This window comes from Dermacentor andersoni, chromosome 6 (assembly GCF_023375885.2).
Source record: "Dermacentor andersoni chromosome 6, qqDerAnde1_hic_scaffold, whole genome shotgun sequence".
Lineage (NCBI taxonomy): Eukaryota > Metazoa > Arthropoda > Arachnida > Ixodida > Ixodidae > Dermacentor > Dermacentor andersoni.
In genome coordinates this window covers 125,423,715-125,495,444 of record NC_092819.1, presented here as the reverse complement: position 1 = coordinate 125,495,444, position 71,730 = coordinate 125,423,715, and the positions used below count along the sequence as shown (strand labels likewise).

At 45.9% G+C, this 71,730-nt stretch overlaps 11 non-coding genes across 11 annotated transcripts; 10 read left to right on the top strand and 1 right to left on the bottom strand.

Annotated features, from left to right (window-relative positions):
* Positions 1 to 20,724: 20,724 nt before the first annotated feature.
* Positions 20,725 to 20,798, bottom strand: TRNAT-AGU (transfer RNA threonine (anticodon AGU)). Its single transcript has one exon. It is a non-coding gene; the product is annotated as a tRNA-Thr (tRNA).
* A 23,345-nt stretch (positions 20,799 to 44,143) lies between these two features.
* Positions 44,144 to 44,217, top strand: TRNAT-AGU (transfer RNA threonine (anticodon UGU)). The gene has a single exon. It is a non-coding gene; the product is annotated as a tRNA-Thr (tRNA).
* Positions 44,218 to 44,300: 83 nt separating this feature from the next.
* TRNAT-AGU (transfer RNA proline (anticodon AGG)) lies at positions 44,301 to 44,374 on the top strand. The gene has a single exon. It is a non-coding gene; the product is annotated as a tRNA-Thr (tRNA).
* An 84-nt stretch (positions 44,375 to 44,458) lies between these two features.
* TRNAT-AGU (transfer RNA threonine (anticodon UGU)) lies at positions 44,459 to 44,532 on the top strand. Its single transcript has one exon. It is a non-coding gene; the product is annotated as a tRNA-Thr (tRNA).
* Positions 44,533 to 44,616: 84 nt separating this feature from the next.
* TRNAT-AGU (transfer RNA threonine (anticodon AGU)) lies at positions 44,617 to 44,690 on the top strand. The gene has a single exon. It is a non-coding gene; the product is annotated as a tRNA-Thr (tRNA).
* An 83-nt stretch (positions 44,691 to 44,773) lies between these two features.
* On the top strand, positions 44,774 to 44,847 carry TRNAT-AGU (transfer RNA threonine (anticodon UGU)). The gene has a single exon. It is a non-coding gene; the product is annotated as a tRNA-Thr (tRNA).
* Positions 44,848 to 44,929: 82 nt separating this feature from the next.
* On the top strand, positions 44,930 to 45,003 carry TRNAT-AGU (transfer RNA threonine (anticodon AGU)). The gene has a single exon. It is a non-coding gene; the product is annotated as a tRNA-Thr (tRNA).
* A 5,212-nt stretch (positions 45,004 to 50,215) lies between these two features.
* Positions 50,216 to 50,289, top strand: TRNAT-AGU (transfer RNA threonine (anticodon AGU)). The gene has a single exon. It is a non-coding gene; the product is annotated as a tRNA-Thr (tRNA).
* Positions 50,290 to 50,373: 84 nt separating this feature from the next.
* TRNAT-AGU (transfer RNA threonine (anticodon AGU)) lies at positions 50,374 to 50,447 on the top strand. Its single transcript has one exon. It is a non-coding gene; the product is annotated as a tRNA-Thr (tRNA).
* An 83-nt stretch (positions 50,448 to 50,530) lies between these two features.
* Positions 50,531 to 50,604, top strand: TRNAT-AGU (transfer RNA threonine (anticodon AGU)). The gene has a single exon. It is a non-coding gene; the product is annotated as a tRNA-Thr (tRNA).
* Positions 50,605 to 66,050: 15,446 nt separating this feature from the next.
* Positions 66,051 to 66,124, top strand: TRNAT-AGU (transfer RNA threonine (anticodon AGU)). Its single transcript has one exon. It is a non-coding gene; the product is annotated as a tRNA-Thr (tRNA).
* The last annotated feature ends 5,606 nt before the right edge of the window (positions 66,125 to 71,730 follow it).

Sequence of the window (71,730 nt, the reverse complement as noted above, 5' to 3'; positions counted from 1 at the left end):
AACTTGGAAGGATAAATTAATCCAGGTAGGACAAGTTGTGGAAATTTTACGAAGATGGAGCGTCCTGAATCCCATGTCCTGTGGGACAAGCTCAGGACGTATTCGTGTTGTCTCGGTTGATTCAACGAAAATGCAATCTGTGACGCAATGTTACTGAGGTTGCGGTCTCGTTACTGTATGATTATTCCTATGGGGCCTATTATTTCCTCCATTTAATACGACTCTTATTCTTAGGTCAGCGAAAACCAGCCTTTTCTACCTTGCACTTGTAACTTTAATTCTGCTTTTTGTGCGGTACCAAAGACAACCCCCTCGCATCATTACTTCTTGGCCGACGAGCTCGTGCATGAGTAACAGTTTTTTGCATTTAGCATTTTGTACCGGTTTGCCCATGCTTGAGTGTTAAAGGGGCATAAAAGAGAAATGTAAGGTGAGCTGGGTAATAGCAAAGCTGCAACTCATACCTTCAGACGAGGCTTCACGAGAAAAGAGAAGCAAAAACGAAGGATGGTTGGCGAAGCCATCTAGGTTTTCACACCAGTTTACCATGACCTTCCAAATCCTGACGACGTTATATCTGGTTAATATACTTGATGATCGTTCAAAAGCACCAAATTGCATTTAACCTGAAACAATCACTAAGCCTTACGATATTAGAGCGCTTTCACTGTGTTAGACAAATATACGAAAAAAAAGAAAGCTCCTTTTTTGGTATCTTGTGCCACGATATATGTGATCTGAACGATACACTAACGTCCTTGCGCTCAGGTTTCCATGCAGAACTTCAAGTACGAAGTGTGCCGTTCCTTTTCCTTGGTATGAACCAGCATTTTCCCATCCAAATAAATGATAGAAAGCTTAGGGCGGGCGGGGGGGGGGGGGGGGGGGGTACTTCCGTAGTCTGACTTATTTGCTATTGCTCTTTAGTGTCTCGGAGGTTCGCAGAATTTCCCTTGGTTCTCGAAAAATTTCAACTTCTGGAAACTTGGAAAACCTGATGGTTAACCATTAGTGTGGGGCTTTTACATCTGCTTGTAGTTGTATTCGATTCCACGTGGACATCTATTTCACCATTATCGTGAAAGCAATTTAATATTTATCAAGTGTTTCCTATAGCCCGGCGCGTATTACACGACAGTATAATAGCAATAAATCTCCAACTGCTTTAGCAACGAATATTCGAGGTTTCCTTTGGCCAATCGCAGAAAGGAAAATATTTAATAACTTGGCCAGCAAATAATTTTGTTGAATTGTACATAACAAATTATATTTAATTAATTTTGTGATGAACTACATTTCTGTTATATTGTTTTCACGATTATTTTATTAAGTCAGTAATATGGACTGCACCTAAATTCATTAATTCTATAACAAATTTAGTTATTTTGATTATTTAACTTATTTCATAACGTCTAAGCTGCTACAATGTTCATAAAAGAAGCTGAGGGAGGGGATGCAGCTTTCAGCAGTTCAGTTTGCCGGGAACTACCATAGAACGATATAATGTCCATGGTGTGCTATCGGCATCGTTCAAAAGCTTCGTAATTGTGTCGCGCGAGTTTGAACACTACAAGAATGAAAAGCCACGGAACGCAGGCTACCAAATCCTTAATCATGTCAGTGAGGGAAGGGCGTGGCAAGATCATGACACGTAACGACGTGAAAGGCCAGAAAAACAGATTTCACCGCACCCGTTGAATCCTGGGATCTCTATTTCGGCCTCAATGATAGAGGGAATGCTTACGCGCTTTGCTTCTTCTTTTGTGACCCGGAGGGCTTCAGAGATTACCCTTTCTGTTTCTGTTTTCGCTTTTCCGACAATATTTGCCCTTTCTAACTGGGTGGAACGTTTGCACTGTTTACAGTGCGCCGCCAATTTGCTGGTTCCGCTAAGTAGCTGGCCCATGTATTTGTGATCCTGTAATGTGCAGTTTTTACAGCATCGGGTCTACATTACGCACACTTTCCGCGAACTTTTTTAAAATTCCTGGCGATCTTACTATACATTCAATGCAAGAGTCTTTCAGGTAAACGAATTTCTATATAGCGAATATTTCAGTGGAATGAACTTATGAGTCCTCGTGCACAGTAACTCCGGCTACAGTTAGAAACTGCTGGCATCAATCTGGCCTTTCCCCCTCTGCGGGGAAGGCGAGCAAGAGCAACAGCGCGACGAGGTTATCGACCCCGCGATGTGGGCAGAGGTCTGTCACCAGTTGACTCTTGACAGTAACACTTCGTTTCATGACTATGTGCAGTGACAGTGAGCTCGCTATTTGTGCTGAACTATTTGATCTGGAAATTTTTTTCCAGTGTTCATCCCGAAGAAGTGTGCGACGCGGAAGCTGCAATGGCAGAGGCAGATTCAACTGCGGTAACTATAGCCGAGGCTGTAAGATGCCTTGGAAAATTGGGAGACTTCGTGCCTCAGCAGCAATCTCTGCCAGAGGAAGGGCACAAAAACATAGGCTCTCTGTACAGCTGTGTTACTTCTTGCGCTTTAAGAGGACGCATGCAAATGAAAATTACAGATTTTTTTGACGATATAGGCGGCAACGTAACAGTTACACACCTTGTATATATTTATGTACACAACTGCATAAATTGCATTTCGCACGTTTGACTCGTTGTCTGCTGTGTCATATGCTGTTCCATATTCTAGTGAATATTCAGCTTAGTTAACTTTAAGTTAATTGAACTATTCCTTCGGTCCCGTGTAGTTCAGTCAAGTGAGAGTTCACTGTACTTGTTCACATACTTGATCTGACCGTCTTGTTCACTGCTACAGCGAAGCTATTAGTCTCTAATCGGTCGGGATTTTCCGTTTATGCGTGCGCGGAGCTTAAATAGAAATGTGGGCGCATCTCGGGGACCGTGCAAAAAAGCCGCAAGCGCACAGTGTGCTGCTTCTCGAAAAGGCACCACATGACGTAAAGAGGCGACATCATTACATGCGAAGACGTCATCGCGTGACGTCACGCTTGACGTGATGATGTCATCAGGAAAAATCATCACCTGCCGACGTCATTATTCTCGTAAATTTGACCTACAATATCGAGCTATTATGTCTGCAGCTTGTGTATAAGTCGCACTTTAGGAATTTTCTGGCGCATTTAGATTAAGAAATTCAATTAGTTCAATAAAGCACTTGCGCTTGGCGGAGGACCAAGAAGACTCAGCATGCACGCTGCACTTCCACACACGTGCGTGTGCGCGTGACCTTTCTGCGCACGCTACGTATCTGTCCTTGATGCGCGGGCGCTCTGTCTGTTCCATTGGTCAGAGAGACCTCAAAAGACCATAAAAGGCAGCAGGAGAAAGGCTTTGTCCGAGTTTCAGGACAACATCTTTTCTCGTATATACGAATTACAATCCCAAGCTATCAAGTTCGGAGCTTGTGTGTAAGTCGTACTTCATGAATTATGTGGCGCAATTTACTTTGAAAAATTGCATCATTTCAATAAGGAATTTGCGCTTGGCAGACGGCCTAGAGGAATGAGCATGAATGTTGCACTTCTGCACAGGTCCATGTGCGCGTGACGTATGCCGCTTCTGGAGGTGCTTGTCAAACGGCGGCAACAGCTTCTCTGTGCATCCACTTTCAAGGGGTGGAATGGAGGCAGATTTTTTAAGCATGAAATGCTTTTAGCTGCTGTTGTCGGAGAACTTGAAGTGACCTTGAGCCAAACGCCAGAGCCGATATCCGGGCAAGTTCCGAGAACTAAACGAGACCAACCTCGCAACTACTCGAAACTTAATAAAATACGGCCTCTGGCCCCCATACTCTTTGTACAGGGCTGCATTAAATACGCGAGTTACTGCCCACACAAGCTTTAAAAAAATATTGCTTACATGTTCTTCCTAATGTTTGTTCACAACATCCTTTAAGCTGTGAATTCTAGTAGGCTGAAGTTTTGTTTGTCATTTCCGATAGCGTTGTTGAGAAGGTAGATACAGGGCACCATACACTTCATTGTGATCTTTTGGCGCTGAGGCAGGGTTGCCTGTGCTCTTTTGAACGCCAGCGTTCCATGAGTTCCGCAGCGCAGGTATTGTGCCGCATACAAAGATGGCGCCATGCTGCGTGGTGCTTCCTTGCGGCGCTTTTCAACTTCTAGCTGGGCAGCAACCTCTGTCTTCCTGGCGTCTTTCGGTGCCTGTCATGCCGCCTTCAGCTGTTTTTCTTCTTTTAGCGGGACAGCGTCCGTATGGAGTAGTGCACGGTATGGTATGGTACGGTGTGGTGCGATGTAGTATAGCGGGGTGCACCGTTTCAAACATGCACTACACTCAACTTAGTATTGTGGCTAGTATCATCACCAACCAATCTGCTTTGCCGGTTGCCATTTCATGCTTACATCTACTCTCGATTACGGAAGAGCCGGGAATTTTTTTACTTGGCTTCTGCGCTCACAGTCTTGCATATTCCTTTTAATTTTTATGGCGGAGAACAGAACTGGCACGTCATAACGTTGGGCTATCCTGTTTAGCCTTTGTGACAGCTCATTCCCGTAAGGTAACGCGACAGTTTTTACAGCAAAGCTGTCTATGGCTAGGATCTGGAAAAAAAATGTGTTCTAGAATGGAATGGAGTGAAAAACTTTATTGAGGTCCATCAGAACGTGCAACATGCAATAGCACGGCCTGGCCTCTCCGCCACGTCGTGGGCCCGTTTCACTGTTTATAGTTGAGCTTCAAAATCGGAACTGCGTAGCACAGCCTCCCACTTGGGCGACCTAACGTCTTCGTCACCCTGTAATGCGGGGCACCGCAAGAGCTTGTGTTCTAAGTTGGCAAAGTATGAGTAAAGCGCGCAAGTGTTTGAAGTTTTATTGTCGGGGCTAGAGTACGCCCCGATTTGCAAGATTTTGAGTGTCAATGCCTGAGAGCTGTTCAATTTACTGTGCGGCGGCGGGTACTTCCGCCTCCCCAGATAAAAGTACTTTGTGAGTTGGTTGTACGATGCAGGGGGATTTCCATTGCTCGGAACCTCAGCGCCACGCCACCCCATAGCTAACGCGGTCCACGACTCCTCGCGCAGCTCTGTGGGGCGATTCGCTGAGGTTGAACGCGGCGCCCTTGATCTGTCCCATGTGAGCGGGGAACCAGACTATCGTGTGTTGCTTGATTTCCTTGACCCGTAGGGTTTGAAAAACCGGTTTCGTGACGGTGCCCTTGGCGAATGCCTGGACTACAGATCTCGAGTCGCTGTATGTCGTTGTTCACCCCTTGTCCAGCAGGGCCCGCGCTATCGCGGCCTGTACTGCAACCTCGGACGCCTCCATCCGCGCCATCAAGGCGTTTCTGATTTTCCCTTCTTGATCGACGCTGACCGTAGTGAACGCCTTTTTGTCCTGGTACCGGGATGCATCGACGAAACAGCAACTCCGGGCGTGTGCGCCGGCCTCTTGCAGGATGGCTTTAGCCCTAGCCCGTCGTCTGCATGCGTCGTACTTGGGGTGGACATTCCGAGGATTGGGGGCAACGGTAATGCACTCTCTCTATTCTCGAAACTACGTCTTCCGTCAGGACTTTCTATAGCTGACGAAACGCTTCTGTTCCGCTTGTGGCTTTCACGTGGGCTTCCGGATACTTACTCATTTCGGATCGGAGCGGCCAACAGCCCTACACGCGATAACTGTAGGGGCAACGAAACAGTTTCCCACCTTCTCTGTCAGTATCCGTGCATCAATACGACAAGGAAAGAATTTCAAGAGTGTTAAATAGTCATGACAAACGTCCTTTGTCGGAGGAAAGGGTCCTAGGACACTGGCCGAGACCGTCTTGAGCACAGAAGGTTTTGAAAGCGTTGTCGCGCTTCTTACGGAGAACTGGTCTTAGAGACAGACGTTAAGCAGTGCCGTATTCTCCTTTCTTTTCTCCCCTTTCTTTTTTCTCTACTTTCCTTTTTTTCTAACATCCCTTTTCTATTATCTTTTATTCCTCTTCCTCGAGAACAGGGTAGCCATCCTGTCTGAGAACTGGCTAACCTCCATGCCTTTGCGTCTATTCCGGCTTCCTCCTCCTTAGCGCAAGGTGTCCACACATTACAATAACGCCCTTCCTTACGGCGAGCACATATAGCGAGTTTCATTGTCGAAGCCGATATTTTTATACACAACATGATGGCGAAATTACCAACGAAAGTTTTAAAAGCAAGTAGTTAAAGAGAATAAGCAACGTATGAAGCGCTGCAGAGGAAATATTTCCAGGCCAATTCGTTCTATTTCCTGCACTTGTGCAGTGTTAGTAAATGCTCCGAGGAAAGTAGCGTAAAACTAATAAATTAATTTTCAGTAATCGCTCAATTACTTTAGTGGGACAGTGCACTGTAACTTATTACATTTTGACTGAAGTAATCGTAATCGGTTACATATATTTTTTCATCGTCGTGTACAAATCTGATTTTGTTCTACGTAGGTTTGTTTAAGTTCCAATTTAGTTTAAAATTCTCGCCATAACTCACTCAAGAAGTCCTTGTCAGAAGAGCCCAGGATGGGGCTTATTGGTCGTACTACATACTGAAAGAATACAGCGCGTTACAGTGAAACAAGACGCGAGAACTCAAAGAAAGGACTTTCAAAATAATAGAAAAGCGTGTTTTTGCATAGTCAACTGTGTACTTTCTTTACGTCATTTCGTCTTCTTTCCCAGCACAGCGCTGCAATCACACGAGACATACTCTTTGATCGACTTCAACTACAGGTTGAATCGCCTTCCAAATTTTTTTTGTCTGAGAACCGCTCCGAAAACAACTAACTGCATGTCGCCCTAGGTAATGTTGAACTAAGCCCACCTCATTAAACAGTGAACACTTCGGAAAATTTTATCAGGACTCATGATCCTACTTTCGCGGAAAGCCTCTCTAAATGCTACTTTTATTTCACAGAAGAAGCGAGTGTCCTTACAAAAGCCTCCCATGTAAGATCGCTTATTGCCTTAAGGTATGAAATAATGGAAGCATAAATCACAGATGTAGAAAAGTAAGCCGTGAAGCAACGCTTACACATATTCAAAAGCTGCGTCACATTGCTGTAATTGCTACTAGTCTGCATTTTCCCAAAAATAAAATTAGGGAACAAAATTTTCTAGCATTAGTTGTAAGATTTTATTGCAAGAGTTTCAAGGATATCTCTCGTATACAGGGTATTTCAGCGAACACTTTCAAAAATCTTTAAGAGTTGCCTGTGGTAGATATAACAATTCTAGTTCATGAGCTGGCCTACTCGAAGGGGCGGACAATACTTGCACAAAACGTGGAGATGGAAAATCGAATGATTATCAAAGATTTACTAGTGAAATTCTTAACTAATTGCATTTACAAATTCTAGCCTTACAGTTCGCAAGGCGGATACACTTGGAACAAATTTTGAAGATGACACAAGTTTCTAGATATAAATTCCCGAGGAGGTGGCACGAGGCAATTGGCACGAGAAGATGGTGTTGCTTTCTTTATAAGAGAAAGTATTGCTTTTTTTTTAAGTTCTTGCTGCTCTTAATATCAGTGACCCTGCAATTGAGGCACTTTTCGTAACAATTGAGTGTGGTATAACAATCGGTGTGGTGTACCGGCCTCCCGGTTCTGCTGTTTCAATTTTTATTGAGAAGCTTAAATCAATTATAAAAATCTTAACCTCTAAAAAAGTAACCGTGTTCTAATTGTAAGAGACTTTAATATAGATGTTTGTGCAGAAACTAACAATTACACCTTACTTGTACAGTCATATAACAAATGCAATCTTATAACAGAGCCAACGCGTATCACTGGCACTTCTAGCACTTTAATAGACCATGCGCTTATGAACATGACATGTAAAAGATGGGCCGGAACCTACCTAGATCCAATAGCCGACCGCATACCCGTATTTGTTGCGGTTAAAATCCAAGGAAAGATAACTGCGAGCATATCTGGTCATGAAACGCAGAAAATAATTGACTATCGATTTAGTTCACGAGAACTTAAAGCAAGTAAACTTCTTTGATACCTATGATACTGACATAAACAAAGAATATACAAACTTCTTTACAGTTGTCCAGAGTGCCGTCTTGCAGAGCACCACACGCAAGTCCTCGGGTCGATGCGTTGCACCTATATGCCCATGGATGACTCACAACATCCTACGCATAATGAAGGAGAAAGAAAAATGGCATGAGAAGTGGAAACGTGCTAAAACCAATTATTATTATCTAAGCCAGTTTAAGCGTTTCAGAAACCTGTCAGTGTCTCTACTGCGTAAAAGAAAACAAGAATACTGCTCTTCTCTTATCCTTAATTCTCAGGGCAACACAGGTAAAATTTGGAATATTGTAACATGTGCAGCAGGGCTTCGTTCAGAGCAGCGTATATTGCCTGTTGTACTTGACCAGGAAACAGTAGATTAGTTTAACGAGTACTTTGTAAACATAGGACCGCAACTAGCAAACCAACTTCCTCAAGTCACCGAAAGTACGCAATCTATCCAATGAGTGGTGAATACTATGGTAATTGAGGATATCACAGTGGATGAAATATTAGCAGTTGTTAATGAGCTATAAACTAAGGCAGCTGGGCTTGACAAAATAGCTGTTAAGCTAATATAAGGACAACACTGACATGTTAGCGGGTCCCCTCCTTCACCTATTCAATCACTCCCTTGATTCCTAAATATATCCTTCAGAATTAAAAATAGCAAAAGTAATTCCGATTTATAAGGGCGGAGATCGTTCTAATCCATCAAGTTATCGGCCGATTTCAATTAATAGCATCATCAACACAGTTTTTGAAAGGATACTCTCCGTGCACATAAACAAATTCATATCCAAATACAATAAACTGAGCCCCCACCGACACGGTTTTAGACCTCACAAATCTACTTCTTACGCTGTTTTCACCCTGACGCACCTACTGAATACGGCTCTGCAGTAGAATAAAATTGAGGTCGTTGTCTATCTCGACATAAAAAAGGCCTTCGATACAGTTGACCATCAGATATTACTGAACAAGATTAGCAATCTAGGGTTTAGGGGCAACATACTGAACTTGCTTCGAAGCTACCTCAGTAACCGCAAGCAGCAAGTAATACATAAAAGTTATACGTCTACTTCACAAACCGTACTAACTGGTGTGCCACAGGGTTCCGTTCTTGGGCCCATGCTTTTCTCACTTTACATAAATGATTTCCCTGCAACGCTTAGGCATTCACAGGATTTAATGTGTGCTGACGATACCGCTCATCCATTTACTGGACACAGTCTGCTTGATATACACGATGAAAGAAATGCAGAGTTAGATCATGTTTTTAAGTGGTTCACGTCCAATGAACTGACCCTTAATCTTAATAAGACTAAGTATTCAGTTTTCCATTCCAGGAAGAAAAAACTAAATATTTAAATGCTGGACATATCACTACGAGGCACAAAACGACAACAAGTTGTCTCCTACAAATATTTAGGCATTTTCTTTGATTCAGACATGCACTGGAAAACTCACATTAAACACCTGTGTTCCAAGCTTGCTTACGGATGTTATATTCTTAAGGCTCGTGACTGTTTCCAATATCCTGTCCTACGCATTATGTACTTTTCTTCAATTCAGAGTCAGATATCTCATTGTATTGGTTCATTTGGAAACAATTTTATAACTTGCCTTGAGCCTGTATTGCGTCTGCAAAAATGCGCATTAAGAATTATCACTTCTAGGTGTACACAATTCAGTACGTAGTTGTATAGCTCAGTGCATGTGTTGCCAGTGCATGCATTTTATGAATTTAATACTGCTGAGGTAATTCATAGTATTATTGAAAGCAATAATCCACTTCCAATTACATTATTTAAAATCCCATTACGAAATACAAGAGCTGCAACTAATCAGTGTTTTAATTTGCCTGCATGTCATAATATGTACGGGAAAACGCTCGTAGAATTTAACGGCGCACTTATTTGGAATTCTCTGCCAATAGATATAAGAAGCCCGTAACTGTAGGTCTGCTGTGAGAAAATACTTTTTTTGAAGAATACTCTCCATAAAAGTACACTTCTTTATATTTACATTCCTGCCTATGTTGTGCATGTCAATTGCTCAAGTTGTGCATGTCCATTTCACTGTTATGTATTATGTCTGTTTTCTTTGCTCGCGTGTGTGCAGGATAAAAGAACACCGAGTTTATATTTACATTCTTGTCATAGTTATCTATGTTAATATTACTATTATGTTTTATGTCTCCTCTTTATGTTTGCTCGCGTGCTGCGTTTTATAACATAAGTTGACTATGGACCCGGGACTAGCCAATGGCTATGGGTCCAGTAATGTTTTCGTATCTTGTAAAATATGCTGTAAATTAAGAATGAATGAGCGAATGAATGAATTAAATAATTAATTATTTATTAAGATTGCGGAGAAATGCATTGGCGTCCCAGTTAATTTGTTAACAAAACGCCGTTTCATGCACAGAAGCAAACAAGTGCTTTAGTACTCATAAACTAGAAATGTCATATCTGCCACAGGCAACCTTTAAAAAATTTGAAAGTGTTCGCTGAAACACCCTGTATAGGCATCGCACGTGTCTTGGAAGTAGTGAACATGAGGCACCAAAGGATCTTCCTGTCCCGCGTCTTTAACGTCTGTAAACACAGTCTGTGACGCCTGTTTTCAAATACGTTTCAAATTAGTTCAACATAAGAGAGGCCATATTATACTTTGTCAATAGTAGGAACGGCAATTCTGCCTCAAGCACAGGTATTTTTAATTTTTAATTTTTCGTGTATTATACGGTGATATTTCTATAGCTTTGAGTACCTGCAGAATAAAACTGTTGAAAATCGGCGGGGTTCTGTTTTACCCAACTCTGTGACTCGTCCCTTTCTGCCTTGGCCACTTTATTTTTGTGGTGAAAACCAGTGAAACAGGGTTCCCCTTTGTAAACAGCAGAATTGTTTTGTGCCATCGATTCATAAAGTGAGGTTGCCGATGACTGATTCCTTATAGTTACATCGGTAATCTGACAACCTTCTTTGATCAGCTGGAAAGCCGATTGTTGCACATTACAACCAATATATATATCTCTGGGTTGCGGATGGTGCAAGCACATGTTTCGGGCAAATCTGAAAGTCATTGCGCCTCATTCAGCATGCTAACGATATTTAACGCTCTAAAATAAAGCCGGAAAGCACAATGTATCTAAGCTCCCACAGTTTGGGCAACTGTCGCTGTTGCAGGGATGGGACGACGTAAGCTTTCACGGGTCTTCTCAGATCCCAACGCCAAACATTGACGCACTCGCGGCAGATCGTGTCGTACTGAACAACTACTACGTCCAGCAGTAAAACACGTTGTGGGGCTAGTTGGTGCATAGCTTTCAATAGATTTAAGCGCCAAAAGTGACGGCACACAAGAAGAAATACAGACAGGACAAGGCGCTACTTGCAACTGCTTGCAACTACTTGCAACGCTACTTGCAGTTGCAAATAGCGCCTTGTCCTGTCTGTATTTCTTCTTGTGTGCCGTCACTTTTGGCGCTTAAATCTATTGAAAACTACGTCCAGCCATTCTGCACTCCTTCAAGAGCTGCCCTTATGACCGGACTTTACCCTACACGTACAGGTGATGCCTCTCCGTCGTAACCGCGACAACAAGTACCAGAAGAGCATTAGAGAGAGACACGCAAATTGAAGTTCTAGCAAATTCCGCTAAATATCTACACAAAATTGGCATTTCCGCCATGGCTGAGACCCAGACTGCTGCCGGATACGTCACCACAGCAGCGGTCCAGTTTGCGAGCGTTCATTTACGAACAACCGCGTAAAAGACATAAAGCAATCTCGAATACCTTGGTTAATTTCCAATGATCACTAGTGCGTATTAGAAATATTTCACAGAATATAACCCACATTTTTGGGTGAGCGCTTGCCCCATATAAAATCCCGATAACTCTTAGCAAATATTATTTAAGCTTCAATAGTAAGCGCCCATTAAAGGTAGCGTCAACTGTTAAGCGGAATTCTACTCGACTCCCTGCAACGTTACCGATCACTCGAAAACTTCACCAAACTGCAGCGTCTGACGCACACCAAATGTTGAGCTTTTGCTCTTCTGATCTAAGCTTCCGTGTCGCAGCAGCTGGAAGCAAATAGAGCCCATCGAGCGCGCGCGCCTTATCTTATATCTGAGCATCAAGCCATCACTCACGCCACTCACGCCACTATGAAAGCGCCTGCATGGACCGGCATCAGGTCAGTTTTGCTCTAACTCCCCAGCTGCGCCTTTGACATCGACTCACATTCCTCCAGTACCGCGAGCGCCAATGCACTATGTCTGTTTACGCAAACCTATAACACGTGTTTTCTAATTAACCCGGCCACCATTTTGTAACTTGTAGTTCCAAGCCGCAAGCTATTACCTGAAAGTTCTGAAGCACTCTAAAGCTTCCCTGTGGACAGGTTTTGCAATATTTTGCTTGGCAGCAACATTTCACGGCTTCCATATTTTAATCAGGGAACTTCTACTAGTGGGAGTGCACATGCATTGATCAATGGGGATACTAATCGGATAGAGAGATATTAATTGCGATATATTCTGTATCGTGTTTTGCTGTTAGCAGCTTAGCAATGCGCTTGATGACCTCGATATTTTCATACCGTACGGGAACCGAAAATACAAAACATCTTTTAATAAATCTTTTGCAGCTAACGCTGCAAAACAGAACGCGAAACCAGTGCTACCTGGGGCACTCCACTCCTGCTCTGTCGGAGGACACCTAGGCTACCCAATGTGTGCCCTAAAGGCTGAGACACACAATCTGAGAATAGGACCAGTAAGCGTGAGAGGTACGCGCAGGATGCGTGCAACAATTACATTGAAGCAGCGCCTACCCGAAGCCACTCAGGATCAAACAGACAGGCACAGAAAAAGCAGCAACGTAATGTACGAATAGCGGCAATTCCACTTGTTAGTCGTGCTTATGAAAAAGGAGGAGGAGGAGGAAGTAATCTTTATTGCTCTAGAAAGAGTAATTCAGCGGTCAAGCCGGATGGCTTCATCTCCTATTGGTTGATTACGACCTCCGGCCTGCATGGTTGGCGCACCTTATCCAGGGCACCACTGAGCATGACTGCTCATTGGTCACGATGCACGAGCCTCCGTTGGAGGCTAGGGTTGCCTCTGGAGAGCACGCTCTCCCACTGATCCGCACTCGAGTTTTCTATTTTGTGGAATGCCTTACTCGTATTGCACTCCCATGTGATGTAATAAAGTGTGGGTATTGCGCCACATCACGGGCAAGTGTCCCTGTATTGACTTGGGAACATTTTGCATAGTATATGTAAACTTGAGAAAGTTCCTGTCTGCAGCTTTCGCCATTAAACTCCCTGTTGTTGAGTGAGTGTATTGTGGGGCGGGGGATATCGGATCCTCGTCCCTCTATGGTAATTTAGTATGGGAGAGTACGTTGAGATCACGGTCATGAAATCCTGAGGATCTCTGTTTAGGTCCGCTCGGTTTGTATGCTCGCGAGCGATCCTATCAACCCTTTGGTTGCCCTCAATCACAGTGTGCCCCGGTAACCAAAAGATGGTATGTATAGTGCGTTTATTCTGTCGGCCAGCGCGGAGGAAGATTTGGAGCGCTTTTTGACTGATTCTGCCGGTAATGTAGTTTCGGCATGATTCCTTATGGTCTGTTAGAATTATAAGGGATCTATTTGTGCCGGAGCCCTCCACAGCTGCTAGAGCAACAGCCATTTCCTCTCCCTCGGTTACCGTATGATCCCGTACCGAAGCGCAAGCGATTCCCCTAAAGTCCAAGTCTATTACTGCCGCGACGACTCTTTGTTCTGTTTCCCTTCGTCCTCGAGGATATACCGCGGCGTCCGTGAATACCGTGTTCGCCTTGGTTGCTAGGTATTTTTTTACATATTTTGCCCTAGCGTTCCGCCTGGCTGTGTGTAAATTTGGGCCCATGTTTCTTGGCAGGGACCTTACCTTGATGGTGAATTACCCAAGGTTACTTGTGGCGCTTTATTGTGTTAGTGAATCTTCGTGCTGGTTCCTTGTAGTTAGTGACGTTACCGTTGTTAAAGGGGCACTAAAGGCAAATACTAAGTCGACGTGGACTGTTTAAATACCGTTCCAGAAACCTCGCAACGCTTGTTTTGTACCAAGAAAAGACTTAGCTTGCGAGAAAGTTTTATCTGAGGGGTCCGAATACCTTTTCTGAAATTTAAATCTCCCGCCACCAAACCCGGGGACCGATGACGTTGCATACGCCATCATTGCTGCCGTCTGTGAGTAAAACGGCGCCCGACAGGCGGCGGCACTGAGCCAAGAGAGAGCGGTGGATTTGCCGCTGCAGCTGCTATTGGTCAAGTGGCGTAGACCGTTCAGGCATCCCGCGACATGACATGGAAGATCGATTCTCTGCTACTTGTACTTTGTGCAAATTTTGCGAGTCAGCAAAACCACTGCAGCACTACGCGATCAGGAAAGTACTGGAACGCGAAAGCGTGAGCGGCGCAGAGTCGAGTGAAAACGAAGCCTTTCGACCGCCTGCGTCGTTGTCAACCGTAATTTCAGTGAGATCTTTTTTCTAAACATAAGATCGAACTGGACAAGTAGCATTTTAATAAATCTTATAATAGAATACGAGGATGTTCTTGCAACGAGTAATTGCAAGTACTATTGACAGAATTTAACTGAGTGCTTTCGTCATCGGGCAAGAGCTTGAATGTCCCGGGGGAGTCTCTAATCATGTCCTGCATTTACCTCAATTTCTCGATTATTAACGCTCTGTTCGCGATAACATTGACGACTTAGAGATCCTCGACCACCAATCTATAACTTTAGCATTAGTTAGTATTTGCCTTTAGCGTCCCTTTAAGTAAGGTTCCAGGCTGAGGACAACATACTCAGCTGAACCTAAAACAGAAATTGAAGTCTAAATTTTGCGTGGTGACTGCAATATTTTAGTTGCGCTAGAGTTCATAAAATAAGTCGTGGAGTCAGTCTCACGATATTAGAAGTGTTATAAATCTAGCATATTTTCTTTGGGCCACCTTTAGTGCCTGTATTTTATTTTAGCTTAATTGTTACGAAATATGAAGGCGTACTCGACCTTCGGCCTATTAAAGAATCTATAGGCTAACTAAGTTTTGCAGATTGGTGTTTTATTTATGCCTCAGAAAGCCCACTCAACGAAATGCGGACGTCCAAATTTTACATACTTAAATGTTACGACTTACGATGTGTTAGGGCCATGTCGGGTTGAGAATGAAAAGCGTTCAGTGCTTGTTTTCTCCGGAGCAGATAATGTACATATATGAGATACTCTGGACTTATCTTTTTCCAACTTTGTTTCTCTATCCCAGCCTGCTTTATGCTCAGTAGAGGATATTTGGTAATAATTTAAAAATCTTGTGTTGCAATGCCTGAATAACTTTGTACCGACTAAAGTCATTATTGTCCGCCAAACCTGCCCATGGATAACAAAAGAAATTGTAAGCTTGGAATAAAAGGCGAAGAAGGCTAGAAAGCAAATTCGGAAGCAGCCCTTTGAAAGTAACATGCACAAACTTTCAGCGCTGCGCGCTCATTTAAAACATTAAAAAAGCAAAGGAATACTACCACAATGTCACTGTGAAGTAATTTATCCTTTCGTCCCCTGCAAAGTTCTGGCCGCATTTTTCTTCAATATCAACAAGCGTGCCCACCCTCTGCATTAATGGTGAAACAGTATCGGAGAAATTGCCAGTTGCAGAATCCTTCATCAACTTTTTCTATTCCGTGTTTACAGTTGACAACGGTAAAAAGCCCATATTTTCGACATTGCAAAGCGTTCCACCTAGTAGTGATCTTATAATAACGGAAGAAGGTGTTCTACAGCTTTTACTTAACATTGATACGAAAAAATCTTCTGGCGTCGATGCGATACCCAACCCATTCATGTTCCCTTAAGCCGAGTGGTGCTCTAAATACTTATGTGTGATATTTAATAAGTCGTTATATCTATCCGAATTCCCTCATGACTGGAAGTTTGCAAAGATTGTTCCCGGGCCAAGAGGAGGAGACTAATTAATGCTTTCTTCCTATCGACCGATTTCTATACTTTGCACATGTTTCAAACTTCTTGAGCACATTGTCTTTAAACATCTAACAGGTTTTCTTGAGCTTCATGGTTTTCTCGACCACAGGCAGCATGGATTTCGTGAAGGGCTTTCAACCACTGCTCAGCTCTTAGATACCCTTCATGGTGCCGCAGCTATTTTAGATGAGCAAGGGCAAATTTATATTATCTTTTAGATTTCGAGAAAGCATTTGACCGGGTATCACACACCAAACTCATGACAAAATTGACACCTATACTTAAATATGAGTCCCTTCTGTCTTGGATTCAAGCATACCTTACTTCGAGAAGGCAAACTGTAAACATAGACGGAACACATTCACGTTCAAAACCTGTATTATCCGGAATCAAACAGGGATCAGTGCTTGGGTCCTTATTTTTCCTAATATTCGTTATTGATATTGCACAGGAATTGCCAGTTAAAATAAAATTGTTGGCTGTCGATGCCGTTTTATATAAAAAAATCCGTAGCCCCGCTGACCAGTCGCTGTTAAATACCTCGCTGTCTACAGTGCAATCTTGGTGCAGCGCATGGCAAATGAAAATCAATGCCGAAAAAACTGTAGCGATGACCGTGACACGGAAGCGGCACCCTTTAAACAATCAGTATTTGATCGATGGGCAAATTTTAGACCACGTGACAAGCTATAAACATTTGGGCATAGTTATCAGCTCGGACTTAAAGTGGAATGAGCACGTGTCATACATAGAAAAGAAAGCCACGCAGAAGCTTCGTTACTTGAGGCGTTGCTTAAAAAATTCACCCGGTGAGATAAAGCTACTAGCTTACGAAACTTTCGTCTGCCCGATTCTTGAGTATCGGTCCGTCGTCTCGGAACCACATAGCGATATTAACATAAAGAAGGTGGCAAAGATACAGAGAAAGGCGATAATATTTGTATTCAATTCCTTTAGCCGGTATGCATCACCAAGTCCGATGCTCGAAACAGCAGAACTAGTTACCCCACAAGAACGGCGATATAAAGAACGATTAAAGTACATGTATCTGCTCTATCATGGAAAATTAGGCATCGACTAGGACACGTATACCGAGCCTCTCGCTCGCCAGTCAACTCGGTCTACCCGCGCTAAGCAGCTTAAAGATTACTACTGCAAAATTGAAGCGTTTCGAAATTGATATTTTCCCCGAACCATTGCGGAATGGAATGTGCTTCCTGTTGCGGTGGTTGCCTGCGACACCATTGAATCATTCTTAAAGCCGCTTAAAGAAATTTTGTTAATCAGCGGGGTACATCGACTGCCCTCGTTTCATTTTCTCTTTTTTTTTTTTCAGCCTGTCCTTCTACGTAATTGAACGCACGTGTTTTCTGATGCGTCGGTCACTGCTACATATTTCTACACACGCTACTTCATTATGTTTGTCTGACAGGAGGTATCTTCTGAAATCGTTTGTCACGCGTTGTATACAGGTTATCGTCTAGTATTGTTTTTCTGTCTCTTAAATGTTCGTCAACTTAGCGCCAAGAGCAGTTTGCATGTTCTTCTTCTCAAATGGTTTCAACCGCCACGGTTGCTCAGTGGCTATGGTGCTGGGCTGCTGAACACGCGGTCGCCGGATCGAATCCAGGTCACAGCGGCCGCATTTGGATGGGGGCGAAATGCGTAGACACTCGTGTACTTAGATTTAGGTGCAGGTTCAAGAACCCCGGGTAGTGAAAATTTCCGGAGTCCTGCACTACGGCGTGCCTCATAATCAGGAAGTGGTTTTGGCACGTAAAACCCCATAATTTAATTTAATTTCTCGAATGGTTTCACATTGTTAGCGCTAAGTGTTACGTTTTCGCAAATGACACGCTCTTCATATCATCAAATTCAGTGCTATTACATTTTCCTCACGCTTCGCACCTTGCGCTCAATGTATTGTTCGTCATGTATGTAACCACTCCTGCTTAAGGCCTCTAATCAGAACCTGGCAGTAATCTTGAAACAAATAAAAAAGTAACTGAGTGTGTCCTTTATTGTGCAGCCTAAGACGATGATAACGAAGTATATTGGCATCCCCTTTAAAAATGGGTCGGGGACATATAATCTCATATCCTTGCCCGCTTGGTTAAAAGAGGCTATCGGGCCGTTTGAATATCGGATATAGACCTCATTTTTGTATTTAAATGATCTGTCACAGTATTTTACTATTACTCTTCCAATGACTGGTTGTATCAGTCGTCCCCCTGCCGTTTATCCACCACTACTCTAATTGTCGTCATTTCTTTCTTGATGCTTTCTCTCCGAATTTCAGTGGAATTTCTGGTCTGCTTGCCTTCCATCCAATTTACCGGCTCTGTTTCTCTGACTTTTTCTGTCTGCCGGTTGTCTATCGACACCTTCAGTTGCCCTGTGCTTGGTTGCCAACTTTCTTGACACCATCCATTCTCTGTCCACGCTTTTGAGGTAGAGGTACTTTCGCACTTCATCCGGCCATTTCTTTTCACCCGTGTTCATTAGTCATTCCTTGAAACTACTCTGGCTCTGCGCTTCTATGACTTAAAAAAACGCAACCCGTGTCAGCTTGCACTGCCTCATTCATTCTTTCATCTTGGAAAACTTGTACCCATTCTCTGGCCAGGAGAAAATTTCTGATTTCCAGCACGCAATTTCCCTTCGCAAAGTTTACGCTTACACCACTACATTTTTACAAATTCCACTTATTGATAGGTATTTGTACTCGGTAACTCTCTGTTAGTAGCTGCAATGAAAGGCTGAAGAGAAAAACTGAAATGGTTCTTTCTATTTATTTTCATTTTAAAAAAGCTCTTTTTGGCATTATCTCCCATCTTACAACCTTGGCAGCATATGTATGCTGCGAACTGTAGTATTCAGCAAAACTTGATCAACCAGACTTGTAATTTCGTTAAACGGCAAGCAGTCATTTGCGATATGTATGATATGAACCTTTTCATCAATTACCTAGATAGTTAGTGAGTCAAATTACCTAGTGACTGAAATTGTTACCTGTCTTGCCTTCCTTTTCTTTCTTTCTGTCTGTCTTTCTTTCTTTCTTTCTTGCTTTTTGTTGCTCTTCCGTTGCAGTAATCTTAAGTAAATATAGATATGTTCGTGTTTTTATGCCTTGGCCTAAGTTCAAGTATCTTTGTATAATACTTACAAGTACGTGCCCTCACGTACTTCTTACTGATAGTAGTGTTAATTGTATATCTACTTTTTCTATTGACTACATTGGGGAGGTGTTCGGTGTAATTACACTGGGGGAATAATGATATTGCTTGTTCAATGCTTTTTAAATGTTTTTGAATAATACTTCTTTTAGGTTTAAGTAATTGTAGTTCCCCCTTACCCTATGCCTTCCTAAATGCATATAAGGTATTATTAAAAGCTTGGACAAATTAAAAAGGAACAAATAAATCCAATTCAACAGTGGCTGAGATTGATGAAAGGCAAGGTCTTCTTGGACGTATTAGTGCACCATGTGGTCTGTTGTTTAGAGTGCGCCACCATCAGGATCCACCCCCCATATTTACGCTCTTCTAGCTTCGAAATCAACAAATATACATGTTTTGAAAAGTCAAACTTCCGGCACTGGATTTATTCACGCGCTCTTAGAACCAACGCATATGAGTATAGTTCGAGCCTTCTTGCGCAATTTATGCGCAAAAATTTACTACTGCTTCCTCCATAGCTTTACACAAATAGGTCCGCATTTTCGTTCCGAGCATAATTTTCACACCGTTTTGCCTTACCTCCACTAGCAGGCATCAAATCGCTGTATTTTGACGAACATGATCAGAAAGTGGCAACCAGATACACATATTCTATGGGCTCCAAGTTGATCCAAAACTGTAAGTAAAGGCGTTGCCGCCAATGGATGGATGGATGCGAAACATTAATGAAAGTCATGAGGTACGTGACTCAGCGCACTGCGGGCCGCTCCCACGTTTGGACAGTCAGGGCATGCCCGACCGCCGATTCGTGGGCCTTCTGGACAGCCCATAGTTGCGCTTCGGAATCGGGGCTCTTGATAGCGGAGAGCCACTTGTCCTCATTGATTTCTTCCGTGCCTCGAAACGAGGCACAACGCCAGAGCATATGTTCTAGGCTAGCGAAGTCATTGCCTCCAAAAAATAATTAAATAGATGTGTCACTATCGCAGATCAAATAGAAATGTGCGCCCAGAACACTTCCTCGCCTAACTGAAACAATTTTATGAAGAACGGACGTTTAAAATTTAGCCAAATTGTGCCACCGGCATGAAGTGGTAGCGGTGCTTCTGCCTCTACTTTATTGTGTATCTGTCTCATTGTCTTTCCCTTCATAAGACGTAGTGCTTTCCAATAGATTGTAAAAGGTAAGGTAGTCTTCTTTGGGACACAACATTGGACTGCTTCATTAGGCGCGGAAATGAAACTGATTTATTTACAACGCCAGACACATGTCTTCGGTGAGCGCTGCTCTAGGAAGCTGCAGCTTTCTTTTTTCTTTCTTTCTTTCAAGCAAGTGGTTTTCTTTTCAGTGCCAAAAACGCTAGTGTTAATCCCGGTCACACTGACATTTTAAAAAAGGAAGCGAATATATCTGGCAGCCTAAAGGAATGCAGGTGCAAGTAGAATGCTGCGCAGAACGTAAATGCGAGCGATAAAAAACAAAAGGTACGCACAGCAAGGCACCGGTGAGATTCGAACTCACGATCTCCTGTTTACTAGACAGGCGCTTTAACCAACTAAGCCACGGCGCCGATGACTTGCTGCGATGCCCCAGGTTCGGTGCCTGGCATAATTGCGTAAATGCCTATTGACGTAATCCCCCAACTAGCCTAGTATGAGCGTCACGTAGCAATGCGGAGCGCTCAGGAAACTCGTTTGGTGCATATGTATTGTCATGCAATGCCGAGCATAACACGGGCACCTTTCTTTCAAGGACGTGGGCTTCAATCTGTACCTGGAGTGCAGATAATATTTTTTTCCTAAAAAAATGATAACTAAAAAAAAAGATAACGTGCATCTGTTCAGAATCGCGTTCAGGAGGTAAAAAAGCGAATGCCATGTGGATTAGGGCGTAGGGCTCTCTTTAGGATTCTGTGTGATATATTCCAAAAGAATATGGCATTATTAGAATCACTGATAACATGTTCGATCATTTCAGCTTTGTTGCAGACAAACCGTCTGCTTCCCCATGGCAGATAAATGCCTCTTCCCTCTAACCACCTTATAACACGCAGGGTTCCCGTATGAAGCTTGAAGAAAAATGTTTTAACGCTTGCCGGTATCCCCATACTTTTAAAACTTTAGGTACCTCTTGCCCAGGCCCTTGAAATATTGACTAGTACAATGGTATAGGGAAGACACTCTCAATGAGATCCTTCATAAGACGCTTTCTTTCTACATTCTAGAGGTAATCAAGGGAATATCTTGCCCTAAAGAACCAAGAAGCTGTCACAACTTCGCTCAAGAACCGCAAAATTGTTTAATGATGGCCAATGGCTGAAGAAACAACAAAATCAGGCATAGAACCTGATAACATTGTGTGAAAATTAACAACACAGAAAAGGGACTCTTTCGAGCCTTATCAAACGTGATACAACTTGCTGAAGAAACATGTGGCTCACCGACAGACCACTTTTCTTTACTAGACGAAACAAATTTGTGCTTGATGTTCGCTCCCGCGTAGAACACCAGAAATACGTGGCGAACATTTGCACGTGCCACTATTTGTAACGGTTTTCTTGCAGCGAGAATTATGCATCTTCTGCAGGCACTGTAGTGCACACGTAAGCACATTAGAAAATTTCACCGAATTTTTGTGATGGCGCCGAGGACTCGCTACGATGACCCAGTTTCGGTGTCTGGCATAATTGAGTAAGTGCCTATTGGCGTAATCCCCCAACTAGTCTAGTATGAGTGTCACGTAGCAATGCGGAGCGCTCAGAAAACTCGTTTGGTGCATATGTATTGTCATGCAATGCCGAGACTAACACGGGCACCTTTCTTTCAAGGAAGTAGGCATCAATCCGTACCTGGAGTCCAGATAATGTGTTTGTAATCCTACAGCCGTTAAATTCTTTAAAATTCGATTTGCCTTGCATATTCCTTCTTTCTATTCGTCGATCCATGCATGTCGTCCCGTTGACAACTGTAGTCATCATCGACGACATCTACTGAAGAGTTTCGTCAGTGTCAGGCCACCTCGTCATGTTTGTATGTGCGCGCACGCGCGGATGTGCGTGCGCATGTTTGACCGTTTGTCTGTGCGTGAATTCGTGAATATCTAGTGTGTCTGTGCGTGCGTGCGTGTGCGCGTGTCTGTGCGTGCGCGTGGGCCTGTGTGTGCGCGTGTGTGTGTGCGCGTGTGTGTGTGCGCGTGTGTGTGCGCGCGCGTGTGCGTGCGCGTATGTGTGTGCGCGTGTGTGTGTGCGCGCGTGTGCGTGCGCGTGTGTGCGTGTGTGTGTGTGTGCGCGCGTGTGTGTGCGCGTGTGTGTGCGCGCATGGGTGTGTGTGTGCGCGTGTGTGTGCGCGTGCGCGTGTGTGTGCGCGTTCGTGTGCGTGCGTGTGTGTGCGCGTGCGTGTGTGTGCGCGTGCGTGTGCGTGTGTGTTGTTTTTCACCTTGTTTTCACCGTCATGCTTCCTCAAAATGAACACTTCATTTACGAACCTTTCAAGGCCCAGACAAGTTTCAATTTTAATCGCTTACCCAACTACGTTTTCAGAAGGTCACCAACCATATGCACATGGCGTGCAACTGTAATGCTTTAGTGGTTGTCTGAACCAGCCCGCACGAAACGCTTCGAGGAGTGTAATTCTTTAATACGGGCTCACCAGTTTGCATGTCCTAAAACGATCAATTATTTGTTGCACAGATGCTTTAACCGAAACAATCGAGAACTTTTCGTTTGCTTAGTATGACATTCGATAACACGTCAACAAAGAATCATGATCATCATCAGGCACTATCTGCCGAATCCAAGTGTTGCTGCGTAACTGTCGTGCATCGCTTCACTCAGCGGTTGCTAGGCCTTGCTTCCGAGCTCCAGCTCCAACAGGAACGTTCGACCGGGCGCTGTCTACCTCTGTCAATCGCGACCACCAGCCCTCCACAGGGAGCACGAGTTCCACAATACAGCTTCGCTCACTGTCCGCCCAGGTAACCCTCCTGCAACTACTCGCTCACGATCGCTTTCATGGTGGTGCACATGAAGGCGTTGAACACTGGCTTGGGACGTACGAACCTGTTGCCAACGTCAATGGGTGGACTGCTGAACAAAAGCTCTCCCACTGGTGTTTCGCCCTTGACGGTAGTGCTCGCACGTTGCTTGAAAGCCGTGAGACCAACATCTCTACATGGAATGATTTCCAACGTGAGTTCATTGAAACATTTCCGAGTGTCAATCGACGAGACCCTGCCCGGCAACTAATTGAGTTGCGCATACAGACACTGAAAGAAACCGTAGCAATGTTTGCCGAGGACATGACCCCCCTCTGTCGTAAAGCTGACCCTCACACGCCCGAGGAAAACAAGTTCGGATATCTTATGCGTGGCGTCAAAGAAGAACTATTCGCCAGACTTGTGCGCAATCCCCCAAGTATCGTAGCTGATTTTATAAAGGAAGCCAGTAGTATTGATCGCGCACTCTGTCTATGATACAGGCAGTACGATCGCTTACCCACCAGCACTTTCATCGACGCAGACGCACCGACTGTTAGCGATCCCAATTCCCTCCGTGACCTAATTCGGGAGATTATTCGCGAAGAATTTCAGAAGCTATAGACACCGGCAGTAAGAACACGTGTGGCGTCAGTTGCTAAAGTCGTCCGTAATGAAATTGAGCAAGCGTTCTCGGCAGGCGATCCTAGTCTTGAGCAGCATCCATCCCGTCAGTTAGGCCGAAGCTCTCCCACGTCACGCCCATGCGGTCGCACCATCAGCCGCCGAGAGCCCCACCTTGGTCATCACCACCAGAGGAAACATTGAGACGTCCGCCCGTTGCCCCGATTCCGTCCCGCCGCCAGCCACCGTCAGCTGCATTCTGGTCAGCGCCACGTCCGTTCGAAAAACGGACGTATGGCGCACTGTCAATAGGCACTGTTACAACTGCGGAGGCATCGGCCATATTGGCCGCTTTTGCTGGTACCGCGACGCCTCATTCCGACCGCGTTGGTGTGTGTGTGTGTGTGTGTGTGTGTGTGTATAATATATATATAAACTAGGAAAAAACGAAATCGAGCGCCGCGATTTTATATATTCATATCGTAAGAAACTAAGCTCTCTCCCATCCCCTCTGTACTTATAATGTACATAATTGTAAAGCAAGACACCGAACGCCAGACCTAGAGAACTGTTTCGTTTTATCCTTAGCTTCTCCCTTCTTTTGCCCTTGTCCTGTATAACCTAGTGTTTGCTTCCAGTTCATCACACTCGGTCACATTATGTTTTTGAAACTCCAAGCACATCAATGTGAGATTTGTTCTTGTGTCCTCTTCTTTAGACGAAACTGGCGGACGGAAGGTGTTTTTTCTTCTTCTCTCCAAGCTTCCCTGATGATCCAGAGTGCGAAGATATCAAGTTTCTCCCGCGGGCGTTCTGTTTAACACACACGCACACAAAAAGGAATTTTATTGCACAATAATATGAAAAGTGCGTGCAAAGATATTTGGTCCCATAGCCTAAAGCGGCTAGTGATGGGTCCCCCCCCCCCCCCCCAATCCAAAAAATGTATTGCAATAATTAGCAGTCTTATACAAACAAAATAGCGAAAGTATAATACATAAGCGGTAAATACTATATGTATAATCACAGAACTGCGCTAAAAACGAACAAAACAAGAACAATACTCAGGAACGTGCTTGACAAGTTAGAAAGTGGCCTTTGCATGTAATGTCGAAATTTCTTGCGCGTTTTCATTCAAGAGGCAAATTGTTCCACAGCTTAACACCAGAGAATTTAATTAATCTTTCACCGTATACATTTGAACATAAAGGGAGATTGAGATCATCGTTGCGGGCATGCCTTGTGTTTAACGACGGAAACGTGAAAATGGCATGCGGCAGAGGTGTGTTTGTGTTTATTATTTTATTTACTAAGCAAGAAATCTTGTAGTCTCGTATGTCAGTAAACGGCAGTACACGCAGCCTCTGATATAGAGGATTAGAGGGATGACGCACCGAGCAGAAAGTAATCGCACGAACAGCTCGTTCTTGTAATCGGAATAACGGCATAAGGTATGTTATGTACGTTTGGTCCCACGACTCACAACAAGAGCTAAAGTGGCAGTGAAATAGGCTAAAATATAATATTCGTAGCAATGTCAAATCAAAGTACTGACGTGTTCGTATGAGGGTGTAACAGTTGAATGACAACTTTTTGCAAACGGTATTGATTTGGTCTCTCCAGTTCAGGTTACTCTCAAATATAATGCCTAGATACTAAATAGTGGGAACACATTCAATGGTTCCATTGTTTAATGATATGCTAATTAAAACGTAGTTCAGAGTTTTCATTTGTGAATGGAAAATAACGTATTTTGTTTTATCGGCATTTAGTTATAGTTGATTTTCACTAAACCACATTGAAACAGCTAGTGTTTCATTGGATACAGTATATTGTAAGGTTTCAAGTGAACTACCTGTGAATAAAATTACAGTATCGTCCGCATACAATAATGCTTTAGATGATTGTAGAATTCGCGGGAAATCGTTACCGTATAGAGCGAATAAAATGGGACCAAATACGGATCCTTGCGGTACACCACATGTGACAATCCTAGATTCGGATAAAAAACCATCAATTAGTACTTTCTGCTTTCGCGATGTGAGATAACAGGAAGAGAAGTGATGAGCGCCACCGATAATACCATAGCACTTCAGTTTTTTCAGTAGCACCGAGTGACAAATGGTATCAAACGCCTTTTTTGTGTCGATAAAAATTCCAATAGCAATCTTTTTGTGGTTGAGGGCAGAGTTCACTATTCGAGATAAAGTAGGCACCGCTGTTGATGTGGATTTCCCTCTGATGAAAGCATGTTGTTCCGGGCAATCTATGTTATTCTCGCTAAGGAAGTCATTCAGCTGGTTGCGCGATTAATGTTTCAAACATATTGTTTACTATACTGAATACGGATACCGGTCTGCAGCTGCTGGGTATATTATGTTTGCCCGTTTTGTATATTGGTGCAACTTTGGCCATTTTGAATACATCTCGATAAGAATTCGCATTTAATGAATGGTTAAATTGATGACAAAGTGTTTGTGTTTTTGTACCCTAGCTTGTATACCATCTATTTCAGTGGCTTTGTTCAACTGTAGATTTTTATAGCAGACGTCACCACCTCTTCTGTTACCGCCTGAAAGCTAAATCTGTTGTCACTTTTTTCAACATAAGTGGTGGGCCGTGCAGTACTAAATTCTTTCGTAATGCTTTCGCCAATCGTGGAAAAGTAATCATTAAAATCATTTGTAAGGCTATTTGTGACGTTGTCAGGGAGAATTTTCTGTTTGTTATTGAGCCCTGTCACTTCTCTGACTATATGCCATGTTTGTTTTGTGTCGCAACGGGCAAGGAGACGTGCATAATATGCCCTTTTAGATTTACGCAATAGCGCAACTGACTGATTTCTCAAGTACCTAAACTGAGCCTCGTAATATTCATTTGTTTTGTTCAACTTCCGCTTATCGTAATAGTAATCTTTTTTCTTCAGTAGTGCTAGAATAGGTTGTGTTCTCCAAGGACATATGGCCTGATCATGCCTACGTCGGGTGCACGTATACGATGTCTGCTTTATTGCATTCGTGATAATGCAAATAATGTTATCACATTCTACTTGCACGTCATCGTTATACAGCGTTTCGAACATAGTGTGTTGCAAGAAGGTGCGTACTTGCGAATAATTAACGCGTGTGTGATATCTCGGGAGCAACTTTTCGGTTTTACGAGTATGATGTAAGTACGATTGTGTCTTGAAAAGAAAAGTATTACGCTTGTCGCTTTGGAATGCTAAATTACATTAGACCAACCAAATCAACTTCCAAACTATAAATACGTAGGTGTCAAAGTAGCTGCATAAGAAATGTGTGTCTCAGTCTATATGTCTATTATACACTCTATTACCCAAAGAGAGAGGCACTACTTCCAAACTCAATATTAAAGCTACGTCACCATCACCTATGGAAAACTTGTGCACACTAGTATTAACCTTTGGCCTCATTCAGAAAAATTAACTTAGGCATTCAAGCGGATATAACAAAAACTCACGAGGCTTATGGTACCAAACATTGCTGTACTGAGTCACTGGCACAAGTAATGCATGAAAGTGACATATAACAATTTGATCTACACTGAAGGACACACTGATCAAGGCAGTGTTGTCCTTTTTCTTTTTTTGAGCACAGCACCTCTGAACTTGTCATGCAAGACAACCCATGCCGTGTCTGCTTCTCCACGATAGATTCCGAAGAAATTATGAAGCACGGTCTGAGTCATACTACAGCTAACGGAATAAAGTTCCCTTAAATAATTATTTTATTGTTTGCAACCACTTAACATATATTACTCACAACTTGCCAGTCAGTCGCATTCAGTTGGGTCGTCGAAGCTATTAAAAAGCATAATTGTGGCGGTGCAGTGGTGTGGTGGCAGCGGTCTCAAAATAGCCAGTGCGAACATGGAGGCCTTTCGCAACAAAGTTTGTGCGTTTGTGACAGAGCTTGTGTTTCGAAAGACTTTCTGGTGTAAGCAGCGCTACTGAGCTGGCACACGTAGGCACGCTGACTCGTCGACACAAAACGGACACTAGGACACAATGTCCGTTTCCCGTTTACCCTTAGGTGAGCCTGTGTCTGCTACTTTAGCATAGCAGTGAATTTGGCACAACGAAGTCATGCCACATCAACCAGCCCCCGTCGAAGCCCTTCTTAACGGTATTTCTCGCGAGAGCAGAAACATTACTACAAAGCCGCTTACCGAGAACGAATGAAACGTGCGTGACAGTACCCCTGGCAACCTCCTCTCTCCTTCAAAAATCATCGTACCCATGCTGAAGTAACCGTGACATCGGACGCTCCGATCATACAAGCGCCCAAGAAAATGCACAAGTATACTCTTTAGACATTTAATCCGGAACTTTGCAGAGGACATATTCTGAAACGATCCACCTTGACGATACTGTCGCCCTGGCGATACTAGTACCCCCCCCCCCCCCCAGGCGCGCGGTGATTGGCTGGTTGAGCAAAATCGGATGACGTAGGGCTCAGCCAACCAATCACCTCATCCGATCTTGCTAAAAGAGCCGGTCAGCGCACACCGATAGCAAATGCGTGACCAAGGCGATAGTATCGCCGAAAGTGGTCCTTCCAGAATACGGCCCCAGGATGACGTTGGTACATTCATTGCTCTCCACTATGAATAATCTATATAATTCTGCCTGGGCTACAATGCTGGTCATGTATACGGGCGCTAGACGTATCCCATCTAGTCAATGTTTGTAGTAGATTTAAAGCTGAGGCGGCACTGAGGAACTAAACGATCCAAGGCAACCGCGCCATCTTAGTGCAAGTGAGATAGTTATCACGCGAGAACGAGTGGACTCAACATGCCTTATAAATGATCTAAGGAGTTTGCTGAAAACAGTGCAACGTGCATTCTGACATTAGCTGCTTTCTGTTTTAGGATTGCGAGCGGGAAATTGTTGTGTGTGTGTGTGTGTGTGTGTGTGTGTGTGTGTGTGTGTGTGTGTGTGTGTGTGTGTGTGTGTGTGTGTGTGTGTGTGTGCGTGTGTGTGTGCGTGCGTGTGTGTGTGCGCGTGGGATATTTCACCGGATACCGTCATTTCACCGGATACAACTAGATAGCTTCTTATGACGGCACCTAGGCATTCGGCCTGCTGCTGACGGAAAGTAGCGTCATTGCCGTTATCAGCGGCAGTAAGGCAGCGGCAGTAAGGGCAGCAAACCTGAGGAAATTATATAATATATGCCCTATATATAACGTAAAGCTGTTCCAATATGTTTTTAATCCAATCTCCTGAGTGAAATTTACGTAACCACCGACGCAAGCATCGGGCGGTGACCTGTAGTGTTGTGAGAACAGCCCAATCAAGGAGTATGAGAAGGAAGGAAGAAAAGGTAGGAAGGTCAACCAGACACGCGTCCGGCTTACTACCCTACACAGGGGAAGGGGCTTAAGGGAAGAAAAGAAAGGAGAAGGAAGGAAGAAGGTACAATCGGTGTGAGTACATGCGGATGTCCATAAGTTCACGCCTATAATCAGACACTCAGGTCAGTCGCTTTCATGAAACGTAGCAGTGCCCGCGTCGCTTTGGAAGCCTCCGATGCATCGGGCCACAGTCCGAGAATCTTAGTCTCTGAAAATGGTCTCTTATCTAATCGGTTTAACACCCTCTGAAGAACGTCGCGTTCGTTGTCATAGAAATCACAAAAACACAACACGTGTTCAATCGTCTCTTCACATTTGCCCGAGTCACAGATCGGTGTGTCGGACATTCCAATAAGGAGTGAGTAGGCTTTCGTAAAAGCCACCCCTAACCAGAGGCGGCACAGTAAAGTTGCATCACGGCAGGAGAAGTCCGATGAAATCTGAAGCTTCAATGTAGAATCCAACCGGTGGAGACGGCAGTTGGAAAAAATCGGGGTATTTCACAAAGCCTCAGTCTAGGTTTGAGCAAGTAAAGGAAAACCCCTCGCAGCATCTGTCCTTGATAAGGGTGTAGGAAGTGTCAGCATTTCTTTATGGGCTGACCGGGAGGCATCATCAGCAAGGTCGTTTCCGACGATGCCACAGTGCCCCGGAAGCCATTGGCAGATGATGGTATGGTATGAATAACTTTATTGGCTCCTGAAGGTCACCCCTATAGGTTGACGCGGACCGCTTCCACGTTGGGTCTGTCAGGCCGAGCTCTTCAGCCACATCGCGGGCCTTCTGGACTGCCCGTAGTTGGTCAGAGAGTGATTTACTCTGTAGGATTTGCCGCCACCATTCTTGTTCCTTGTCACAGTCTGTGAAGACCGCGGGGCACTGCTAAAGCATGTGGTCAAGAGTAATGACGCGATTGCACTTATTCAATTGGTTTGAGTTTCCCTCTCCGGATAGATCCTGTTAAGAAAATCTGGACTTGGGTATGTTCTTGTCTGTACCAAACGTAATGTGACCGCCTGGGCTCTGCAAAGCTTACCGTGTGCCAATGGGTATTCCCTTCTGCTTAAATAATAGTGCTTCGTGATTTCGTTATATGTTAATAATCGATCCCTGTGTTCCCCGGATGAAGTGTAAGTTGCTCGGTCTTGAACAGCACGGCTAGAAAGTCCTCGTGCTGCTTCATTTGCCACCTCATTGAGGTCTCTCCGAGGTCCGTCCACCACCCCCAGATGTCCAGGAAACCAGCGGATTTCGATCCTCTCGCTGTTGACCTCCTCTAGTAATCTTGTTGCTATCCGTGTCACATATCCGTTAGTAAAGTTGCGTATGGCTGTTCTAGAGTCGCTGTAAATATGTGTCCACCGATTAGAACGGATGGCTAATGCGATTGCTATTTGTTCTGCTACTGTTGGGTCCTTGGTATAGACGGTGATGGCATCCCGTATGTTACCTTCAGTGTCTACAACAACGGTGGTATACGCATCCTTATTTTTTACTCAGGCAGCGTCAACGAACGCCGCCCGCTGCTTATGTTGATCTATGTCTTGAAGGAGTGCCTTCCGTCTCTCGAGGTTATGTGTCGGGTGCATGTTCCTAGGGAACGGGGTCGTCTTTATTGTTTCTCGTAGTCCCGCTTGCAATTCTGTTAATAATTCTTCTTCGTTGGTGTGGTTGTTAATTTCTACGCCAATTTCTTCAAGTAGCACCCTCCCAGGTCGTGTCCCCATAGTCTCTCCTGGTGGGCCACCTGTTGAGCCTTAGCTATCTCTTATAGTGTGTTATGCAGCCCTAGGCGCGATAAGCTATCATTGGCAGTGCTGATGGGAAGTCCTAGTGCAGTTTTTATGAGTCGTCTGATTAAAGCGTTTAGCTTGTTCTTATCAGCCCGTGTCCATTGTAGCATGCCTGCCACGTACGAGAAGTGTCAAAAGGCGAATGCATGTACCAATCTTATGGCACTGTCTTTTCCTAGCCCCTTATGATTGTTGGTAATTCTACGCAGGGGCCTAATGACTTCTTCTGACTTAGAGATATGTTGTATCATCCTGCAATTAGATCCATTCGCTTGCAGGAGACGTCGTAGTACTCTAATAGTCCCCACCTGCCTGATTGGTTCTCCATTATTGGCGTATATGTCAATGTGGCGTTCTTCCTCTGGGATATATCCGCTCGGCTTGCGCCCACGCTTAGTGTTCCGTAGTGCCAATAGTTCTGATTTTTTAGCAGAGCAGTTGTCCCATACTCTCAAGTTTAGTGTTTGTCCCATATTACCTTTGGCACTCCAGATTGTTACATCATCTGCATATATTGCAAAGTGGATACCCTCAATCTGCGCGAGACCTCGAGCCACTTTTGACATTGCCTAATTAAATAACATGGGAGGTAGGACGACTCCCAAGTTCCAGGGTTGTCGATTGCATTTCGCCTAACCTGAGACAAGCAGAACGGCCACCGAGAAAGGCTTTGATTATATTGTGCAACCGCCTACCCAATCCCATCTCCGAGAGGATATCTGATATGGCCCTGTGCTTGATGCGATCAAAGGCCTTTTCTACATCTAGGCCTAGGAGAGCTCTCGCATGTAGCGGGCTAGCAAGAATAAGGTGATATTTGATTAAAAGCATTGCATCTTGAGCCGAAAGTCCAGGACGGCAACCGATCAGGTTATGCGGAAGAATATTTCTGTTTTCTACATACTTAGTCAGTCTATTGAGTATGACATGCTCTATGGTTTCGCCCAGACATGATGTTAACGATATGGGTCTTAGGTTACCTAGATTGAGTTGCTTGCCTGGTTTGGGAATAAGAATTGTGTTAGCAATTCTCCATTCCTTCTGATTATCACCGTTTTTCCAGGGTTCGTTGAAATACTCTGTTAAATATTTTATACAATCATCGTCCAGATTTTTCAACAGCCTATTGGAAATGCCATCTGGACCGGCAGCGGATCTATGGTTGAGGTCGTACATGGCTGCGCGAACTTCACTTTCTGTGAAGTCTTGATCCATAGGCTCACAGTCTTCTCCTGTATATTCAGGCTGGTCTGTACTTCAGTGCTATCCTTAAGTGGTAAATACTTAGCTGCGAGCCGATCCAGAATGTCCTCCTCCGTTGTGTGCGGACTCTCACGATGGACGAGTCGTGCTTCTGCTGTTCTATTAGATTTCGTGTCGTTCTCATGAAGCAAATATCTAAGCAAGTTCCAATTTCCACCACGTTTGATTCGACCATCTATGGAATTACAAAGCTCATCCCATTGCTGTTTCTGTAAATTTCTGGAGTGATCTTCAATCTCCCTATTCAACAATGCTACGAGCTTCTTAAGTCTCCTGTTCAGCCGTTGCGTTTTCCATCTTTTTAACATAGATTGTTTGGCTTCAATCAAGTGCGCCAGCCTATTGTCCATGATTTCGATATCCTCCTCTATGGTAATAGCCTTCGTTGCCGCCTTTACATCTTCCCTGAGCTGAGTAGTCCAAGTTTGGAGTGTTTTCTTTTGTCCTGTCTCTGTCTCAGCTCTGCTTTTCCTTGCTTTCCGAAAAAGATCCCAGTGTATGTAGTTAAAGTGCTTTATCTCATTACTGCGTGTTTCCAGTAGTATTTGTAATATGTAATTATCACTGCCTAGGTCAATATTGGAGTTATTCCAGCCAACGTTCGCTAAATTTGATACAAAAGTAAAGTCTGAGGTGGAGTCCCTGCATGTGGATGTACCACACCTAGTGGGATAAGCTGGGTCTGTGATGAGGGAGAGATTAAGATCCGTAGCTAGGTGCCAAATTCCATCCCCTTTTTAGTATTCCAGCGATAGCCCCATGTTTGATGTGGAGCGTTGAAATCCCCTCAAATAATTAGTGGAGCGTGCTTAGTAACAGCCATAGTCTTACTAAGAAGTGCCCTGAAACTCTGTTTCATGTCGCTAGGGCTGCTATAAACATCGAGACAAAAGAGGCTGTCCGGTTTGCTTCTATTCCTTTTCAAAATTATTTCCACAAGTAAGCATTCTAATTTGTTTAGTCCAAGGCGCAAATCATGTTCTAGGTATGGTATCTTTTTTATCTACGAGCGTGGCTAGCCCCCTACCCGGCTCTTTGCCCCTGCATGTCGCTTTGTATCCGGATAGGCTGATCTCATCGCCAAGGTTTCCTGCAGCATAACTATTTTCGGTTTGTCTAGAGAGGTTTTTATTAACTGCATGAGAGGTGCTTTTTTGTGATAACATCCTCAGCAATTCCATTGCCACGCGGTAAAACTCCCCCTGCTAGCCATTGCTTATGGAACCCGCCTTACTTCTACCCGCTAGAGTACGCTTCGTAGAACCTCCCGACGCGCCAGGGAGCGATCTGACGCTTTCTGCTTCTTGGGGTAGGTATTCGTCGTCCTCGCCTTGCGCTTCTACTTTCGTAAGCCTCTTTTCAGTCGTCAGTCTCCATTTCCATAACTTATCAATATTTAAGGTAGTTTTATCTATGGCATCTCTAAGTTGTTTAATCGCCTCCTTGATCTCTTCCAAAGCAGAGCACACTGTCGTTTCTATTGGGCTCATTGCCCGCTTCTTTGGAGCTGGTGTGTTTTCTTCTTCCTGACTGTTGTCATTATTCACCGGTTTGGCTATTGCTGCTTCTATGGAGCTAGTCTGCGAGTTCTTGCGAAGTTCTACACCCTGCTTAGTAAGTTCTTCATTTGCCTTTCTCACATATGTTACTTCTTTAATTAGCTATTCTATCCTGGCATCATTATCTCCGACTGGCAGCCCCGCACCGCTCTCCGCAGCCCTCACAGTACCTTTCATTTTGTCGGCCCAGGCTGTTCCAGATGCCGTCTTGTCGCCAGGCGTGTGCCCTCCCCCTTCGAAGCGCACCTGCACTTCACGTGATCTGGAGCGGCTTCTGCCCTTCGGCGGCGAGCGGCGTCTTGACCATGTGGGGCTCTTTGAGTCCGTGCGCCCCCTGGTGCCCAGTTGGGCATCCCATTGCAACTGAGCAGATGTCGCCCCTGATGCAGATCTGTTGCGTTCTCGTCGTCGAATTCGCACCACGTATGGTATTTGGTACCGCTATCGGCAAGTCTTGTCCCCAGTTGGGTGGTCCCCTCCACTGAATTTGCAGTTAGGCACACACATGTGATTGTCCTCCGGGTATTGAGTTCCACATCCTCTGCACTGTACCACGTCCGGTGTTGGGCATACATCTGATCCATGTCCAATGTTTCCGCAAGCATAGCAGACATCAAACTGCTTCCTAACAGGTAGCACCTTACAAGGGTCGCCCCGTATCTGACATAATTGGGTACCTTGAGCCCTTCAAACAGAACAATGACCGAGCCAGTCGATTTAATACGTTTGGCTGCCAATGACAGTTGGTTAAAGTCATGCACAATGTTCTTCGCTCTCGTGGCCTGATAGTCTCTGAGATCAACTCTCCGAATCACCCCTTTACACGTGGTATGCGGAGCTGTCTCGTAGGCGTTAACTTCATATACGGTTTTCAATATAATGATTGACCTGATTCGCACATACCTTGCAGCATGACTTGGATCTGGTGTACTAGCCACCCCGATGTTTTGCGTGAAGTTAGGGCAAACGACATCCTCTCGGGCTTGTTGCGGAGTCAGGCCCGATGCTTCAATAATCGCCACGCCTATCGCTGTGGCGCTGACTTTGCTCAAGTTGACACCTCCTCGTGGGCGTATGATGATTTTGCTGTGCTCCTCAGGCAATTTGGGCATCCTTGATGCCTTGACAATTCGGTTTTTGAACATAGTGGTTGTAGGTCCTTTGTTCTTGCTGCTGTTGCCTTGCTCTTGCTGGCTCTGCGGCGATGTTTTCCCATCGCCAGCAATCCTTGTGGTGGAGCGAAATTTTCGGCTTGTCACAACTTACCAGCCTAGATCTTCCTCATTCTCTTCTAATCTGGTAGCGTCTTCATCTTCCATGCGCGTTTCCGCCATTACGGCCCGGCGGGGCCAGTAGGCCTACTTCGGTCTTGCACCAAGAAAGGCCAGTAGAAGTCCAAAAATGGAAGTCCCACCTTAAAGAAAGGTGTCCACCCATTCCCTGTGACTTCACAAATCAAGTGATGTGCCTGAATTCGTGATGATGGTAAAGATGGCTGCACAAACATTTAAAAACGACGGAGCCGATGTGAGGGACGCCCGCACCTCGGCTTCCATTGGAAGATGGTGTCATGTCCGTTTATGAGGGCTTGATGGAGAACCCCTCTGATCTCAAACATCACTTGGTCATGCGTCTTACGTCGTAAGGCTGACTGCAGACTCTGAAGGGCTGCCTTGGAGTCACAAAAAACGACCCACTTTCGAGGTTTGGCTTGTTCGATCTAATTAACAGTGGCACGCAAAGCGGCAAGTTCGGTTTTCGTAGAGGTCGTTGTACGGGACACTTTGAAAGTAATTCTAACTTGTAAGGCCGAGATGATAACAGCGCCTGAGGAGCTCGTGGCTGCGACAGATCCATCGGTGTAAATGTGCGTTGTTTGTTCAAATGCCTCGTTAAGTAATGACAGTGTGAACTGACGTAGAGCCACTCTTGAATGACGGGTCTTCTTCGTTATTCCCAGAATCGTTAGGCGTACTTGTGGTTGTCGTAGAAACCACAGGGGGAACAGTGATCTTGCTGCTGGTGTAAAGCCCGACGCAAAGTACCCTTGATTTGTCGCAACAAGCTTAGAAAATGTGGCTTGAGGCCTTTGTGCTGGCAAAGCAGCAATACTGGGTACGCGACACAGATGTCAGATGTGTGCTCTAAGGCTGTCAATCGTTATATATGTTGGAACCAAGTTGTCTTTAGCAATCATGATTGTTGCGCGAGTCGAAGAGCATCGTGGTAGTCCAAGACATGTCCGTAGAGCCTGGGCTTGCAAACTTTCGAGGGTACAAATGTTTATTTTACATGTGGTCGCCAAAACCGAGAAGCTGTAACATAAGAAGCCCAGAAACAGTGTTCTGTACAGCTGCAGCATGGACCGTACCGACATGCCCCAGGTTTTCCCGCACAGGGACCTCAGTACATGTACAATCTAAATTAGACTCCGCTTCAGGTAGATGCAGTAGGGGCTCCATGAAAGGTCCCTGTGAATAATCACTCCTAAAAAGCGGCGAGACTACTGGTACTTGATAGCTTGGTTATTGAGAGAAACAGGGTACGGTGCCATGGGTTTGCGCGTAAACGGGATCAACGCGCATTTTTCGGTGCACAATCAAACGCTCTCCTTTTTTATAGGAGGTCACTTTTGCGTGCTTTCAAAGCGAATAACATTGCCTGCATTAAGCGATTTTTCTCATCTAATAGGCTGACAAGAGGCGAGGAGCGCACTCAAGTCTAGAGGGTCTCGATGGGGTCGTGAATATAGATAACCGGATGAAGAGGGTGATGCAGGCGTCTGCTATCATTCCGCTTCCTCTTAGCTTGCTGTGGGGGGTCGGAGAGCGCGGCGCAGTGCAACGGAAGGTTAAGAACGCCGCTTAAACGGATCCTCAGCAAAGAATAGCAAAGCTGAAGAACACAGAAAGGGCTCGATAACGTTATACGGCCACACAAAAAGCTTTATTATGAAAATAAACCAGTGCTCTCCGGCAGGTACGAGTAACCAGTGCCTCAGTGGTCGGCGTACAGCCAATGTCTATTACTTTTCCAACTGGGAAGTCTCCGGCTGTTCAGGAACAAATTCAGTTTTGTTCGTATATTAATGCATCTTTGAAGGCCCATCTCCACGGAGCCAAAAGGCGAGGAAATTTCGACGGTCGCCACTGGGTAACGGCCACTCGCCACCCGATGTAAAAAAAAAAACTGGCTTTTCGCCGCCGATCCATTCTTGCCAAATATTCGCCGCCCAGCGAACCTGTCCCAACGGAAGTCGTTGGCCGCGGCAAAGAGCATGGACCAATCGGACCGTAGCACAGAGGCTGGCTTCCTTCGGTCGCCCGTCGGATGAAGTTCTGGCTGTTGACGCTTGCTTGTTGACGCATGTCCGTCGTGACATAAATAGCGTTCCGTGTTTCCTCGATTGCAGGGCAGGCTCGAAGGCGGACGCAGACGAGAGAAAAACCGATGCCTCCTTTACAAGATGGCCGCCGTGTCGTCCGCTTTCACATTGCAACGGCCCTTCCCTTAGTTCTGCATACATTCCGGGCAACTCGTTGCCTTTTCAACTTCCGGCGGCACGTCGATAGCGCCAATATGTGGGGGCATCTGCTAGCGAGCACTCTAGCGTGCCTCTGAGACGGTAACAGATACCATGGTAATCTTTAAGTTTCATATGAAACGAACATTGCAGAAAGCCAGTTTCCGAATAGCGTGATGCCGTTGGTTCGGTGCGAAACGCTATTCCATTTCGCTTTAACTTTCGCATACATACTACACCTAAGAGACTCCATTAGTCTGTGCGTCCGAAAAGTGTGAGAGCCAGTGCAACGAAATAAGGGGAATGTTATATTTGTACTTTCCATGTGCGCCGTTCTGCAGCGAAACGGTACTAAGCTGTGTACCATATCCTCCGAAACCTTCCTATCTCCGAGGCCATATGCCTTTGTCGCGCATATCTCTCAACTTTGCCGATAAATGGCACTAGCAATGGCGCAAGCAATTGTGGGGAGGGCGAAAGGAAATAAAAGAGTGGCAGTAGGGACATATACAGGACGGGCATTGGGCGCTGTCATAGAGCGAGCAACAGCAAAGCTCGCGGCAAATGCCCACGGACGCAACCTTGTCGTAGTCGAAGGTGGGCTATATGACGTGCTAAACACAAAACGGACAGGACTAGCCCAGCACCTTGCGAAGGGGGTAGACGACTTGCTCGTGCTGTTGCCTTAGGTGAAGATCGTGGTGTGCACGGTGCCGGAGGTGCCTGTGCGCCGTAGTGGTTGCTAATGAGGCTATATAGACATTGAGCCGAGAGAAAGGTTTCCAGGTTGTAGAAGCAAGCAGGGAAGTGAACAGGTGTGAAGATTTTCAAGGAGACGGAATCCACTTCAATCAAAGGCTTGGTAGAAAGTGGGCTGGTGACTCGCTGTCGTGCGGAAGCTTTTTTGGGGGGGCCCACGTGGGCTCAGAAGGTCAGTACAGGTAGTCATGAAGAAGTTCCCCTAGGGCCACCTCGGCAAAGCATTGCCTTCCAATAACAGAAAAATATAGGAAAGCAAAAAAGAGAACTGGGCATGCAATAGGCTACATAAATATGCAGGGCGGCAGAAGAAAGCAAAAGTTGGTAGAGATTCAGGAGCTGTTAAATAGAGAACAAAAAGGTGTGTATGCGGTTACAGAAATGCACCTTACAGACTTGAAACAGCCGATAGTGATTGATACTTATATTTAAGAAGGGTGCCCCAGAAATAAATCGGAAGAAAAAGGAGGGGGAGTCGCGATGCTCATCCAACAGAGAGTCAAATGGAAAAGAGTAAATTCAAAATAGCAAGAGCATATTTGGTTATCATGTAAAATGACTGGAAAGAAAACTTGGCTGGGCCTGACATACTTGTCGAACGGAAAAAATTGCAGAGAGAAGAAGGAAGAGTTAGTGGAATACCTAAGTGCTTATATTAGGGTTTCGGGAATGATGCCGAAATTATCGTGTTAGGTGACATGAGTGCCCACATACAGGCTGCAGATGGCTATACCGACAACAACGGGAAGTGAATGCTACATCTCTGTGAGCAACAAAACCTCGTTATCCTGAATACAGAACGTAAGCGTGACGGGCAGACCACAAGGGAAATTGGGAGCCGGCAATGTACCATTGCTTGCTGTTTGATGGGAGAACTAATTCATGATAGCTAGAGAGAAACTGTCATTGATGAAGAAGGGTACAGCAGCATAGAGAGTGACCATAAACGCACTATTTTAAAATGGCATATGTAGTTGGCAAAGAGAGCAAGGAACCCAAAATTGCCAGTCCAAATTTTAAAGCTGATCACATAACAAATATAGTCACAACAGTCGAGAAACAACGTGGCAAATGACCAAGCAAGGAGTAGGAATATAGTGAGCTTCTAAGTGTCTTAACGACAGAAATACAGAAAGAGAAACATGTTCCTTGGAAAGGAAAAAAGAAGTCGAAAAGCTGGTAGAACAGAGAGATAGGAGAAGCGATCGCCGAATGAGAGAAAGCATCCCGAGAGCACAGGCAGGCAATGAAGGCGCTGTTGCCGCAGGATGAAGTAGCCGGTAAGTGGAAAATATACCGGAAGAAAAAGTCTATATTTCAACTACTTGTGCAAGCAATGAAAAAAAGGTGAAAGTGAACGTTGGTTGTCGGAAATACGCGACAAAAAGAAGGCCGCATCTAGAATATTTTGGAACAACATAAAATTATTAGGCAAGAAGTCAACAACAATACAACAACATATCCTAGACGAAGATGGAAACAAACTAAAAGCGCAAGCGGCTATAAATTACATCCGACAAGTACCATCCGAATCTTTCCAAGGCAATGATGAGGGTATATTTGAAGAAAAGAAGACCATGACAGAGAACCAGATGGAAAAGAAGCTTGTGCTGATAAATTTCAACTGGAAGAAAGCCGAAGAGAAAATACCTAAGCGCACAGCCACAGTGCTAGACGAGGTTCCCGTTAGGCGGATAATGAACTAGCACCCAAACGTAAGGAAGATCTGGTTAAAGCAGTGGAAAAAACATTAAAAGATATACGAATACCAGAGAGTTGGCGACAAAGTATAATGAATTCAATTTACAATGGTAAGTGGGAGAAAGCTAGAATTTTAAAATTAAAATTAAATTATGGGGTTTTACGTGCCAAAACCACTTTCTGATTATCAGGCACGCCGTAGTGGAGTACTCCGGAAATTTGGACCACCTGGGGTTCTTTAACGTGCACCTAAATCTAAGTACACGGGTGTTTTCGCATTTCGCCCCGATCGAAATGCGGCCGCCGTGGCCGGGATTCGATCCCGCGACCTCGTGCTCAGCAGCCTAACACCATAGCCACTGAGCAACCACGGCGGGTGGAGAAAGATAGAATTGACCGGTGCCCACAACACCCATAATATACAGGTTAGCAATGCAGGCAATCAAATAAAAGCTGCAAGCATGGGCAGAGAGTAATGAAATTTTGGGAGAACTTCAAAATGGCTTCAGGATGGTAGGCGTTTGGATGACCGTTTACTTGATCTTACTCAGTGTATTGAAATATCAAAAGTAGAAAGCAGATCGTTATATGTGGCCTTTTTACACATTACAGGAGCGTATTACAACGTAGACCACAACATTTTCCGGGATATTCTGGAAGGGGAACGTTTACGCGATGATAGTCTACAGCTTTTGAGAAAGATCTAGCTACAAAATAGCGTTTGTGTTGAATGGGAAGGGATGAGGTGCGAGGAGAAGGTTGATATCAACAAGAGACTGAGGTAGGGATGCCGCTTATACCCACTGCTATTCACGACGTACATCGTGAGAATGGAGAGGGCGCTAGAGGAAAGTAATATCGGGTTTAATCTGTCATACAAACAGGTGGGTGCAGTAGTAGAGCAGCAGCTTCTAGATTTAATTTATGCGGACTACATTGTGTTGCTAGCTAACAAGCAAAACGATTTGTAGTCTGGCTAATATCTGTGGACCGGAAGACCAGAATTTATGTTTGAAATTTAGCGTTTGAAAATCAGCTGTTATGGTATTCAATGAAAAGAGTGAACAGTGTCACTACAGGGCCAGAAAATACCTCACGTAAAAGAATATAAGTACCTTGGTAATGGATAAACGAAGGCAATAAATATATTGAAATGCAGGAAAAATCAAACAGTGAACGGAAATAAAAATGCGGCCATAATTAAACACAGAGCATTATGGAAATTCATTAAGTACAAGGTTCTCCTCGGTATGCGGAAAGTTGGAATTGTTCCAGGACTTATATTTGGTAGTGTGAATTGCTTGAAGTTGGGCGTGCAATCAGGGCACGATGGCATCCAGGGGTCAGTGGTACGCCTGACGTTGGGGGCTGACAGTAAGACTGCAAATGAAGATGTGCATGGTGTATGTGCAGGACAAGTTTTGAAGTGAGGAAAGCTCACAGTAAAATTAATTATGAAGAACGACTGATGAACATGCGAGGACTAGATGGGCTGGGAGAGTGTATAGGTATTATGACAGGAAAAACATTTATTCACAGTGAAGTAATAGAACTTGAAAGCTTACCAGAAAGTGTGCCACCTGTATGGTGATCAACATGACAACAAAGAATGTCAAACGGAAAGTCAGAGAGGCTGAGATAATCGCATTGTTGGCGGCAATGGAAAAGAAACCTGCTATGAGGAATTATTTAAGAGCAAAAAGCTAAATCAGAAAAAAATATGGTAACTCAAAGGGAAGTTCATTACTTTTCCAAGGGAGATAAGGATGCCTTAAAACACGCACTTATAAAGCAATATATAAGAAGGAAGACAAAGCATGCGCCTGCTTCGGTAAAGCTAGGGAAATGAATGAGCATGTTTTATTAGAATGTGATAATATTTGCCTAGCTGTCGATTTAGGCACCTCTGGCCTCCTTGAAGCCCTCGGGTTAAGCGAGAGCAGGAGGAAAGTAAATATGTCCATAATATAGATTAGTAAGGGTCAACAAGGAAGATTAGTGGAAGAAAAGTAGAGAAAGGTCAAACAACAGAGGCGTACAAAACTAAAGTTCCCAATAGGCCTTCAGAAAGTTTGGCTATGGGAAATGCTTCGTGAGCGTTTTTTTTTTTCTTTTTTTTTTCTTTTTTATGACAGGTAGGACATTAGGCAATATAAGAACGACAGCTTGATGGAGCAACCCATCGCCCCGTTTCAAAGCGGACGCTCAAAGCTTCCATCCATCCATTTATCTCCTTAGGTTTGGACTCGTTCGAAACGAGAAGTAATCTCGAAAACTCCTCAAGGTTATGCACAATACTGGGTTGCCAAAGCGGCCTGAGATTAAAGGCCTATATACAGTCATTTGCTACGAACGAAGGTAATTCTACAAAAACAAGGCCAAATGCGGTCCGAAGTGGGTGGCCGGGACCGCCGCCATGTTTTGCGCAAACTACGCAAACCATGCAAAGACAGTAACGTTAAATCTAAGAAATGGCATGCGTACGCTAAACGGTATAGGTCCTACGCATGCGCATTTCGATCCCGCTACTCCGCTAAGCCCGCTCTTACGCTAAACACGCTAAACTAGAACTGCCTATTACCTTAGTTTTCAGTTAGCATCTTCTTTATTTCCAAGTCACTTACCAGTCCAGTCTCAATGCGCACCATGGTGTTTTTTGTTCATTTCACTTCTCTCTACAAAGTCGGCTGGTTTTGTTGGGAACTTGATCACTAATCCCCAGCCGAGTTCTATGTCTGTTTCCGACTTGTTCAGTTCTTCCTCGGCTCGTGCCAGGCACTAAGTCAGGGTTCACGTACACATTCCGCGAGATTTGCAGAGAATTTTCACCACGTACCCAGTCACACACACACACTGGCTTGAACGTAACCATTGGTCAAGGTTCCATAATGGGCAAGGCAGCAGCAGCCATCAGCTAGCACCCGCACAGTAGAGGGGCTGTTACAGATCCTTCACCTCGGCTCAAGGACGCGGCTTATTAAAAATGTATTGCTGTACCTGCACCAGCAGACATTTATAACAACTAGTTGTTTGAGAAAAACACTCAGTACAGGACTGGTCATTTCACCTTCCGGAATGCTCCTTCGAGTTTTGTGCCATGTTTACGAACGGAATTGGGGCAAGTAATATGAATTTTCCACTAACTAGTCTAAGCACGCCGCCGGCGGTCTATAATGAGGAAGACCATCCTTTATCTAAAGATGAGCAAGTACCTCTGGGGTAAAGCAGTTTCGCAAGGGTGGCTAAAGGGGCATGTTGGTAATGTAATATCTTCGGTAAGCAGCGCGACGACGTATATGAAAAGTAAAAAAACTACCAGGAAAGAGCACTGTGTGCTCTTTCTTTACACTTTTTTTACTTCGCATGTAGGTCGTCACGCTGCTACCCAAAGTAAAACACTTTGTTACCCGAGTTACGGCAATCTACTTTTAAAGGAATGCGAAAAGAATCCCGATTTCGTTGAATTTGTGCCTCCCCCAAACCCTTGCATTTACCTCGTCGATCAAGCAGATTAACCAAAATGTTAGCAAGAATGCTACCGCAAACTTTACGTTATTCCAAACAAAAACCATCAACTAGCCTCCCACATAGTTCTCTCTCCGACGCCGCCTTTTGTATCAGCATTCGCATAGCCCACTGAAGCTACAGCCCTCTATATAAAGACACTACTCAAAACTTGAAGGGGCCCCGCGAGATCCGGTATTGCGATCTGCAAGGAGCCGCCGCCGTCGTGAGCTGAAAGCCAATAAGCCGCATAAACTGGGTCGATATCTACGAGAGGCGACATAGACGCGCAGTTTCGCAGCAACCGCTGGCGCTGTGGCTAGTTGCTTAAAGAGCCTGCCTAGTAAACACCATTTTCCCAAAAGAGGACGTGCCATATGATGTTATGATGTTGGTTACAATGCACAGTGTCTGGAAAACAAGAATGGATTTCAGACACGAGCATGTGGATCGCAAACCAGCCAAGATATATTTTGCTGAAAACATTTCATATGTTAGAGATTTGTTAAAGGCTCTTAGCGAGCCACCTGAATGGTTGCCCATAATCGAAAAGTTATTGGAGCTTAACCCTTACTAACCAAGCTACACGGGACGAGCTGAAAGTCCCGTTTTTAGTATGTATCGACATATGTCCAGTTATGTTGAATTCAGGGTTTCGAATTATTGAGTGACCTATAATTGACGAAATCCGGAAATAAAGAAAAAAAGCACCCTGTCTAGTAAACAGGAGATCGTGAGTTCGAATCTCACCGGTGCCTTAATTCATCTCTTTTGCCATTTTTTTATGGTTCAAGGGACAATACCGGCGATTGCGTGTAACGCGCAACCACGCTTCGACGGCGCCGTGGCTTAGTTGGTTAAAGCGCCTGTCTAGTAAACAGGAGATCGTGAGTTCTAATCTCACCGGTGCCTCAATTCGTTTATTTTGCCATTTTTTATGGTTCAAGGGACAATACCGGCGATTGCGTTGAACGCGCAAAAGACCACTCTTCGACGGCGCCGTGGCTTAGTTGGTTAAAGCGCCTGTCTAGTAAACAGGAGATCGTGAGTTCGAATCTCACCGGTGCCTTAATTCATCTCTTTTGCCATTTTTTTATGGTTCAAGGGAGAATACCGGCGATTGCGTTGAACGCGCAAAAGACTACTCTTCGACGGCGCCGTGGCTTAGTTGGTTAAAGCGCCTGTCTAGTAAACAGGAGATCGTGAGTTCGAATCTCACCGGTGCCTTAATTCCTCTCTTTTGCTATTTTTTTATGGTTCAAGGGACAATACCGGCGATTGCGTGTAACGCGCAAAAGGCCACCCTTCGACGGCGCCGTGGCTTAGTTGGTTAAAGCGCCTGTCTAGTAAACAGGAGATCGTGAGTTCGAATCTCACCGGTGCCTCAATTCGTTTCTTCTGCCATTTTTTATGGTTCAAGGGACAATACCGGCGATTGCGTTGAACGCGCAAAAGACCACTCTTCGACGGCGCCGTGGCTTAGTTGGTTAAAGCGCCTGTCTAGTAAACAGGAGATCGTGAGTTCGAATCTCACCGGTGCCTCAATTTGTTTTTGTGCCATTTTTTATGGTTCAAGGGACAATACCAGCGATTGCGTTGAACGCGCAAAAGACCACCCTTCGACGGCGTTGTGGCTTAGTTGGTTAAAGCGCCTGTCTAGTAAACAGGAGATCGTGAGTTCGAATCTCACCGGTGCCTCAATTCGTTTTTGTGCCATTTTTTATGGTTCAAGGGACAATACCGGCGATTGCGTTGAACGCGCAAAAGACCACGCTTCGACGGCGCCGTGGCTTAGTTCATTCTACTTCCGGCCACCGAGCGTGACGGACGCCGAATCATGAGCTCCAGTGGAGCGGCGACAGCGGCCTTTGTTGGCCGCGGAAACAGGTGGAACAGCGATGACGACGCAGGCTATCAGATTATTTTGCCTCCACTGCCAAAGGGGCGCGTCGTGCTAAACACCGTGTTTTTGCACGGCGACGTGCGAGCTAGACCCTACAAAGTAGAAGATTTCCGGGACGCTCTTGGCCCAACGGGATTGCTGCCGGAAGTGCTTGCCCTTGGGGCCTACCAGATTAACCACGTCTGGGCTGTGACTATGAACACCGCGGACGCTACGAAAAGGATGCTGGAAGTCAAGGAGCTGAAGGTAAAGGGGCGGCGCTGCATCGTGGTCGACTCTCAGGGTCAGCAGGTGCGGCTGCTCTTCATTGGTTAATACATGGTGTGGCCGATGAAGATGTAAGAACGGCATTGGCGGCTTTCGGTAAAGCCGTACAAATCACCCGAGAGCGATGGCGCGTTCAGGGTATCAACGACAAGGGGACGACTACCCGCTCCGTCTTGCTCAAGCTGAACAGCGGCGTGAAGGTGGAAGATCTCCCGCACCAGATTAGGGTCGCCGGTGAGCTGGCCCTAGTCGTCGTTCCTGGCAGGCCAATGCAGTGCTTGCGCTGTCAAGGCACTGGTCATGTACGACGAGACTGCAAGGTTCCCCGGTGCTCGCAATGCCGTCGGTTTGGACACGTAGAGGACCAGTGCGTACGTGCATACGCCTCTATACTGGGCCAGCCGAAAGCAATGACACAGCAAAGTTGGTAATGGACGCGGCCGAGGCCGAAGACGCGGCGAAAGGGGCAGAAGACCAGGCAACCCCATGTGCTGTAGGCGGTGTGCTTGCACCTGATGCGGGCGCGGGGACACCACCGGACAAGGAAAACTCTACGGAAGGTGTGGCAAAAAAGCCAGCAGAAGAGACCAATGAAGAAAGCAAGAGCAGCCTAACGGAAGCTAGCGAGCAAATGAAGACAGCTGAGGACCAGTCGGCGCAGAACGACCCTATGAGCAGCAATGTCGGAGCCTCGGTCAAACGGCCTCTTGAGAAGGCTGCAGACAGCAGCGCAGCGAACCAAGGAAGTGGGGAAGACGGGCCGCCTTCGAAGACGCCAACGGGCAGGCGCAGCAGCTACAAGCCACGACCGAACACCGCTAACGCAGACAAGAAATCCGAGAAGCCGCCACCGCTCTCCAGTTGTACCGGTCCACCGGGCGGCTCCGGGGGCGTCTAGCTCTGTGCTAGGCGCTAAAGGTAAACACCATGCTCCGGGCCAAAACTTTTCACTAGACCTATAATCATGGCTCCCAACCCGTCGCTTAGATTGGCCACGCTAAACGTTCGAGGTCTGGCCACCAAGCGAAAGCAGAGCCAAGTGTGTAGGCTGCTGGTGGACTATGACCTTGACGTGTTAGCCGTGCAAGAGACAAAAGTAGATGGTGATGAAGAGACCCGCAGTATGGTGCAGCGGTTTACGCCACGCTACTACGCGGTAGTGAGCCACGCCTTAGGGACGTCGACGGGCTGCGTGCTGTTTGTTAGAAAATTACCCGGTATAACGGTGCAAGGTTTTTATTCATGTCCAACTGGTAGATTAGTTTTCTGTGATTTTGCTTTGCATGGAATTGAATGGCGGGTGGTATGTATTTATGCACCAAATGCGTTGGAGGAACGGGCTTTGTTTTTTCCCATGTTAAAAGAGTATATATCTTCTGAAAAGCAGATGGTGCTGTTAGGTGATTTTAATTGTGTTCTCAATGCCCGAGATCGGTCTAATAGAGGATTAAGGAGCGATAAAAGTAGGGATGTTTTGAACGAGATAATTACTGAATGCGAATTAGCGGATGCGGCGGAATGTATGATAGGGACGCGAGATGTGCGTTTCACGCACTTTCAAGGAAACAGCCATGCGCGCTTAGATCGTATTTACTTGTCGCTTCAAGCAATACCAATGTGTAATAGTTACAGTGTATATCCTATTTCCTTCACTGATCATTGTCTGGTTAAATGTGACTTTGGAAGGAAGAAAAAAAGGCGGCAGCTTCTCTTGGGAGCTGTGGAAAGTGAATTCAAACTTAACTACTGACGAAAGTTTCGGAGAATATGTATCGGACTGCATCAAAAAAATTCAAATGAGCGGCGAGGGTGAATTAAAAGATCGATGGGAAGAGTTTAAACAGTGCATTAAAATGAAAGCCATCGATCGTTCCGTCGGAATAATGCATGAAACAAAAAAGAAAGAGAAGGAACTGCGAATAATCTTGGAAAAGCTGACAGAACTGGAGTGCCAAGAACCGGGAGCATACAAAAGCGACATAAGGAATATTAAACAGAAACTTGAACTGCATGATGAGGAACGCTATCGCGGAGGGATAGTTCGTGCTCGAGCCGAATCCTTTGCGATAGGGGAGGCGCACACAAAAAGGGCGCTCGGACTGGACAAATCGCACGCTCGACGTGATCATATTGACGTGATCGAGGTGGGTGGTAACGAAGTTACAGATAATGATAGTATCGCACGTGCGTTTTTCGAACACTACGAAAATCTGTTCGCATTTAGGCAGGTGGACCTAGAACGGTTTAAGACGAACTTCTTGAAAAGAATGCCTCAACTGACTGAAGAAAGAAAAGTTGCATTAGAAACGCCGATAACTGTTTTTGAAGTGGAACGCGCAATTGACAGTTTGAATCCTGGCAAGTCACCGGGCCCTGATGGGCTTTGCGCACTGTGGTACAAGCGGTTTAAAAAGGAATTGTCAGCAGTACTTGTAGCAATTTTTAACGAAGCGTACGATAGTAAGGCGTTACCGCCATCTTTCGGTCAATCACACACGGTGTTGATTCCGAAGACAGAGGATGTAGATAAGTTGAAAACTGTAACATCATACAGACCAATAGCACTCACAAATGTAGACTATAAGATACTAATGAAAGTCTTAGCAGCTAGACTTCAGTCGGTTGTTAAAGACATAGTCGGCCCACACCAAACGTGTGGAATTAAGGGTCGCACTATAGCGACGAATGGTCACAAGATGCGCTCAGTTCTTGAATGTTGTGACTCCCTTGAAGCGTGTGTGGCCATACTTCAGTTGGATCTGGAGAAGGCATTTGATTGCGTAGCGCATGCTATTTTGTTTGCAGTGTTGGAACCCATTAATGTCGGATCCGTCATCACGGATGGTGTAGCTCTGGCGTATCGGAACTGCTCTACCAGACTGATTATTAACAAAGAATTGGGGGCCCCCATTAAAGTGCAGCGTTCTGTGCGTCAAGGCTGTCCCATCAGTCCACTCTTGTTTTGTATATATTGTAACGATGTTAGTAAAATAAGAATATTTATTGTCAGTATTGTAAGGGGCTCAGCAGTGTTTGAAAAGTTTTCCACAAATCTTCTGTAGTATGCGCATAAACCCAAGAAACGTCGCAATGACTTTTTCTCTGTGGGTGTCGGGAACCTTGCAACAGCTGCTGTCTTTTCGGGATCTGGCCGAACGCCTTCAGCGCTGATGACGTGTCCCAGAAACCGAAGTTCATCGAAGCCGAATTGACAATATATTGAAACCTTATGTTTGCCAATAATTGAAAATAATTCTATCCGTGGTTTTCGTTTACAGTCTTCAGAGGTAAAACTGCTCGCATATGCCGATGATGTGGCGGTATGTTGTATTGACTACGAAGGCATTGAAGAAACCATTCGAAGTGTTAAATTTTTCAGCGACGTTACAGGAAGCCGAGCAAACTGGGGAAAGTGTCTGGGATTTTGGCACGGCGTGTGGCCGTTCACCCCGGGCATTTTGGCCAATGTTGTATGGCAGAAAACGCCTGTGAAGTACCTTGGTGTGCCACTTGAGTTCTACAAAAATAATAATGACTACTGGCAGCAACAAGCAGAACTCTTACGCGAAAAGGCGAATGCTTGGAGGGCGAATTATCTCTCCATGTTTGCGAGGGCAACCGTGTGTAATATGTTTTTTGTGGCTAAACTATGGTATGTGATACAACTGATGCACTGTTCTAGGGTAAATGTGCAGAAACTTCATAGGGTTTTTGCGACCTTTGTGTGGGGATCGACGTGGGAAAGGTGCAGTCGCACAAATTTGTTCAGGAGTGTGAAGTGTGGGGGACTTGGACTGGCACACCTTTTTGTCAAACAATTAGTTAATAGATTTTTCTTTTTTCGCGAGGTCAGCGACTCATTTCTGCAAACGGTGTGCCAGGCCAGATTAGGGAGACTGCTACCTGAATATGTTATTAGCACGCAAGTCCTGACGGGGACGGCACAAGGTTATTTTCGGGAAGTAGTAGCGAGTGCGCGATTTTAGAGTGTGCGTTTTTCTAATGATTATTTATATTCTGTTAAAAAGAGGAAACTGTATAAAGACTTATGTGATATAGTGTTGCCAATCCCGTTGCACAGGGTGATATACAGTGCAGGCCTGGGTCAGAACGTACTCAAACGGGTTAAAAGAATGCAAGTAGCACCAAGTGCAAAAACTTTCTTTTTGAAACTGCATACCGGAACTCTCCCTGTAAGAACCTTCTTAGAGGAGCGTGGGTTTTATATGCCATGGGGTCTCACTGCATTATTTGCAAAAAGCCGGAAACGATGGACCACGTTTTCCTTCACTGTTGGGAAGCGGTGTTCTTCTGGGATGTGTTGCAGAGGACCATTAAAAAAGAATTCCCACTAGACACGCATGGAATTAGGTACCTTGCGATAGAGAACGAAGAAGGTGTACCTTTCGATCTAATCATGCTGACAGGCCTGCACAGTATGTGGCGCTCAAGCCTGACTGGCTTCTACCGTGAACCGGATGCAAGACCAGCAAGGCTGTACTTAAGAGAGAGCATTGCTCGGTTAGTAGAAGTGGAAAAAACAACAGAATGTCTTTCTCCCTGGGTAGCCAGGGTAGAACCCTTAGTCACACTAAAGGAATCTTAAGTGACAACGTCCGTCAGAAGACGACTGATGGCTTTTCGCTCAATGTGTTGACAAATTGTATTGTAACCCCGTCTTGACTTTTCATAGGTTGTAAGTCTATTGTCGTTGCAAAACCGGTAATAAAGAAAAAAAGAAGCGCCGTGGCTTAGTTGGTTAAAGCGCCTGTCTAGTAAACAGGAGATCGTGAGTTCGAATCTCACCGGTGCCTCAATTCGTTTCGTTTGCCATTTTTTTATGGTTCAAGGGACAATACCGGCGATTGCGTGTAACGCGCAAAAGACCACCCTTCGACGGCGCCGTGGCATAGTTGGTTAAAGCGCCTGTCTAGTAAACAGGAGATCGTGAGTTCGAATCTCACCGGTGCCTCAATTCGTTTCTTCTGCCATTTTTTATCGTTCAAGGGACAATACCGGCGATTTCGTTGAACGCGCAAAAGACCACTCTTCGACGGCGCCGTGGCTTAGTTGGTTAAAGCGCCTGTCTAGTAAACAGGAGATCGTGAGTTCGAATTTCACCGGTGCCTCAATTCGTTTCGTTTGCCATTTTTTTATGGTTCAAGGGACAAAGCGGCGATTGCGTGTAACGCGCAAAAGACCACCCTTCGACGGCGCCGTGGCTTAGTTGGTTCATTCCACTTCCGGGCACCGCAGTGAACGGACGTGTTATCATGTGCTCCGACGGAGCGGCGTTGGAGGTCGCGAACGGCCGCGGTAACAGGAATGCTGTTTTTGAAGACGAGGATTATCAAGTGATTTTGCCGCACTTGCCTACCGGACGAATCGTCCTTAATACTGTTTTCTTACACGCGGACGTCCGTGGAAGACCGTATAAGGTTGAGGATTTCCGTGACGCTCTGGTTCGTCTGGAACTGCTCCCCGAAGTAGTTGCTTTGGGGGCGTATCAGATGAATCACGTGTGGGCGGTCATGATGAAGACGACTGAAGCCACTAGGAAACTGCTTGCTATCCGAAGCCTGACTGTTAAAGAACGGCGCTGTATTGTCATTGACCCCACCAACCAAGGCGTGCGCATGAAGTTACACTGGATGCTGCCAAACGTGTCAGATGAAGACATCAGACAAGCGCTTGACCCATACGGAACGGTTACGGATGCAGCGAAAGAATGGTGGCGTGTTCAAGAAATTTTGGACAAGGGCTCAACGACGCGGTCGGTGACACTGCAACTTAAGGCGGGTACTACAGTCGACGATATTTCGCACCAGCTGCGTATAGCAGGGGAGCTCGTCCTTTCCGTCATTCCGGGCCGCGCCCTTCTTTGCCTGCGGTGCCGTACAACCGGTCATATTCACTGGGACTGTCAAGTTCCGCGCTGCGAGGTCTGCAGACGCTTTGGCCATGAACGTTCCCAGTGCGTCAAGACATACGCCGTCGTCGCAGCACCAGCGAGAAGAGAAGTATCTGAACACCTCATGGATGATGCTGAAGTTGAAGATATTTCTCCGGTTAAGAGCGACAATGTTGGCAACGCGGTCACACAGAAGCAGTCTCTTCACCCTAAAAACTTGTGTCCAGACAAGAAAACAAACGACGAGGCTGACATTCGGAAAAAGACTGAAAACGGTGCGCCTGATAACCAGAGTTCCGCGACAGAACAGAGGAACGCCTCCTCGAAGCCGCCGCCTGCCACTACGTGTGCCGAGGCGTCTGCTACGACTGACGTCGACATGTAAGCAGCCACTAACACGCCTGCGAAGCGGGCACACGAGGAAACGATCGGCGCAACCGGGACCTCTGGAGCAACGACATGCAGCGAACCACCTACAAAGGCGGCTCAGCTGCGACGTACGCCTTTCAAGCCGAGGCCCAACGTCCGAGTCGGGCGGAGACCCGAGACGGAGCCGCCCCCATAGCGGCTTCGTTTTGGGTAGTGCAACCTAGCTATGGCTACTACGTGTGATACCGCCAGTTTGACTGGCGGAGCCAAGCACTACGGAATAGAGGACACCACTTTATGCATAGTGCATGGGTCTCTCAAGGGGCGCTATTCTGGACACGCATGGCGGCTGCACGGCCGCCATTATCCGCCATGTTTACTCTCTGATTGGCTGTCGAGAGGTCACGTGTTTTGAAATTTGTGCCGGGAAGCGGAAGTATTGCAAAACGCAATTTTGCGTTTTCATCAAGATGACGAAACGTGACGTGGAGCTGCAAATTTTATGGACTAATACATTTTTTTGGTCCTTGGCAGATATATTGTGACGCTAGCGCTTCAAAAAGAATGTGAGCGGTAGCGTGCAGAAGCCAGTGCAATGCATCTGCAATTGCGCGAATATGTGGTGGCCATCCAAGATATGCGCCATGCCAGCTTGCTGATTGGCTGAAGGAATATCTCGTGAGGAGCGTCACAGGAAGGGCTGTTTCGTAAACGTCATTTTGACGATGCGTGACGTTGCGCTGGGCTGCCATTGCTGAGATTTTCCGCCATAATTTTTGCTGCGACGAGCCGCGCGAATTATGCTAATGGGCAGCCATATGCAATGGCAGCCGAGAGGAATGCGTATCGCCACATTTTTCCCGTCGTTTGGTGCCACGAAAATCTTGTGTTCATAACGCGTGCTCATAGTATTTGCATCGCTCTCGGGTGGAGTTGGCATTTGTGTTTGGGGCCATCGTTTTTTAAAAGAACGCGTTTATACGAAATAATATTGGTTGAATATAGCAAACTTTCAGCAATGTTGTACACTTTTCACTGCTGCATTTGTATTGTAATCAAGATTAATGCCTTTTCGCACAATCAAAAGTTATGACAACGGCCTCTTTCTAATTTATAAAAAGAAATGTACGCAAGGCGGCGCCTTGAAGTTTCCTCCCGTGGTGCGAGTAACCAGCGAAATGAACAAGAGATGGCAGCGCCGGCGCTTGCGTCGCTCTAGTGGATATCTCTGGCGCGCGCAACGCTATCGGTGATATTCGGCCGTTTCGCAGCCAGCCGAGTCGGGCTGAGTCACTTGCGTTTCACGAAATAGCGATAACGTGGCCTAGAACGTGCGCGCATCACCACTGGTAGGTCGCGTATGTTGTCTCAAGAAAGAAAACAAGCGCGTTGGCGCCAACATGCGATGACTCATTCCATTTTCCAGGGACAGGCATCCTAGCTATTGAAGCAGACGACGGAAGCGAGAAGCGTTTTCGACGGAATAATCATACGCTTTGAGATAGCTGCTTTATTTTTACTGTGGAGGAAAACTGTTTTGCTTTACCGATAACGCTACATTCAGTGCCTTCACTTCAGTTTCTTAGGCAAAACGTCAAGTTGGCGTCACGTTACGTAAGCAAAACCGGGCCACCAGCGCCATTTTGTTTGCGTCGCGCCTACGTCACGCATCGAAGAAAATGGCGGAATGTCTAGAATAGCGCCCAAGGTAAGCGCTATGTGACCCGATTGTTCTTGCTCATAATGGAGGCCGCAATTATTACCGCGATTCGTATTGCCACGCTAAACGTCCGAGGACTAAGCACGAGGCGGCGGCAATATCAGTTGAGTCGTATCTTTCTGGAAAACGATCTTGACATAATCGCCGTTCAGGAAACCAAGATAGCGAGTCAAGAGCAAACGGATCGCATGGTGCAACCATTCGTTCCGCGTTACAATGTATGCGTCTGTCATGCGGCCGGTACATCGGGGGGCTGCGCTATTTTTTTGCACAATAGCCTAAATGCAAGGGTGGAAGCAGTTAGTGTGTGAAACGGGACGCCTAGTTGTCGATTTTACCTTGAGTGAAATCTTCTGGCGAGTTATTTGTATGTACGCCCCTAATAGAGAGAGCGAGAGACAGTCCTTTTTCGAACGAGTTGAGGATTATTTAAAGACCGATAAGCTTTTGGTTTTACTTGGCGATTTCAATTGTTTGTATTCCGGAGGATAGCGTGAAAAAATTGCCGATGAATGATCGTAGCGCACTGCTATTGAACAATCTTGTCAGTGAATACAACCTGGAAGACGTCGGCTATGTGTTGTACGATCACAGTGTTCCGCGATTTACTCATTTTCAAGGACTTAGCCATGCTAAGCTGGATAGGGCTTATGTATCACTGGAACTGGTACTGCAGTAAAACACGTTGTGGGGCTAGTTGGTGCATAGCTTTCAATAGATTAAGCGCCAAAAGTGACGGCACACAAGAAGAAATACAGACAGGACAAGGCGCTGGTACAGACAGGACAATGGAACTGGTACCATTGTGTAAAACGTACGAGAACAAGCAAGTCTCTTTCAGTGACCACAGTTTGGTTGCCTTCACAATAGGAACAAAAGAACGAAAAACAAATTTCTCGCGGGAATTGTGGAAATTTAACGATAAGCTACTGAACGATGACTGTTCTGTAAATGACATTAAAAAAATACTCGGACGATTGATTGTAGCTGAAGAGAAATATGTAGTCACCATGTGGGGAAGATTTTAAAAATGAATTGAAGATGAGTGCTATAGAAAGAGCAACTAAACTGAGACAAGAAGAAAAACGGAAAGAAAAAGCCCTGAGGAGTAAACTCGACTTTCTACTTAATGTAGAAAGCACAGAACCTGGCCAAGTCATGAAGGAAATCAGAAAAGTTAAAAGCCAGTTAGAAATCATCGACACAGAGAAGTATCGCGGAGCCATGATAAGAACCCGTGCAGAAAGATTGTGGCAAGGGGAAACACCGAATAAACGCGCGCTTAGTGACGAGAAAGCTTACGCTCGCCGCAGTGATATAAAGGAGATAAGCTACAATGACGAAATGACGACTGACCGCAGGATCATTGAACACGCCTTTGTTGAACACTATGCAGACCTGTTAAGCAAGAGGAAAACTGATCTGCGTGGTTTCATAAGCCACTTCCTACACTTAATGCCAAGATTGGAAGATAACGTTAAAAAAGGCCTCGAAGCGTCTATAACTGTGCGTTAAGTTGAAGCTGCTATAGAAGAACTAGGCTCAGGAAAGGCACCTGGGCCGGATGGTTTAAGCGCAGCTTTCTACAAAACTTTTAAAGCAGAAATAGCAATAATTATAAGGAAATTCTTAGTGCAGACCTACAAAAACAACCGAATACCCGCGTCTTTCCGAACAGCTCAGATGGTCCTGATACCGAAATCTGACAATCCAGTAAAGCGCTTGTCTGTTGCATCGTACCGTCCCATTAGCCTTGCAAACACTGACTATAAAATTTTTATGAAAATACTGACAAAAAGGATACAGGGCGTAATTAAACTTTTAGTTGGAGCCCACCAAACGTGTGGGATTAAAGGGCGCACAATAACCACCAACGTACACGTCGCCAGGAGCGTTCTAGAATGCGTCGATGCTTTCGAGGGTAAAGTTGCAATGTTGCAGCTGGACCTGGAAAAGGCATTTGACCGTGTGTCTCATGATATTCTCTTCCAGATTTTAGAATACACCAACATAGGAACAGTGATTATAGATGGTTTGAAAATGGTCTACACAGACTGCAGCACACGGTTGATTATCAACAAGAGTCTCACGAGAAGCGTCAATGTTTGCTAATCTCTGAAACAAGGGTGCCCAATTTCGTCATTGCTTTTCACATTATACATGGAGCCCTTTTGCCTAGCCATTAGGGAGAACGAAAAAATAAGAGGATTCAAATTACAGCAGAGTGAGGTGAAAGTGCTTTCCTACGCAGACGATCTTGCATTGTTTTGTGATGACTATGACAGTGTCAGCGAAGTGTTCACTGTGGCGAAAAGCTATTGTGAAAAAACAGGTAGTGCCATAAACTGGGACAAGAGCACCGGGTTTTGGCATGGCGCGTGGCAAAGCAACACCGCGCTCTTTCGCAAACATACAGTGGGTAACCATGCCTGTGAAATATCTTGGCGTGCCGCTTGAGCATTACAAAGGCAGTACTCAGTTCTAAGAACAGGAAACACAGACGGCGAAGGAAAAAGCGCTGGCGTGGCAAGGGCGCAATCTGTCCATGTTCGCGCGCTCCACTGTGTGCAACATTTTTCTGGTTGCTAAAATATGGTATATACTACAAGCGCTATTCATGTCGAGAGTGAATGTACAGAAGCTGCATCGAGTGTTCGCTGTGTTCATATGGAACTGAACTTGGGAACGCTGCAGCCCTTCTAATCTGTTCAGATCAGTTCGCAGCGGTGGTCTTGGACTGTCACACCTATTTGTACGCCAGATTGTATCGCGGTTTATGTTCTTGCGGAACCAGAGTGACCCATTTTTGCGCACCATGATACAAGTGCGATTAAGTAATCTTTTACCTGACTTCCTTGTTTCATGTACGAATGTTGAATCCCGACCAGTTAAAGGTTTCCTTCGGGATGTCGTGTCATCATTCCGTATGCTTAGTGTTCGTTTCTTTTTAGAATACTTAAGTTCCGTCAAAAGAAAGAAATTGTATCATGATATGATAGATTCATTAATGCCAGTTCCAATGTATAGGATGGCCTACTATGGAGGTTCAGGCAATGATGTCCTCAAAAGGGTCAAAAGAATGCCCGTGAAACCATCGGTAAAATCATTCTTCTTTAAACTCCACACAAATACCCTGCCCGTAATGACTTGGCTGGCCGACAAGGGTATATTTGTGTCGTGGACCACCAATTGTATAATGTGTAAAAAACCAGAGACTGTTGATCACGTATTCATTGATTGTTGGGATCCCTTTTTTCATTGGGACATCTTACAACGAACATTAAAGAAAGCATTATACCAATAACACCACGGGGTATCAGATACTTAGATACAGGCCATAACGATGTTCCATATGACCTTATGCTGCTGAGCCTCCATAGTATATGGTCCACAAGAATGTCGGTATGTAATGCTGATGTCAATATCCGTTCTGTCCGAGAACACTTTATTGAAAGTGTCGTCTACATGCGTGAAGTGTACAAAGTGCAGAAAGAACCGCCCGAGTAGTTGCCGCTGTTTGGTGACTTGGCTAAATTCAAGCGATTTTAATGTCAGCGAGTCGGCATAAGCTATGCTGACTCTCTCTTTAACAATGTATTGCGCATGGCATTTCAGTTACGAGGAAATAAAGAAGAAAAAAGTGGCTTAGTTGGTTAAAGCGCCTGTCTAGTAAACAGGAGATTGTGAGTTCCAATCTCAACGGTGCCTCAATTCGTTTCTTTTGCCATTTTTTATCGTTCAAGGGACAATACCAGCAATTGCGTTGAACACGCAAAAGACCACTTTCGACGGCCCCGTGACTCAGTTCTGGCCGCCAAGCGAAAGCAGAGCCAAGTGTGTAGGCGGCTGGTGGACTATGACCTTGATGTGTTAGCCGTGCAAGAGACAAAATTGGATGGTGACCAAGAGATCCGCAGCATGGGGCAGCGGCTTTCGCCACGGTACTACGCGGTAGTGATCGACGCCTTAGGGGCGTCGGCGGGCTGCGAGCTGTTTGTTAGAAAATTATCCGGTATCACGGTGCAGGGCTTTTTTTCATGTCCATCTGGTAGATTAGTTTTATGTGATTTTGCTTTGCGTGGAATTGAATGGCGTGTGCTATGCATTTATGCACCAAATGCGTTCGAGAAACGGGCTTCGTGTTTTTTTTTTTCTTTTTCATGTTAAAAGAGCATATATCTTCTGAAAAGCAGTTGGTGTTATTAGGTGATTTTGATTGTGTTTTCAGTGCCCGAGATCGCTCTAATAGAGGATTAAGGAGCGATAAAAGTAGGGATGCTTTGAACGTGATAATTACTGAATGCGAATTAGCGGATATGGGTGAATGTATGATAGGGACCCGAGATGTGCGTTTCGCGCACTTTCAAAGAAATAGCCATGCGTGCTTAGATCGTATTTACTTGTCGCTGCAAGCAATACCAATGTGTAATAGTTACAGTGTATATCCTATTTCCTTCACTGATCATTGTCTGGTTAAATGTGACATAGGAAGGAAGAAAAAAGGCGGCAGCTTCTCTTGGGAGCTGCGGAAAAAGAATTCAAACTTAATTACGACGAAATTACCAGATCGATGGCAAGAGTTTAAACAGTGCATTAAAGTGAAAGCCATCCGTCGTTCCGTCGCAGTAATCCATGAAAAAAAAAGAAAGAAAAGGAACTGAGAATAATCTTGGAAAAGCTGACACAACTGGGGTGCCAAGAACCGGGAGCATACAAAAGCGACATAAGGAATATTAAACAGAAACTTCAACTGCATGATGAGGAACGCTATGGCGGAGCGATAGTTGGTTCTCGAGCCGAATCCTTTGCGATAGGGGAGGCGCACACAAAAAGGGCGCTCGGACTGGACAAATCGCACGCTCGACTTAAACATATTGACGTGATCAAAGTGGGTTGTAACGAAGTTACAGATAATGATATTATCGCACGTGCTTTCTTTGAACACTACGAAAATCTGTTCGCATTCAGGCAGGTGGACCTAGAATGGTTTAAGACGAACTCCTTGAAAAGTATGCCTCAATTGAGTGAAGAAAGAAAAGTTGCATGAGAATCACCGATAACTGTTTTCGAAGTGGAACGCGCTATTGATAAGTTGAATCCTGTCAAGTCGCCGGGTCTTGATGGGCTTTGCGCTGCGTGGTACAAGCTATTTAAAAAGGAATTGTTAGCAGTACTTGTAGCACTTTTTAACAAAGCGTACGATGGCAAGGTGCTACCGCCATCTTTCGGTAAATCACACACGGTGCTGATTCCGAAGACAGAGGCTGTAGATAAGTTGAAAAGCGTAACATCATACAGCCCAATGGCACTCACAAACGTAGACTATAATATACTAATGAAAGTCTTAGCAGCTAGACTTCAGTCGGTTGTTAAAGACATGGTCGGCCTGCACTAAACGTGAGGAATTAAGGGTCGCACTATAGCGACGAATATTCACAAGATGCCTTCAGTTATTGAATGTTGTGACTCCCTTGAAGCATGTGGGGCCGTACTCCTGTTGGATCTGGAAAAGGCATTTGATTGCATAGCGCATGCTATTTCGTTGGCAATATTGGAACACATTAATGTCGGATCCATCAGCACGGACGGTGTAGTTCTGGCGTATCGGAACTGCTCTACCAGACTAATTATTACCAAGGCATTGGGGGCCCCCATTAAAGAGCAGCGTTCCGTGCGTCAGGGCTGTCCCGTCAGTCCACTTTTGTATATATATTGAAGCCTTATGTTTGTCAATAATTGAAAATAATTCTATTCATGGTTATAGGTTACAATCTTCAGAGGTCGAACTGCTCGCATATGCCGATGATGTGGCGGTATGTTGTACTGACTATGAAGGCATTGAAGAAACCATTAGAACTGTTAAACATTTAGCGACGTTACAGGAAGCCGAGTAAACTGGGGAAAGGGTCTGGGGTTTTGGCACGGTGTGTGGCCGTCGACCCCGGACATTTTTGCCAATGTTGTATGGTAGAAAACGCCTGTAAAGTACCTTCGTGTGCCACTTCAGTCCTACAAATATAATGACTACTGGAAGCAATAAGCAGAACTCTCACGCGAAAAGGCAAATGCTTGGAGGGCGAATTATCTCTCCATGTTTGCGAGGGCAACCGTGTGTAACATGTTTTTTGTGGCTAAACTATGGTATGTGATACAAGTGATGCACTGTTCTAGGGTAAATATGCAGAAACTGCATATGGTTTTTGCGACCTTTGTGTGGGGATCTACGTGGGAAAGCTGCAGTCGCACAAATTTGTTCAGGAGTGTAAAGTGTGGGGGACTTGTACTGGCACACGTGTTTTCTCAAAGAATTAGTTATTAGACTTTTTTTTGGCGCGGTCAGCGACCCATTTCTGCAAACGGCGCGCCAGGCCAGATTAGGGCGATGATTACCTGAATATGTTATTAACACGCAAGTCCTGACGGGGACGGTACAAGGTTATTATCGGGAAGTAGTAGCGAAGACATGACATAACAAGAACTTTATTTGAGTCCTGAGGGACTGAGATCTTGGGGAGCTAAAACCGAAGGCTCCCGAAGGTCAAGTCGGTGGCGCCACCCACGATGGGACCGGGAGATGAAGTTCCGCCGCAATGTCGTGGGCCCTCTGGACAGCCTGGAGTTGCATGTGGAGATTGCTGCTCTTGAGCGATTCCTGCCATTGTTCTTTCGTGATGGGTGGAGAGGCGTTAAGGGCTGGGCACAGCCAGAGCATGTGTTCAAAAGAGCATGAGTCATGACCACATTTGGGGCACGACTGTGAGTGGGCAGGATCTATCCTGTTAAGAGACCGAGAAGAGGGATACGAACGGGTTTGCAGAAGTCTGAGTGTGCTAGCCTGAGGTTTGTTCAATTTAGGGTGAGGGGGTGGAAATGTCCTCCTGCCCAGTCGATAATGGGTAGCGAGTCTGCGATTTTTGAGTGTGCGCTTTGCTAACGATTATTTATATTCTGTTAAAAAGAGGAAACTCTGTAACGACTTATGCGATGTAGTGTTGCCAATCCCGTTGTACAGGGTGATATACAGTGCAGGCCTCGGTCAGAACGTAACCAAACGGGTTAAAAGAATGCAAGCAGCACCAAGTACAAAAGCTTTCGGTTTCAAACTGCATATCGAAACTCTCCCTGTAAGAACCTTCCTAGAGGAGCGTGGGTTTTATATGCCATAGGGGCCTCACAGCATTATTTGCAAGAAGCCGGGAACGATCGACCATGTTTTCCTTCACTGTTGGGAAGCGGTGTTCTTCTGGGATGTGTTGCAGAGGACAATCAAAAAAGAATTCCCACTAGGCACGCATGGCATTAGGTACCTTGCGATAGACATCGAAGAAGGAGTGCTTTTCGATCTGATCATGCTGACAGGCCTGCACAGTGTATGGCGCTCACGATTGGCCTACTTCTACTGTGAACCGGATGGAAGACCAGCAAGGCTGTACTTTCGAGAGAGCACTCCTTTTCTATTAGAAGTTGAGAAAAAAAAACAAAAAAATGTCTTTCTCCCTGGGTAGCCAGGGTACAACCCTTTGTCACATGAAGGGAATTTTAAGTGACAACGTCAGTCACAAAACGACTGATTGCTCTTCGCTGAATTTTTTTTTTCTTTATTGCCAGTTTTCGACATATCACAATAACACAGATTCCTTAAATGATAAACAAGACCAAACAAAAAGGGAATGAATACAAAAACCGAACAATAAACAGTACAATTGCCGTCCGCTACTGTAGCATGACATTGTCACATTAAAATTCCTTGAGTGCTGTCAGGGGTTCCACCATGTAGAGCCACTCAGAAACAGGCTGTCGCAACTTCTGCACTTCCACGCACCGCTACATGCATTCACAGAAGTGCACCCGTGCCGGTCGTTTGTCCAGATCCCAATGGTCGCCCGACATTCTTGCGCGCCATAAACAGTGGAAGACCGTAAGCATGGTGACGTCGTACGGGAAACCTTCCTCGTCATTTACTGGTAGAAACCTGATTCCGTGGGGATCTATCGGTAACACCTTTTTTTAGAGTTCTTTGCAACACGACCCAGAAAAAGACCCCTTCCCAATAATGAATTAATACATGATCTATAGTTTCCGGTTTTTTACAAATAAGGCATTGTGTTCCCCATGGCATGTAGAATTCACGTTGTTCCAGGAAGATTTTACCAGGTAAAGTGCCGGTATGTAAATTAAGAAAGAATGATTTCGTGGCTGGTTGAACTGGCATCATCCTCACCCTTTTCAGTACGTCTAGGCCTGGGCCTATACTGTATACGGCTCAGTACATGGGTACAAGCAAGACACTGTCACACAAACCACAATATAGCTTTTCCCGTTTTGCACTAAACAAATATGCATTTGAAAAGCGAACACGCAAAAAAGAAACACTCTCAACTATTTCACGAAAGAATTCACGGACTGGTCCTGGCATTATTTCGGCACCTACAACGAATTCGGGAAGTGCTCTTGACAGCTTCATTTGGATCACCATGCGCAGAAATGGGTCGTTTGAATCTCGAAAGAAGAAAAACCTGTTCACCAGTTGACGCAAGAAGAGGTGCGCCAACCCCAGACCGCCATCCTTCACACGCCGGAAGAGATTATCTCGGCTGCATCGCTCTCAGCTGGATGCCCACACGAATACAGCAAACACGCGGTGCAGTTTCTGCACATTACTACGAGAGCACTGTAGGACCTGCACTACGTACCAGATCCTTGTCACGAGAAACATGTTGCACGCTGTAGCTCTTGCGAACATTGACAAGTGACCGGAGTTCCATCGGTGGCTTTTTCTTTTACTTCATTTGTTTGCTCTTTCCAGTATTCGCCGCTGTCCTTGCAGGCATCAAGGTGTGCGCCAAATTTCTTAACTAGCGTCGTGTCCCAGTTTACGTTCGAAAAGTCGTCTGGTGCAGACGCCCATCTTCCATGCCAAAACCCCAAACATTTCTGCCTGTTCACGAAGCAATTAGTGAGGGTGCCAAACCTTCTGATGATACTAACAGTATTCAATACACTTTGCTTATCTTTACAGCATACAGCTACATCGTCGGCGTATGCCAATAGCTTCACCTCGGCGGTTTGAAGACAAAATCCCTTGACGTATTCATTTTCAATGATGGCCTGACATAGCGTTTCTACATACACACAAAACAGGAGTGGGCTGAGTGGACAACGCTGGCGAACGGAGCGCTTCACGTTAACGGGGGCCCCCAACGTCTGAATAAATATAAGTCTGGTATAGCAACTCCGGTACGCCATGGTCACCCCCTCAGTGATTATGTGGCCGAAATTAACATGTTCAAGGATGATGAGCAATATCTTGTGAGAAACGCAATCAAACGCTTCCTCTGAATCCAGCTGGAGGATCGATACTGCATCGCATATGGCGTCACAACACACCAGCACACACTTTATCTTATGAATGATAGTAAAAATCGTTCTTCCGCGAATGCCACACGTCTGGTGTGGGCCGACTACTTCCTTAATAACTAACTGCACCCGCCGTGCCAGCACCTTCATAAATATTTAGTAGTCGCAATTAATAAGCGCTATGGGTCTGTAGGAAGAAAGTTGTTTGAGTTTTTCGGTCTCTTCTGTTTTCGGAATTAGCACTGTATAGGACTGGCCAATGGATGGTAGAAATATTTTCAGTTCGTATGCTTCATTGAATACTGCACTTAGGCTAGGAGCTAGGTGGTCTCTAAACAATTTGTACCAAGCGCCACAAAGACCGTCAGGACCTGGTGACTTACAAGGATTCAGATCTTCGATAGCCTTCATCACTTCATGTCCTGTTATTGGCCGTTCTAACATCTCTAACTTCACTCGAGAGTTGCGGCATTCGCTGCAAAAATAAGTGCTTGAATATTTGTATGTTAACGGGCCTGAATGCGAAAAGCTTTTGGAAATGTTGAATGAAAGCGCACCCTATATTTTTTATATCAATTACTTGCACCCCGTTATATTCGATGGCCTCAATCTGCTTACGCATGGAGTGCTTTTTTGCTAGTCCCAGTGCTCTTTTCGTTGGTGTTTCCCAGCATGTTAGTTTTTCTGCCCTAGCGCGCACGAGCGCACGTCGATAACGCTCTTCATCGAACACCTCGAGCTTCTTCTTAACAGCACACATATCTTCTTGATAAGGGCCCGGTTGCGTGCATTCCAGCTCGCACAAATTTTTCCAGCGAAGTTTTTAAATTTTTTTCTCTGGCCTTCTCTTGATGTCGTAGTACGCTACTTCATTAAATTGCCTTCATTTTAATAGTTTGCTTTAGCAACTCGCATTCCTCGCCAAATTTCATAAAAGTGTCTTTTCCAAAAGAAGTAACAGCAGTCACCACCTTTTTCGTTAAAAGTTTGATCCCGTAGAAGCTCAGTAATAATTTTCCACAGTTCCCAGACGAATTTGTTTCGTTCTTTCTTGCTGCCCACCCTGCATTTTACTAGGCAGTGGTCAGAATATAATATGGCGCTAACTGTATAGCACTGGCATTTTTCTGCTAAATTATATGAACGATAGATACGCTCTAATCGTGCGTGGCTTGTGCCCTGAAAGTGAGTGTACTTCACGTCTCGGTCAGCCCGAAAACAATCAGCGACATCTTCTAATTTGAATTCATGTATCGTCTGCGCCCAGATATTGCTGCTTTCGTCATAAACTACGCGTCGCGTAGACCTATCCTCAGCGTTCAATACGCAGTTGAAATTCCCTACACAGGCTATCATTTTATGCACAGAGAAGTGTTGCTTCAAGTTCAACAAGAAGTTTGCCCTTTCTTGCAACGCATTAGGCGCATACATGCACAACACGCGCCACAGGACATCGCAATAGCTGAAATCACAAACGACAAGTCGACCGGAAGTGCACGAGAAGTAAACCTCTATGACAAGACCAGGCAGCTTCCTCACGAACAGCACACACCCTGCCGAAGTCCCTAAGGCGTGGCTCACTACCGAATAGTAGCTATACGTGAAACTTTGCGCCATGCACCTGGTCTCCTCCTCGCCGTCTACCTTAGTTTCTTGCACGGCCAAAACGTCGAGGTCGTGGTCCACTAGTGGTCTGTACACCTGACTGTGTTTCCTTTTGGCGGCCAGACCTTGAACCTTTAGCGTGCCGAGGCTAAGCGACGGGTTGGTAGCCATTACTTATGTAACCCGGAAGGGGGAAGGCCCGGAGCATGGTGCTCACCTTAACGTCTAGCTGACCGCTAGGCGCCTCCGTGGCCATCCGGTGGCCGTCGAACGAGTTCGCCTTTGGTCGGCTTCATGGTGGGCCTACGTCTGTCTCCAGGTTCGGCTTAGGCTTGAGGGTGGAGCGCCTACCGGAAAGCGTCTTGGCGGGCGGTGGCTCCTAGTCACCGCCGGCTTTTCCGTCGACTTTCTAGTCACCGCCGGCTTTTCCGTCGACTTTTGACCGGTACCGAGACGCCTTCGACGCGGGCGCTAGCAGGGGTCGCGTTGTCGTCTCCTTCTACCAGAGTAGCATCCGTAGCAGGCTGGTGGCTCTCATTTTCTTGCGGGGCCGTCCTCGCGCTCTCCACTGTAGCTCCTGGTTCCTTGGGGGGAGGGATATTATTCCGTCCTCCTTCGGTCTGCTTGGTCGTCCCGCTGGTTTCTGCCGTCACTTTGCCGTTTCCAGCTCCCCCGTGGCCGCTTCCTCCGCCTCGGTCACGTTCATCACGTGGTGTAAAGTCGACAGCTCGCTCTCCGCCGAACCTGGGGCTACTGCGTATGAACGCGCACAGTCCGCATCGTTGTGTCCTAAAAGCCTGCACCGCGAGCAACGGGGAACCTTGCATTCTCGACGAACGTGGCCAGAGCCCCGGCAGCGCAGGCACTGCATGGAACGGCCTGGGGCTACCACCAGCGCAAGCTCGCCGGCGACGCGAATCTGGTGGGGCAGGTCGTCAACTTTCCTTCCAGCCTTAAGCTGCAGCAGCACTGCTCGGGTCGTCGAGCCCTTGTCGGAAACGCCATCCACTCGCCAGCTCTCGCGGGTCACTTCGGTTACTTTGCCAAAAGAGGCCAGCGCGGTCTTTACGTCTTCGTCATCCACCCCATGCAGAAGCCAGTGGATACGAAGCTTCACCTGTTGTTCCTTGGGGTCGATGACCAGGAGGCAGCGACGCCCCTTCACCTGCAGCTTCTTTAGTGCCGCCAGCTTTTGAGCAACCTCGGGTGTCTTCATCGTTACAGCCCATACATGATTGATCTGGTACGCTCCAAGGGCGACGACGCCAGAGAGCATACCAACAGCTTGAAGCGCGTCCCGGAAATCTTCTACACGGAATGGGCGAACACGAGCGTCACCGTGCAAAAAAACTGTGTTTAAAACGATGCCTCCTGTAGGTAGCCGAAGCAAAATGATCTGGTAATCCTTATCATCCTCCGTCGAAAGCCTGCTGCCGCGGCTAACAGCGGCATATGCCGCTCCATTGGAGCCCATGATCCTACGATCCGTTTACCTAGGGAGCCTGAAGCAGAATAGCTTTTCGCTCAATGTATTGACAAATTGTATTGTAACCCAGTCTTGACTTGTCATGTGTTGTATGTGTATTGTTGTTGCAAAACCGGCAATAAATAAAGGCGGCGTGGCTTAGTTGGTTAAAGCGCCTGTCTAGTAAACAGGAGATCGTGAGTTCGAATCTCACCGGTGCCTCAATTCGCTTCCTTTGCCATTCTTATGGTTCAAGGGACGCGCAAAAGACCACTCTTCGACGGCGCCGTGGCTGAAACGATTGAACATGTTATCATTGATTGTAATAATGCCATATTCTTCTGGGATATGTTACAGAGAACGTCAAAGATAGACCTACCCTTCAATCCACAAGGCATTCGTTTTTTACCCTCTGAACGCGATTTTGAACATATAGATGTTATCTTTTTACTTGGACTGCACACAGTCTGGCGTAGTCTGTTGGCATATAGACATCGTGATGTTAAAGGCCGATATGTGTATGAATATTTTGCGGAAATGGTTGTGAAGGTACGTGACATGTACAAGATGAATGACTGTGATGAAGCTGTGGTGTCAATGCTTGATACTTTGACGCAATAGGTATTGCACCCTTAGGTAGGTATAGTATATAATATATAGCTATAGCAATAGGTATTGGCACCCTTAACGAACGCGGGTTAACGGCTATACGGCGACAAGCACAATTAAGGCGCTTGATGCTGGAAAAGCCATTGACATTCTTGATGTTCAAGCAACTAAAATTGAAAGCGAAGAGCAAATGGACAAAATGGTTCAGGTTTTTACATCCCATAACAACATTTGTGTTTGTCATGGAGTAGGTAGGGCCGGCATGGTATGGTTTGATATGGTAAAACTTTAATAAGACCTGCAGATCGTGAGTCTTCACGAAGTGAGCCGCTCCCCGTGGGAACTGGAAGGCCGAGCCTCTCAGCCGCATCGTAGGCCTGCTGAACAGCCCAGAGTTAGTCAGCCAGAAGAGGGCTGCGGAGAACCGCCTCCCATCTGGCCGAGCTGTTAGCGATGATAAAGCGTGACCGGGCGCACCGCCAGAGCATGTGGTCTAACGTGGCTATTTCCCCAAAATCGTGGCAGGTAGCATTGGTGTAAGTATCCGGATAGATTTTATGTAAAAGCGACCGATTGGGATAGGTATTCATTTGTAATAGACGCAGCGTTAATGCTTGAGCTCTTTGAGGCGCGGATGGATAACATAGTAGGTTCTACGGCTGAGATAGTACTGTTTAACTAATCTCGTTGTAGGTGGAGGGCGTGTCCCTGTTCTCTGGAGAGTCCGCTACCGATTGGTTAGGGTAGCGCGGTGGGCAAATTCACGCGCTGCCACGTGAGCCGACTCGTTCAGGTTGAGAGGAGCACCCTTTTTCTGACCTGATGTGCGGGAAACCAATGAATGAAGTGGTGCGTGATTGCCTTGCCCCCAAGAAGTCTGAGGGCCTTTTTGGAAACCGTTCCTTTTTCAAATGCTCTGACTGCAGATCTTGAATCCCTATAGATGACATCCCGTGAGCTATCCAGCAGGGATAGTGCAATAGCCATTTGTTCAGCTATTTCGGAGTCCCTCGTCCAAACCGAGACAGCATTGGTGATTCCTAGCCGACCATCGACAGTGACGATGGTGAACGCCCGAAGTCCCTTACAAGAAACGGCATCCATAAAGCTGACCTGTCGCTGGTCACTGTGTATTTACCTAAGGAGATTGGCCGCCCTTGCCCTCTGTCTACCGCGATTATGATCGGGGTCCATGTTTCTAGGTGTTGGCGCGACCGTAATTTTCTAAAAGATCGACGGAGGAACGTCAGAGAACTCCTCCGCTACTCTATCGGGGTGATATCCGAGTTCCTGCAAGATGGATCTCCCTGCCTTCTTCGCTGTGAGGCGAGTTAGCTGTGCGCGCTCCTGGGCCTCTGCAATCTCTTCAAGAGTGTTATGAATGCCAAGCTGCAATAAGCGCTCTGTGCAAGTTTATACGGGTAACCCGAGGACCGCTTAGTAATCTTCCTAAGCTGTCCATTCAATTTATCCCGCTCTGCCAGTTTCCATCGGTGCATGGCTGCCACGTATGTAAAGTGGCACAGAACGAATACATGCATTAGTCGAATGAGGTTATCCTCCTTGAGTCCATGATGCCTATTTGATGCCCTCCGAACTAAATGAACAGCACTTTCAGTTTTAGCAATTATCTTGCGTACAGTTTTGCCATTTGTACCCCCTGACTCGACGATCATGCCCAATACTTTGATTGAATCGACTGTGGGTATACGGCAACAGTTTCTTGTATATAGGTTAATGTCTCTCTCTTCTAACGATGTTCACCCCTTGGGCCTTGGACCGCGTTTCTGGGACTACACAGCAAAAGTTCCGACTTCAAGGGGGAGCATCTGAGACCGGTAGGTTCGAGATAGGTTTCGATAGTGTCTATGGCCTCCTGTTAGGCTTCCTCAACCTGACCGCCATTGCCTCCTGTGTACCATATAGTTATATCGTCAGCATACATAGTCTGTATCATGCCTTCAACCTCGAGAAGCTTTCTGCTTAGGTCGACCATGGCTATATTGAATAAACAGGGGGAAATGACTGATCCCTGTGGGGCGCCCCTGTCGCCAAGCTCCAGCATCTGTGATTAGATATCGGCCACCCGGAGGGTAGCCTTCCTATCCGAGAGGAACGATCTAACATAGTAAAATCTCTCACCCAGATTGAGCCGAGATATCGAGGCTAAGATATGCAAATGTAGAACGCTGTCGAAGGCCTTCTCAAGATCAAGTCCCCAAACGTCCCGAGTGTCGCTAGAGTCGTTGTCTATGATTTGATGTTAAATCAGTTTCATGGTATCCTGTGTGGATAGGCCTGGTCTGAATCCTATCACACTATGGGGGTAAATGTAATTATTCTCCATGAACCGGGAGAGTAGATTCAGGACCGTGTGCTCCGCTACCTTACCCACACAGGATGTAAGTGAGATGTGCCTCAAATTGTCAACGCTAGGTCTTTTGCCAGGTTTGGGGATGAGTACTGCGGGACCAGTCTTCCATGGTAATGGGGCGGTTCCATTCGTCCAAATTTCATTAATGTCTTCTGTGAGGTTTGCGGTTGATTTTTCATCCAGATTTCGCAACGCATTGTTGGAGATGCCACCAGGCCCTGGTGCGGATCTACCATTGAGTCCATGTAGTTGAACGCTACGAATCTCCTCAACGCCAAACTCTGCATCCAGGTGGGAATTGGCCTGGCCCTGGTAATAGAGATGTACAGGAGACCGCCCTGAGCCGACTGGAAGATATTTGTTAGCTAGCGTGTGGATTAATTCATCCTCAGAGGTCATTCGTGCGGCCTCATGTATGGTTCTACCAATGACTTGCCTCTGTTCAGACTTAGTATTGGTCTCGTTAAGCAAGCTCCAAGTTTTAACATTGCGCATTTGGCCGTCTATCGAATCGCAGACCTCGTCCCACTGCTGTTTAGAGAGGGTTACACAATGCTCCTCAATGTGTTTGTTAATCTCAGATATCTTTTTGCGTAGCCTACGATTAAGCCGTTGACACTTCCATCTGTTGAGAATGGACTGTTTGGACTGTAACAGATGGGCTAACCTGCTATCCATTTTCTCAACAGGAAGGTCGGTGGAGACCTTAGAGGTTGCACGCCGAACGTCCTCTTGGACCAGAACCATCCATTACTCTATGGTAGGTCGGGAATCTGAGGGAGGCCTCTCCTCCCAAAGCTTGCGGAATTTATCCCAGTCCGTGTACGAGAATTCGCGCTGTTTTTTTACCCATGATAGGAAGCTGGGCCTCGCGAATATAGTGGTCACTAGGAAGGTTCTCAGCCAAGTTATTTCATTTGGCTTCAGTCACGTTCTTGACGAAGATGAGATCAGGTGTAGAGTCTCTACACGTGGATGTCCCGATTCGTGTTGGAAAGTTAGGTTCAGTGATCAGCTTCCGGTCCAGATCCATGGCATTCTGCCAGAGATGCTTACCCTTATTGGTATCATATTTATAACCCCAAACATGAAGCGGGGCATTAAAGTCCCCTGCGACAAGGAGAGGGCTTGAGCCTGCCATGTCTACGGCCTTGCGGAGCAGAGTCTTAAATCGTTGCCTTTTTTCGTTGAGACTACTATATATGTTAAGAACATATATGCTGCCTCGGTTGACCCGACCAGGTATGATCTATACCATACCATGCTCAATATTACTAGCAGCCGATTTGAGATCATGTGTCCCATGAGTGAGTTTCTTACTAACGAAAGTACATACCCTCTCCCCCCAGACTGCACGGCGACCGAGCAAAACCCAGTCATCGAGATGCCAGGCGAGAGAGTTTCCAGTAATAAGATAACCTGGGGCATCTTTTTACAACTGCGTAGATATTGCTGTAGGGGAGCCTTCTTCCCAGACAAGCCCCTACAGTTCCATTGCCAAATTCGGAATGTCTCAAGGGGTGGAGCCATCTCTTACGAGCTGGACACCGACCGTAGGTGGGGCTAGAATCAGGGCTGCATTGCTAGCTGTTGGGTCAGAAAGACGTATCGCTGGGTTCGGTGGCGCTACCGGGCCCACAACAAACTCGAGAAAGGATTCCATTTTGGCCAACCACTGGCTGGTGTTTGCTTCTAAGGTCGTCACCTTGCTTTGCATCTCAGTGATCCTATCACCTAACTTTTTCATACTTTCGCTGAGAGCGGTTAACATCTCGCGCACTTCTGATTTAGCTTTACGTGACACGTTCTCCTGATCACAAGCTATTGCCCTCTTCTTCGGTGGTCGTGACCCGTCGCTACCCTCGACCATCGGTACTTCCAGAATTTCCGCGTTGACGGTAGCGGTGGGTTGCGAGTTCCTAGCGCCCTTCATCTCTGCTATCTCAGCCATTCGCCTATTAATGTTCCCTCTCATGGCCGCGTTCTCGCGCTTTAATCTCGTATTTTTTTCCAAACTATCATCATGCTCTGGCAGCGACCTCGACATCAACTCCGATGGTCCTCCACGGACCCGATCTGCCCAAGTGGGGCGGCCCTCCTTGTGGACCACCTGCTGCTGATGATGATGTATCCGGGCTCTGGATCTTGACCTGGACAGGCTTTTCGGTTCGAAGTGAACCATTGGAGCAGATCGTCCCCTGGAGCGACTACGGGAATGGCTCCGTGGTAAACTCCTGGAACGGTGCCGACCGCGATCTGGAGCGACGGCGACCTCCCTCGGAGGCTGTTTGCTGGGACCGATGCTGGTCGAGCTCCGGGAACTGGAGCTCGGCACCGCGGTAATCCGGGGTAGGGTTTCTCATCCGGCTCCTTTCGGCTCTGGCTAGTTCTCTTCGACGACGTTGAACGACGTATGGGATTTAAAGCGTTGTTTGCATTCCTTTCTTGCCGTGAGATGGCTCTCGCCGCACAACTTGCATTAGGCATGCACTGATGCTGCACGTCTGGGTTCGAGGCCCCACATCCTCTGCATACGGCTTCGCTGGGCGTCGGACATACGTCGGCCCGATGGCCAAGCCTACCGAAAACGTAGAAGATGTCGATCTGCTTATGATATAAAGTACATCTGACCAGTGCATTGTCATACCTAACGTAGTTGGGTACCCAGTATCCGTCAAAGGCAACTATGATGGTGCCGGTGTTCTTGATCCTCTTGGCTGCCAGCGCCAGGGCGTTTCTTGCATTAACAATCTTGCGCTGCAACGCCTTTGGCCCGTCACAACGCGCAATGTCTCGTATTACACCTTTGCACGTAGCATGTGATGTCGTGCGGTATGCCGCCACC